This window comes from Hemitrygon akajei, chromosome 32, assembly GCF_048418815.1.
Source record: "Hemitrygon akajei chromosome 32, sHemAka1.3, whole genome shotgun sequence".
NCBI lineage: Eukaryota > Metazoa > Chordata > Chondrichthyes > Myliobatiformes > Dasyatidae > Hemitrygon > Hemitrygon akajei.
In genome coordinates this window covers 2,068,623-2,140,711 of record NC_133155.1, presented here as the reverse complement: position 1 = coordinate 2,140,711, position 72,089 = coordinate 2,068,623, and positions in this window count along the sequence as shown.

Here is a 72,089-nt window from a genome sequence, read left to right as displayed (position 1 = left end):
CACATCTCAGCAAAGCCCTTCCCTCTCTCTCTCTCTCTCTCCCTGCACTCCTATGCTGCCACTGTACTCCGGCCACTGCCTCTGTTCTTCTACCTCTACTCTACTCCAACCACCACCTTTGTACTTCCACCACAACCCCTGCACTCCTACCACAACCTTTGTCCTTTGACCTCTACCTCTTAAGCACCACAATCATATAAACTTCTATGACTACTGTGTAAAAACTTCAAGGTTGAAGATAGTTTATTGTCATTCTACAGTACACGGGAGTAAAGGAGAACAAAATGATTGTTGCTTCAGATCCAATGCAGCAAAAAAAACTATAGAACAAGAATAAACAATTCAACATAAAAGCATAAGATACATAAGATTAGTTTATATATATATAGACTAACTCTATGTACAAAATGTGTCTGTACATACTGTAAGGTGAGTGACAGAAATGATAAAGTAGTGGTGGTGAGGGTGTGATGAGGTTGGTTAGGGGGGTGGAGTTGTTGAACAACCTGATGGCTTAGGGAATGTACTGTAAATGTTTTTGCCCTGCCCATCTCCTTGAAAATTTCCCCCTTCACCTTGAACATCTGCCCTCCATGTCCATCTGTTCTCATCAGTATCATTTGTATGGATGAGTGTCCTGGATAAGTGAGCTCTGGAACCTTGGCTCCAGTGATGGAGGAACTGCACTCTACTCTGATGCTTTCACCATTATCTTCCAAGCAAGCAGCTGTCATTGTACAACATTTCACCAGCCTACAACCAGTGGGCTTCTACATGACAGTGCTTTAGTTTACAGATGTGTAGTGCTGTAAGACAGCATCAAAAGGACTTAAGAGACACAAAGATTCTGGTGTTGCAACTGAACCTATTAAATGGTCTGAAAGAACAGACTCCATGTTCCCAAAGATGGAGTTAAGAGATGCCCTGAGCAGGACCAAGTTTCATTGCTCACTCACTCCTGAGTTATGTACATCAGGAGATCAGTGACACTCTAAGCCCACGGGATCACAGTTGGTTGAAAAGCAGACACCTTTCTGGACTCATGGTCTAAGAACATCATAGCTAGTTGTCTGACTGAACCACCTTCAGTGCCTAACTGAGTCACATCCATTGCGTAAATTGAGTCCCAGGCAATGAAAGTGTCAGGAGTTTGTAGAGATATTCAACTCAATGCTGTCTCAATTGGTTCAGTCTCAGAAGGCAATGGCCTAGGGAGAAGAAAGCAAACTTGAAATATCACTTCAGATTATTAGCTGACTGGAAAGTTCTTGTGTGGAGTCACTGGCTGAGAAAGATCAGACTGTAACAATTTCTCTAGTATGCTTTATCTGGCCTCACACTGTGCTTTTGAATCGGTGTAGATGGTTTTCCTTATATCAACAAGGATCAATCTGTCTGAAAGCTTGAAAAGGGCTTGAAAATGGCTGCAAGAGTATGTGCCTTTAGCATTTCATATGAGGAAACAAGGAAATGTTTAAATAACTGATAACACTAAAGGCATTGTTAAAGATTTCCAAACTTTCATGAGTTTTTTATTCAGGATGTAATTGTGGTTATCATTTTGGATTACAGCTTTAAAATCACTCACCACTGTCATTGACAGCATCAGCTTTGATTCTGAAATCATCTATTCAACAATCTGGTAATGGATGGTACGCTATCTTCCCTAAAGGACTTCCAGAAACCAGAATCAGATTCAGATTCAGGATAGTTTATTGTCATACAGACCAGGGTGAAATTAAATTTTGTGCTTGCATAAAGCTTACAGAGTAAACAGTGTCCATGGTAATAATAAATGTGTAGCATTATAAACCAAACGAGTTTTTGTATGAGCTTGCTTTCTCTGTTCAGGGTTGAATTCATCCAGCTCAAATTTCTGCTTATAAAACTGATCAGCACACAGAACTCTCCATTACCCTCTCATCTGCATCTTCCTCACCATTAACTACCAATCCACCACCACCACAAGATCCCATTGTTAATTTAAGATGTGTTCATCTACATTAAGAGATTTGTTTCATAAACTGTTGTGCGTCATTAAAATATTAGATATACAGTATTTCTTTCAAATAAAAGTCATTTTAGGAACATAGAAACAGAAAACCTACAGCACAATACAGGACCTTCGGCCCACAAAGCTGTGCAAACATGTACTTACTTTAGAAATTACCTAGGGTTACCCAAAGCCCTCTATTTTTCTAAGCTCCATATACCTGCCCAGGAGTCTCTTAAAAGACCCTATCATATCTGCCTCGACTACCATCGCCGGCAGCACATTCCACGCACTCACCACTCTCTGCGTAAAAAACTTACCCCTGACATCTCCTTTGTACCTAATTTCAAGTACCTTAAAACTGAGCCCTCTCATGTTAGCCATTTCAGCTCTGGGAAAAAGCCTCTAACTATCCACACAATCAATGCCTCTCATCATCTTATACACCTCTATCAGGTCACCTCTCATCCTCTGTTGCTCCAAGGATCCAAGTTCAAAGAAAAGACCAAGTTCACTCAACTTATTCTTGTAAGCCATGCTCCCCAATCCAGGCAACATCCTTGTAAATCTCCTCTGCACCCTTCCTATGGTTTCCACATTCTTCCTGTAGTGAGGCGACCAGAACTGAGCACAGTACTCCAAGTGGGGTCTGACCTAGGTCCTATACAGCTGTAACATTACCTCTCGCCTCTTAAACTTAATCCCATGGTTGATGAAGGCCAATACATTGCATGCCTTCTTAACCACATAGACAACCTGCGCAGCAGCTTTGTGTGTCCTATGGACTCAGACCCCAAGATCCCTCTGATCCTCCACACTGCCAAGAGTCTTATCATCAATACTATATTGTGCCATCATATTTGACCTATCAAAATGAACCACTTCACACTTATCTGGGTTGAACTCCATCTGCCACCTCAGCCCAGTTTTGCATCCTATTGATGTCCCGCTGTCACCTCTGACAGCCCTCCACACTATCCACAACACCTCCAAACTTTGTGTCATCAGCACATTTACTAACTCATCCATCTACATCCTCATCCAGGTTGTTTAAAAAAATCACAAAGAGTAGGGGTCCCAGAGCAGATCCCTGAGGCACACCAACCTCCATGCAGAATATGACCTATCGACAACCACTCTTTGCCTTCTGTGGGCAAGCCAGTTCTGGATCCACAAAGCAATGTCCCCTTGGATCCCATGCCTCCTTACTTTCTCAATAAGCCTTGCATGGGGTACCTTATCAAATGCCTTGCTGAAATCCGTATACACTACATCTACTGCTCTACCTTCATCAATATGTTTAGTTACATCCTCAAAAAATTCTCAAAGGCTCGTAAGGCACAACCTGCCTTTGACAAAGACATGCTGACTATTCCTAATCATATTATGCCTCTCCAAATGTTCTTAAATCCTGCCTCTCAGGATCTTCTCCATCAACTTACCAACCACTGAAGTAAGACTCACTGGTCTATAATTTCTTGGGCTATCTTTACTCCCTTTCTTGAATAGGGAACAACAACCCTCCAACCCTCTGGAACCTCCCCCATCCCCATTGATGATCCAAAGTTCATTGCCAGAGGCTCAGCAATCTCCTCCTTCGCCTCCCACAGCCTAGGGTACATCTCCCCCTGTCCTGGTGACTTATTCAACTTCATGCTTTCCAAAAGCTCCAGCACATCCTCTTTCTTAATGTCAATCCACTGTAAGTCATCCCTACAATCGCCAGAATCCTTTCCCGTACTGAATACTGAAGCAAAGTATTCATTAAGTACCTTAGCTATCTCCTCTGCTTCCATACACACTTTTCCACTGTGACACTTGATTGATCTTATTCTCTTACATCTTATCCTCTTGCTCTTCACATACTTGTAGAATGCCTTGGGGTTTTCCTTAATCCTGCTTGCCAAGGCCTTCTCATGACCCCTTTTGGCTCTCCTAATTTCATTCTTAAGCTCCTTTCTGCTAGCCTTATAATCTTCTAGATCTCTATCATTACCTAGTTTTTTGAACATTCTGTAAGTTTTTATTTTCTTCTTGACTAGATTTACAACAGCCTTTGTACGTCATGGTTCCTGTACCCTACCACCATTTTCCTATCTCATTGGAATGTGCCTGTGCAGAACACCATGCAAATATCCCCTGAACATTTGCCACATTTCTGCCATACATTTCCCTGAGGACATCTGCTCCCAATTTATACTTCCAAGTTCCAGTCTGATAGCTTCATATTTCCTCTTACTTCAATTAAATGTTTTCCTAACTCGTCTGTTCCTATCCTTCTCCAATGCTATGGTAAAGCAGATAGAATTGTGATCACTATCTCCAAAATGCTCTCCCACTGAGATGCCTGACATCTGACCAGGTTCATTTCCCAATACCAGACCAAGTACAGCCTCTCTTCTTGTAGGCTTATCTACATATTGTGTCAGGAAGCCTTCCTGAACACACTTAACAAACTCCACCCCATCTGAACCCCTCGCTCTAGGGAGATGCCAAGCAATATTTGGGAAATTAAAATCTCCCACCATGACAACCCTGTTATTATTACATCTTTCCAGAATCTGTCTCCCTATCTGCTCTTCAATGTCCTATTGGGTGTTACTATAGGGTGGTCTATAAAAGACACCCAGTAGAGTTATTGACCCCTTCCTGTTTCTAACTTCCACCGACAGAGACTCCGTAGACAATCCCTCCACGACTTCCTCCTTTTCTGCAGCCGTGACACTATCTCTGATCCACAGCCATGCCACCACCTCTTTTGCCTCCCTCCCTGTCCTTTCTGAAACATCTAAAGCTTGGCACTCAAAGTAACCATTCCTGCCTCTGAGCCGTCCAAGTCTCTGTAATGGCTACAACATCATAGCTCCAAATACAGATCCACGCTCTAAGCTCATCCACTTTCTTCATGATGCTTCTTGCATTAAAATATTCACATCTCAAATCATCGGTCTGAGCGTATCCCCTCTCTATCACCTGCTATTCTCCCTCTCACACTGCCTACAAGCTTTCTCTATTTGTGAGCCAACAGTCCCTTCCTCCTTCTCTCCAGTTCAGTTCCCACCCCCTAGCAATTCTAGTTTAAACTCTCCTCAATAACCTTAGCAAACCTCCCTGCCAGTATATTGGTCCCCTCAGATTCAAGTGCAACCTGTCCTTTTCATACAGGTCACGCCTGCCCCAAAAGAGGGCCCAATGATCCCTGCCCCTTTCTCCAATCCTTTAGCCACACTTCACTTATCGTCCACCTCACTGATATTAGATCAGCACTTAATATGGAAGTTGGAATAGAACAGTTGATTTTTCAATCCCATGTTTCTCTCCAGAAAGAAGGTGGCCAGACTGGTCATTGGCCTAAACTCATCATCTGTAATATGGCTCATCATATTCCTGTGCTCAAAACCTACCTCAGCATTGAACATATGTAATGACTCATCTTCCCAAATGCACTATGTCAGAGAATTCCAAGGATTTCCCAATGGTTGAGACAAGGAAATTATCTCAGTGGTAATCAGCCAGGTCCTCATCCCCTCTGTTCCAGAATTTTCATCTAAGTCATCTACGTGGGCATTCAATAGCCGGTATTGATCCCTGTGGAACCCCAGTAATAACAGACTGCAAACTGCAACTCCTACAGAAAAGGCAAATGAAACTACAGATGCTGTAGAATGAAGGCACTTTATTGCATGGTCCACTGCCCTTTCTAATCAGATTCCATCCTCTTCAGCCATTTGTCAATTCCACTTATCACTTCCCAGCTTTTTATCATTTGCACTCTTCCCTTTCACCTTGATCCACCTATCACCCACACCCCTTCTTGCTCCACACCCCCTCCCTCAGTTACTCTACTAGTTATAACCACAAAAAAACATAGATTTCTCCTTCTGGTGAACAACTCTTTTAGTATTTGGAATGTGCCTATTCTGGTTGGAAAGGCAAAATAGGAACCATAAACACACAAAATTCTGCAGATGCCGGAAATCCAAAACAGCTCACCCATAATTGCTGGAGGAACTCAGCAGGTCAGTCAGCATCTATGTAAGTTAACAATCAGCCAACATTTCTGGCTGTGACCCTTCTTCAAGACTCAAAAGGAAGAAGGAAGATGCCAGAATAAAAAGGAGCGGGTAGAGAAAGGCGGATAGCTAGAAGGTGATTGATGAAGCCAGCTGAGTGGGAAAGGTAAAGGGCTGGAGAGGAAGGAATCTGTTAGGAAAGGAGAGTGGACCATAGGAGAAGGGGAAGGAGGAGGACCACCATGGGGAGGTGCTAGGCAGGTGGAAAGAGGTGAGAGGCCAGAGTGGGGCATAGAAGAAGAGGGGAGAGGGATTTTTTTTTAAATAAGGAGAAATCGATACTCATACCACCATGTTGAAGGCTACCCAGATGATATATAAGGTGTTGCTCTTTCATCCTGAGGGAGGATTCATCATGGCACAAGAAGAGGACATATATATTTATTTCTTTCCCCAAGTAACCAATTATTTCATCTTCGGAGCACCTATATATTTAATCCTATCTTTTGTAAATAAGGGTGCCAAATTTTCAAAAATGTTTCATATTTATCTCTTAAATTATAAGTAATTTTTTCAAGTGGGATACAGCCATAAATTTCTTTCTTCCAACGATCTATACTTAAATATGTATCCGATTTCCAAGTAACTGCAATAGCTTTTTTGGCTACTGCCAATGCAATTTTTATAAATTCTTTCTGATATTTATTCAATTTGGATATCGGTTTTATCGGTTACTTGAGGAAAGAAATAAATATATATACTAAAGTTATTACGAACTACATGGAGCATGTGGGGATCCTCCAATATCCAGGCATTCCTTTTTCTTTCTTTCTTTCTTTCTTCTTTTTTTCTATAGGGATGTTAGGGGGGAGGGGTTAAGGGGAGGGGGGATGGGTAACACATATTTTCTTTTTCACACGCTTTTATTCTGTAACTATTTGAAAACACAATAAAAAAAGTTTTTAAAAAAAGAAGAGGACATAGACTAACATATCAGACTTGGATTGGGAATCAGAATTAAAATGTCAGGCCATTGGGAAGTTCCACTTTTGGCAGATGAAGCAGAGGAACTCGAGCCTGTCTTTATATCCTTGCCATTACAAATAGTAGTTACCAAGTAGTATGACTTCCGAAGAGGGAATAAGGAAATCGATGAGACAGTCGCGTTCTTCCTAAACCTAGGGGTCCTTCGTCCTGATTCATTCCTTTATAGTGGCTCTGTTTGGCCAGTTCAGAAAGCTGATGGTTGATGGCATATGACCATTCATTATCACCAGTTAAATCAGTTTGCTCCTTCACTGCTCACAGCTGTTCTAACCTTTGCGACCCTGATTGAGGACCCTTCTAGTGGAACCGACTATTATTATGCTGCTATTGATTTGGCTAATGCTTTCTTCTCTATCCCTACTGCTGAGCAGTCAAGATCATTTTGCTTTTACATAGAACAGCCTTCAGTACACCTTTACACAGCTTCCACGGAGGTATGTCCTCAGTCATACTCTTTGCCATAGTGTGGTGGCACAGGATTTGCATGAAGGTGCCCAATCCCGCAGCATTAAATTAGCTCACTACACAGGTGTTGTGTTGTTGTGGGGATCCACTAAAGAGGAGGTTTCTGAAGCCCTTAATACTTTGATTTATCGTATGCGATTGAGGGGATGGGAAGTTAACCTTGATAAAGTACAGGGCCCAGCTACAAATGTACATTTTCTGAGAATACAATGGACTAAGGGCCTTACGATTATTCCCAATAAAGTCAGAAAAGAGATCCTAGTCATAGCAACCCCTACCACCAAGCAAGAAGCCCAACAGTTTGTTAGCTATTTGGAATACCAGAGGGGCCACATACCCTACTTACAGGTAAGTAAACTCCTCCAACCCTTGTACACTGTGATAAGAAAGAAATTTATTTTTGTGTTGGGCCCAGAGCAACAATCAGCCTTTGAGGTTGCAAAGGAAGCTGTCACTATGACCGTACCCCTGTCTCCTCGTCAAGAGAGCCTCCCCTTTGATCTGCAAGTTTCTGTTGAATATGATGTGGTAGTCTGGTCCCAAAAGCTTCCTGTTGCTGCCACCAGATACACTGCATTTGAGAAACACCTTTTTACCTGCTACTGGGCTTTAGTGGAGACTAGAACACAGGTGGGGGATTCACTCATCTCTCTCCACCCTTCCCATTATGAGATGGGTACTCTCTGTCACACTCGCCCATAAGGCAGGACATGCACAACAGAGTCACTTGTCAAGTGGAAGTGGTATATTTATGAACGAACATCAAAGGGACTGGATGGAACTGGTTGCTGAGTCCTCTCGGGCTAAGTCACCTCTGCCTAAAGCTTCTCCGGTTGACTTCTCACCTGTTGGATTGGGCATTCACTTTGACCTTCTGACTCCTGCTCAGCATCAGCACGCCTGGTTCACCAATGGCCCTGCGATGTGCAATAAATATATATACTAAAGTTATTACGAACTACATGGAGCATGTGGGGATCCTCCAATATCCAGGCATTCCTTTTTCTTTCTTTCTTTCTTTCTTCTTTTTTTCTATAGGGATGTTAGGGGGGAGGGGTTAAGGGGAGGGGGGATGGGTAACACATATTTTCTTTTTCACACGCTTTTATTCTGTAACTATTTGAAAACACAATAAAAAAAGTTTTTAAAAAAAGAAGAGGACATAGACTAACATATCAGACTTGGATTGGGAATCAGAATTAAAATGTCAGGCCATTGGGAAGTTCCACTTTTGGCAGATGAAGCAGAGGAACTCGAGCCTGTCTTTATATCCTTGCCATTACAAATAGTAGTTACCAAGTAGTATGACTTCCGAAGAGGGAATAAGGAAATCGATGAGACAGTCGCGTTCTTCCTAAACCTAGGGGTCCTTCGTCCTGATTCATTCCTTTATAGTGGCTCTGTTTGGCCAGTTCAGAAAGCTGATGGTTGATGGCATATGACCATTCATTATCACCAGTTAAATCAGTTTGCTCCTTCACTGCTCACAGCTGTTCTAACCTTTGCGACCCTGATTGAGGACCCTTCTAGTGGAACCGACTATTATTATGCTGCTATTGATTTGGCTAATGCTTTCTTCTCTATCCCTACTGCTGAGCAGTCAAGATCATTTTGCTTTTACATAGAACAGCCTTCAGTACACCTTTACACAGCTTCCACGGAGGTATGTCCTCAGTCATACTCTTTGCCATAGTGTGGTGGCACAGGATTTGCATGAAGGTGCCCAATCCCGCAGCATTAAATTAGCTCACTACACAGGTGTTGTGTTGTTGTGGGGATCCACTAAAGAGGAGGTTTCTGAAGCCCTTAATACTTTGATTTATCGTATGCGATTGAGGGGATGGGAAGTTAACCTTGATAAAGTACAGGGCCCAGCTACAAATGTACATTTTCTGAGAATACAATGGACTAAGGGCCTTACGATTATTCCCAATAAAGTCAGAAAAGAGATCCTAGTCATAGCAACCCCTACCACCAAGCAAGAAGCCCAACAGTTTGTTAGCTATTTGGAATACCAGAGGGGCCACATACCCTACTTACAGGTAAGTAAACTCCTCCAACCCTTGTACACTGTGATAAGAAAGAAATTTATTTTTGTGTTGGGCCCAGAGCAACAATCAGCCTTTGAGGTTGCAAAGGAAGCTGTCACTATGACCGTACCCCTGTCTCCTCGTCAAGAGAGCCTCCCCTTTGATCTGCAAGTTTCTGTTGAATATGATGTGGTAGTCTGGTCCCAAAAGCTTCCTGTTGCTGCCACCAGATACACTGCATTTGAGAAACACCTTTTTACCTGCTACTGGGCTTTAGTGGAGACTAGAACACAGGTGGGGGATTCACTCATCTCTCTCCACCCTTCCCATTATGAGATGGGTACTCTCTGTCACACTCGCCCATAAGGCAGGACATGCACAACAGAGTCACTTGTCAAGTGGAAGTGGTATATTTATGAACGAACATCAAAGGGACTGGATGGAACTGGTTGCTGAGTCCTCTCGGGCTAAGTCACCTCTGCCTAAAGCTTCTCCGGTTGACTTCTCACCTGTTGGATTGGGCATTCACTTTGACCTTCTGACTCCTGCTCAGCATCAGCACGCCTGGTTCACCAATGGCCCTGCGATGTGCAAGAATGGTCATCACTGTTGGAAGGCAGCTGCCCTTAACCTTCTCACCCAACAAGTCCTGAAGAAGGCATTCAATATGCAGAGCTTGTAGCAGTGCCTACTGTCATTAAGTGTGAAAGCAAAGAAGCTCACGTTTATACCAGTTCTTGGGCTGTTGCTAACAGACCTACTGTCTGGTTTCTGCAACGGAACCAATAGTCTTATACTGTTATGGGACATCCCTTATGGGGAGCGGAGCTATGAAAGGACATTTAGTATGACTGGTGGTTGTTACTATTATAGTTTACCATGCTGACACCCATTTGAAAGGTAATTTGCTGAGGACAAGATTTAACAACATTTCTGACACACTTGCTTGTGTTAACACAGTGTGTAAACCCTCAGCCTCAAATACCAATATTGCCACTTGCTCAGTGGGTCCATGAGTCTTCTGGTCATTTGGGGGTACAGGCTACTGTAGAGTGGTCTAGGCAGCAAGGAATATTCCATCTCACTAATATAGCTTGTAGAGCAGTAGGGAATTGTGGGCTATGTTTAGAGATTAAAGACTAGCAGTTTTTAAATCAACCCTCGGCTGCCATTCACCATGGGCGTGCCCCTGCTTAGATTTAGCAAATAAATCATATTGGTCCCCCTTCCTTTACAGAAGCGATTCCAGAACTTCCTCACTATGGTGGACACTTGAAATGTTGGGTTTGATTCATCCAACCCATTACACCATTGATGTATGGAGTAACCTTGGTGTGAAAGTTCATAGCTCTCTGAAAGTGGCCACACAATTGGATAGGGTGGTAACATAAGGCCTTAATCAATTGGGATATCTAATATAAAAGTAATGAAGTCATGTGTCAGCTCTTACGTATATAAAGGTCTGGTTGGACCAAATTTAGATTATTTTGTGCAGTTTTGTTTGGGGATATACAGCCTCTGGACAGTGCAGAAGAGATTCACCAGGATGTTGTCTGCATGAAAGAGTATTAGCTATGAGAAGAAAACCTAGATTGTTTTCTGTAGAACATCAAAGTCCAAGGTGTGATCGGGTAGAAGTATATAAAATAATGCAAAGCATAGATTGGGTAGAGAGAGTGGTTTTCCCAAGGACAGACTTGTCAAGTGCCATATGGAATAGGGTTAAGGTAGATTTATGAGAGATTTTTTACAGAGGATGTGGTAGTACCAGGGGAAGCGATGGAAGCAGATATGATAGTGAGGTATTTACAGCAGCATGTGAGCAGGCAGGTATAGACCATGTACTCTTGGCCAGCATGCTCAAAGTTCCTGTCATCTGTGCGTATGAGCAATGAGTTGAAACCAAACTGAACATCCCAGTCTGTAGTACATTACTGTTAACAGCATAGATAACGCATTCTGTACAAGTGCATTAAAAAAGGACATCACCTTCTAACTGTTATGCAAACAGCCTCAACTCAGATTATTTAACCTTCGGTTACAGATTCACATTTTCAACTCGTTCATAACTTTGAAAATCTCCATCAATTCCTGAACCAAAGGGAATAACATCACTCAACTGTACTCACCCATCACTGCACTGTTCCCACAACCTAAGGACACACTTCATCTCATGCTTTTGATATTTATTGCTTTTTTTATTTATTATTTCTTTTTCCTTTGTACTTGCACAGTTAGTTGCCTTTTGTACAGTGATCATTTCTTCATCATGTTGGGTGCGGTCTTTCATTGATTCTGTTGTGTTTTTTGGATTTATTGTGTATATAAAGTAATGTAATTGGTGGAAACGTACATAATTTACAGCCACTGACATTGGTTTGGGGTTTCACTTTAAGAGACTGGTCTGACATGATGACGTTATTACATAAAGATTTTTAGCACACTTTTGTGTATAATTTTTGGAGTTCAATAAACTGTGTTACAGGCTTCATTAAACATGAAATGCCTCACTTTGTTTTATTTGTGAAAACCTACACGTACACCCACTTTCAAATGAATCTCAGGATTGTATATGGTGACATCTATGTACTTCAAGAATAAATTTATTTTGAACTTTGAACTTTGAACCCATTCTTGCTTCCAGCTCTCAACACTCAATGTAACTGAAATCCCCACTGTACAGCAAATTTCTTTTGCCCTTAAAGGAAACTGCAATTAAATTTCCTTTGAATGAGAATGAATCAGGGCATGATGTAACTGTAACCTCATTTCACACACTGCCTCCACATTTTTCCTTCTCAACCTGTCAGCATATTGAGAAGCACTGTCTGTTTTGATTGATTAAAGTGAAGAAAGGTTTTGATCTCTTTTGTTCCAGCAATTTATCACTCAACTCTGTTACCCTGTAAATCATGAGCTAAAATAGAAACGTACACTCCCAGAAAGTTTATCTTGGTAACTACCTACAATCATCTCTGTTCAAGTCATATTATCTGATTTTTTTCTATGGTGCTTTCTGAATTAACACATATATCAACTGATCTACACTTTCTTTTTAGGTTCTGGGACTGGAAATCAGATGCCTGTATTTTTTAAAAGATACATTAGTCAATGTTCCTAATGGAATAGTCTGATGAGGTGAAGGTTAGAATACAGATGCTTAATGGATGTACCAGAATTCATTCAGGGAGTATTAGCAGCAATAAATGTACAAAGATAATCACAATGCTTCAGTTTCTTACTATATAAACCATATAAATACAGTAAAGACAAATACCTTAAAATTTCCCTTCCAACCAGGATGTTTTACAACACACAGCCGCACTTGGGTGATCATATGTGGAAGTGCAACATAAGGTCTACCATTTAGGCAGGGGTTCCCAACCTGGGGTCCATGAACCCCTTGCTTATTGCCATTGGTCCATGGTATAAAAAAGGTTGGGAACCCCTGCATTATGGATATGAAGTAACAACATCAGAATCAGTCTTACATTTACAGACTCTGACATTTACCATGGTTAGGCTAACACTAAATAAGTCCTGCATCCACTGACTGTCAAATCTACCTTGGTTACACTCCTGATCCAGATGCAGTGAAAACGTAATTGCATTCCCTTAGCTCATTTGTCTCTGTTGGTTTTGTTCCACTGATGAGATATTCTGCACAGTCACTGAGGTCTTCTTTCTTCTTTGAGCATGGCTTTCCCTCTGTTGTAATGGGTAGAGCCTATGCTGCATCTTTTATTTCTCCAGGCATCTCCTCTCCCCCCAGCCTATCCCAAGAGCCTTCATATTAAAAGAATCATCCTTCACCATCGCCAATCAGAGGGGAAGGGGACAATGTACTGTATCCAGTGATGGAATGTATCCATCACTAATGACATGGTACCCTTCCCATCTGGTTCAGCATTTCAAAAGGATTACTCCCTCACAACTCGTCTTTCCCCATCTGCCACTCGCTGCCATAGGGCACTTTCCCCCACAGCCTCAGGAGATGCAATACCAGCCCTTTGACCCCACCCCAACCCCATATCTGTTTACCATCCAGGGGCCCAAAAGGTTTTTCCAGGTAAGACAGCAATTCACTTTGGCCTTTTTCAATGTGATTTACTGCATCCAGTGTTCATAATCTGTTCACCTCTGCAGTGGAGAAACCAAATGCAGATTGGGTAATTGTTTTGCAAAGCACCTGGGCTCAGTCTGCAAGAGGGTCCCTGAGTTTCAGCTTGACTATCCCACTCCCATCTCTCTGTGCTCCCCTACACTGTTACAATAAGGCCCAGTGTAAGAACAAAAACAATATCTCATCTCTTACCTGGACATGTTGCTGTCTGCAAGACTCAATACTGAATTCTCCATCATTAGATAACTTTTTCTTTCTTACTTCTGTATTAGAAATGGCTATTCTTGCTTGTAATCTCTCTTGTCCTTTTTCTTATTTTATATTCTGGCCTGATGAATTTATAATATTGGCAACACATAACACATAACGCATAACACAAACAAACTGTTCCTTCGCAGCCACTTTAGTCACAGAGTAACACATGAAAATTTGGCTCAAATCTACATTCCTGAGCTGATCCCATTTACCTACATTTGTCCCACATCCTTCACTTCCTTTCCTATCCACATGTCTGTCCAAATGTCTTTCAAACGTTATAAATATACCTGACTCCAGCACTTCCCAACAGCTCATCCACACTCCCACCACACTCTATGAAAAACTTTCCCTCAGGTCACTTTTAAATCCTTTATCCCTCTCACCTTATCCCTAATCTGCTGGGTTTAGTTACCCCAATCATGGGGAAAATGACTGTAATTATTTACCCCTACCTCATGATTTTACAAAAAAAAATTAGTTATTTCATTCTGTCAAAGAAATAGGTTTTGTCCCATCCATTGCCTTCCCTCACCTTGTCTCCCACCTCTCTAATACTTTTCTTTCTTTCTCAGTTTTGACGAAGGTTTTCAGAAGTGAATTGTTGGTGATTTCTCTTTGCTCTAGCATTTTCTGTTTTTACTTCAGGTTTCCAGCATCTGCATATTTTTAACCTCTTTTTAAACATACTTACATTGGAGACAGATAGATACATTAGGGTGCTTTAAGGACAGGTAGACATGTCAGGATACATTAGAGTCAGGTAGAGAGATAGGTAGGTACATTAGAAACAGACGCAATAGAGACAGGTAGATACATTAGAGTCAGATAGATACATTAGGAGATATTAGGGATAGGTAGATACATTAGAAACAGTTCGATACATTAGAGATAGGTAGATACATTAGAAACAGACACAATAGAGACAGGTAGATACATTAGAGTCAGATAGAAACATTAGGAGATATTAGAGATAGGTAGATACATTAGAAACAGACGCAATAGAAACAGGTAGATACATTAGAGTCAGATAGATACATTAGGAGATATTAGGGATAAGTAGATACATTAGAGTCAGATAGATATATTAGGGATAGGTAGATACATTAGAAACAGTTCGATGCATTAGAGACAGGTAGATACATTAGTTGAGTGTGCCTGTACTTGTCCTGCCCCAGCACTCCTTCTCTGACACCTGCCCCGCACCCCACCCGTGGCACTGTACTCTTGCTATTCCCAAAATCCTTTGCTCCAGCCAGATTTACAAACTCCCTCTCCACTCCACATTGACAAATACAGTACTGTGCAAAAGTCTTAGGCACCCTAGCAATATACAGTATATATGCCTAAGACTTTTGCACATACTGTACATTGTGTTGTTCCCACTTAAGGGAGACTAGCCATTTTAAGTGACAGAAAGTTAAAGATTTCAGCTGACTTAAAGGAGGTAACAAACATTTCAGACAGCCTTCAAGTCTTTGGTCAGTGCGTACTGTGGCACCTAATCAATTGTGTGTGCCGCATTGGAGAAGTGGCAGTGTTATGGTTAGCCACCCTGAAAACTCAGCTGAATTGGTCGCTGACAGGTCATCAATATTCATATTGACAAGGAGTGACAACAGCACTAATCCTTAGTGCCTCTAAGACTGTGATAGTTTGGACAAGTGCACTCTGAAGTACTGACCGTGAAGACATTGTTTAACTAAACAAGTTACCAAAGGGCAGGATTCAGGAGTTTTCCTGCAGAAGAATGTCAGAGTCACAAGCTGCAGATAAATCAGACTGAGCAGTTGTCAGGTGTAATTGATAGACGGCAGTGACATGTCAGGTTGATGGAGTAACTCATGAGTCTCTCAATATGAACCTCAAAGAGCCAGGTCATGTTTCTTGTCATGAGCAGCCTAGTGTTCAGAGGATAACCTTCTATTTTTAGGGCCATAAGGACAGAAAACATAAAACAACAGGCCCCTCAGCTCACTGATTCCACACCAACCATCAAAAACCCACTCGCAATAATCTTATACCCCTCCATCCAATTCTGAGTAACAAACTCGAGGAACTCAGCAGGTCGGGCAGCATCCATGAAGAGAAATAAACATTTGACATTTCAGGCCCTTCTTCAGGACTGGAAAGGAAGGGGGCAGGGGCCAGAAGAAAAAGGTGGGGGGATGGGAAAGAGTACATGCTGGCAAGTGACAGGTGTACACAGGTGAGAGGAGGTGGGTGGGTTCGGGGGAGAATAAACTGAGAATCTTGGAGGTGATAGATGGAAGAGGTCAAGGTCTAAAGCAGAAGGAATCTGACCCAAAGGAGAGTGGACCATGGGAGAAAGGGAAGGAGGAGGGGCACCAGAGGGAGTTGATGGGCAGGTGAAGAGAAGAAAAGGGGTAACAGAGGAGCCAGAATGGGAAATTGAAAAAGAGAGAGGAAGGGAGGAGAGAAATTACCAGAAGTTAGATAAATTCAATAGAAATCAAATTAATTTTGTCCAATTAATTAGAGTCATAAAGACATAAAACACAACAACACAGAAACAGGGCCTTCAGACCACCTAGATTGTCCAGAACCATTAATTTTGCCTAGTGCCATCGACCTGCACCTGGACCATAGCCCTCCCTACCCTCCCATCCATGTACCTAACCAAACTTTTCTTAAACATTGTGATCAAACCTGCATCCACCACTTGTGCTGGCAATTTGTTCCACAATCTCACCACCCTCTGAATGAAGAAGTTCCCCTTAACCATTTCACATTTCACCCTTAACCCATGAACTTTAGTTGTAGCCTCACCCAACTTCAGTAGAAAATGCCTGCTTGCATTTATCCTGTCTATACCCCTCATAATTTTGTATATCTCTATCATTTCAAAATCTTTTTATTAATTATTATTGAAGATTAACAACAAAAAGTTGAAACCACACGCTGGCAAGATTGTAAGGCATGCAGCAATCAATAATGAAGGTGTAAGTTGATTTATTATTGTCCTATTCATTGCATGCCATGCATATAGATAATTTCATCACATCATTACACTGAGGACAATAACAGAATTAAGTGCTACAGGTTGCAGAAAAAATGCAGTGCAGGCAGATAGTAAGGAGTAAAGCTATGAGAAGGTAGATTGAGAAGTGAAGAGTCCACTTTATTGTACAAGGGGACTGTTCAATAGTTTTATAACAGTAGAATAAAAGCTGTCCTTGGGCTTTCCCCCGATCAGCGCAGTCACCAGAACCACATTCTGCTGAGGTCAATGAGAGTTTGCCAGTGCTGAAAGTAACAAGGAAGGAGGAGCTCAGACTTCCCCAAACGAGTGAACCTCTGGATGACTCAACAGTGAAACTATGTCAATCAATGTAGAATAAGTCATTGTATGTAAGTGTAGTGCAAGGATGGCTACCCCTGCAGTGTACATCAAGAGGTATGTAGGGCAGGAGTTGCCAACTTGGGGTTCACGGACCCCTCAGTTAATGATATTGGTCCATGGCATTAAAAAGGTTGGAAGCCCTGCCAGAGCACATTCAAGGCTGCAGGAGTATGCACTGAGGGACGTAAAGAAGCTTGGTGTAGCCACCACAAGGATTCAATGGGGAAGGACCACAGATTTTCTCCTGCTCTGCAAGGTGGTGGTTTCTGTTAAGTGCCCTACTTTCTTTCCTAATAAGACCAACACGATACAAGTACCATAGAGCAGCTTCAGAAAGACTTCCTTATGAGAATTAACATCATCTATGCTACTGGACAGGGAAGGGCCAGTTTGGGTGACAAAGCCCGTCAATTATTGTAGTGGTGTACCATACCAGAGGGCTACAAGGGTGGTAACAGACCTACTGGTTATAAGCAATGTAATAGAACACTACTTAATGCATTGTCTATGAAAACAGCAATGGAAAGGCATTGCACAGTTTATTCTGGTAAATGATATTTTATTATGAATAAAGTTTGTTTTATTTAAAAAAGGCATGGTTGTCCCAGTAACATATTGTACCTAAAATTCCTGTCAGCCTTTTAGTTCTTTTCCCACTTAATTAAAATAAGAGGCAATTTATCCTTGGGATGAAATTAAAGCACCTGGCGAAAACGTACATGATCACAGGGAGAATGTGCAAACATCATCTCAACATCCAGAGAAGTCAGGACTGAAACCAGATCACTGAAGCTGGTAAGTATTATTGCTGACTACAGGACCACATTATAATCACTGCTTTGAAAATTCAAGGGATGAGGGAGACACAAGAATTTGGCTTCCTTTATGCTCTTTGTATGGTTAAGAAAGAGTTAACAAATGAGTAGTGTTTGATGACTCTGGGTCTGTAATCACTGGGGGGAATCTCATTGAAAGCTATTGAATGTTGAAAGGCCTAGATAGAGTGGATGCGAAGAGGATGTTACCTATAGTGGAAGAGTTTAGGAATAGATGGTACAGCCTCAGAATAGAGGAAGAGAGATGAGGAGGAATTTCTTTATCCAGAGGGTGGTGATTCTGTAGAATTCATTGCTTCAGACAGATGTGGAGGCCAAGTCATTGACTACGTTTATAGCTGAGTTGATAAGCTCTTGATGAGTCAGGGCACCAAAGGCTATGGGGAGAAGCAGAGGAATAGGGATTAAGAGGGATATAAATCAGCTATGATGGAATTACAGAGCAGACTTGATAGGCTGAGTGGGCTAATTCTGCTCATATGTATTAAGGACTTATGTTCTTATGGTGAATATTTTCTGTAAAATGAGTCTTTCTGTTCTTTCCATGGGATCCTCCTTCATATCCATGATATTTGCAACTCCTCAGCAGTAACAAACATCATTTATGCAACATGCCCCAGTGAAGCAACAAGGTAGCTACTGGACATTGCAGTGCCACGGAACTGGAACCATTTTCCCAGTTCTGGTCCACTCCTGTGGCCCTTGCTGGCCTCCAAACTGGGTATTAGTGAGTTCCTAATAAAGATTCAAGAGGGTGATCACCCATCTAAATGGCACAGTTGCTGTGCAGGGTAATATTTCCTCTTGAGTGCCCCACTTTCTTTCCTGATAAAGCTAACAGGATTCAGTAGAATTCCTTATGAGAATTATTATCATCTATGCAACCTCTTTGTGTTTGGCATGCTGGTGGATTATACATACAAAAGCACCATTAAGAATTCTGAGTGCAGTGTGAACCATTTAGTTTAAATGTATTCAGAATCAGAGAAATTCAATGGCATGGCACAGAAAAACAATTGAATTATCAGTCCTTAAGCTTTCAAACTATGCCTGAGACAATAATTTGTTCGTTATATGCCATGTCATATCACATGGGTGATCGTGGTCTTCTCATGACCATGATTGTTCTTGGCAAATTTTTCTACAGATGTCACAACCCTCACATCCACATCCCCACTCCAGCAGAGTGGTTAAACACCATTTTCTTTAATAAATACATGTTGGTTCTGCTTATTTACATAGTTCATTCCAAGTATTCTGTTATTATTCAACCAAGTAACTGAGTATATTTAAAGTGAAGTTTGATAGGATCTTGATTAATAAGGACGTCAAAGGTTACAGGAAGAAGGCAGGTGAATGGGATTAAGAGGGATAATAAATCAACCATGATGGAATGAGAGACCAGATTCAATGGGCCAAATGGCCTAATTCAGCTCATATGTCTTATGGTCTTTGTCATTGTGGATTCTAGCCATTCAGTCCATTACAGAGTGGACAGACATAAAGGCATTGATAGAGTGGATGTGGAGAGGATGTCTCCTATGGAGGGAGAGTCAAAAGCCAGAGGACACAGACTCAGAATAGAGGAGCGTCCACTTAGAACGGAGATGAGGAAGAACTTTTTCAGCCAGAGAGTGGCAAATACGTGGAATTCATTGCCACAGGTGGATGTGTAGGCCAAGTCATTGGGTATTTTTAAAGCAAAGGTTGATGAATTCCTGATTAGTGAGAGCATGAAGGGAGACAGGGAGAAGGCAGGAGATTGGGGCTGAGAGAGAAAATGGATCCGCCATGATGAAATGGCAGAGCAGACTCAAGAGGCTAAATGGCCTCATTTACTCCTATATCTTATGGGCTTAGAGTCTTATACCTAGCTGCGTTTGCTTTTTAAGAGTTAACCAGTTCGTCCAATCTCTGGTCTTTCCCTAGAGATTTGCAAATAATTGCCCTTCACATATTTGCCCGATTCTCTTTACCAAGTTATCACTGTAATTTTTTTGTAACTCTGAGCATATTCCAGATCACGGTATTTTGTATAATAAACTTCTATCTGATATGCAGGTGGTGGGTTGGAGATATATCTCCACTAAAGGACGTGTAAGGCACTGCTTCCCTCCCCTAGCCTGGAGGCCACCTTTGAGCAAGGTGTAGAACACACTTAGCCCCCCAAACAGGGTCACATGAAGCTGTGGGAGCAGGGGATGGATGGTCGTCTGGATTAAGATGGAGCTAACAAAGGTGGATGACAACTTACTGGTGGTTCCTAAAGCAAGAAATACAACTAAATACTTTATTAATAACACTCCTTCTGTAAAAAATTATGGTAAACGATCATCAAAAACAACGAAGAGGCGAGCAAAGGCGAGGCTGAGTTGGGGATTGAAGCATGCAGGTGCGAGGCGAAGTCAGAGAGAGGTCGAGGCACATTCGAGGAGGAGTCAGAGCAAGGTCAAGGCATGTTCAAGATGGAGTCAGGGCTTGCAAAGTGTAGAAGCAAAGTGGAGAAGAGGTTGATTCGGAGCCCATCCACCTAAATGTGGAGCGAGGTTTGATTGATCTATATGCTGAGCCAATTTGGAAAGACCGGATACGGGCCAAACCGTGGTGATGGGGTCGAGGCCGAGAGTGTATCAATCCAACAGGGCCCTGGTCCTAGTGCAAGGAACAGCCAGATATTTGGACAATTTATGGATTGAAAAGGCCAAGTTTCGGGAGCAGAGGTAAGGGTCAGACCAGTTCTGTTTGCTGCTCTGCGACATTTATTCCGCTCTTCGCTGCACAGAGTCTGATACTGTGGGCCTGCTCCGGCTGCTCCGGGCTTCGTGTCTGTGGGCTCCATGTGCAACATTTACTCTGCTGTGTGCTTCACAGAGTCTGAGGCTGTGGGCCTGCTCCGGCTGCTCCAGGCTTCGTGTCTGAGGACTCACTTATGTTCTAAATGCTATTTGCCTACTTCTATTGTTTGCACAAGTTGTTTTCTCTCTCTGTACATTGGGTGTTTGTCAGGTTATTTTTAATGGGTTCTTGCAGGGGTCTTGTTTTGTGGCTGACTGTAAGGAAACGAGTCTCAAAGCTTTATAACGCATACATACTTTGAAAATAAATGTACTTTGAACTTTGAGCAGATTGTGCACATCACAAGTCCTGGTTATACAATCACAGATGCCAGGCAGACAATCTCTGAAGAATATTGATAATGGCTGGGGTCACCCATCTTGTAAAGACACTGCCCAGAAGAAGGCAATGGCAAACCATTTCTGTAGATTAAATTTACCAAGAACAATCATAGTCATAAAAAGACCATGATTATCCATGTCATACAACACAGCACATGATGGTGATGATGATATCTGATATGCTCCCTATAACTGTATTTACTGTTAGTTTAGCATTAGTTAGTTACTAGTTATTACTATTGGTTTAGATTTCATAGGAAACTAATTACAACCTTTATGAAGGTGGCTTCGATTAAGTTTAGCAAGAGGTATGGAACACAAAACCAGGTCTGGCTGCAGCTAGCCACATTTCAAAGATTCAAAGTACATTTATTATCAAGGTATGTATGCAGTATATAACCCTGAGATTCACTTTCCTGTAGCTCTCTAGATGAAGGAACTGCCATTGAACTAAACTTTGGGCAGAGGAAGCAGTGGATGTGATCACCTGAATAGTATGCCACTGAAACCTCATTTCCATTACAATGTGTGGTGAACTACATATACCTGTCTGGACACGCCCCCTGATGACTGCTCCTGTGGCTCCTCCAACAGACCCCTGTATAAAGGTGATGGAGGTCTGAGCCCGGCCTCTCAGTCTCCAGGATGTAGTATGGTGGTCACTCACTGCTTGTTCCTTCTTCCAGTCAATAAAAGCCGATACCTCGCTTTTACGTCTCAGAGTGAGGTATTGATGGTGCATCACAATGAAAACACACTGTTGTTTAGGTGGTTGCCTTGTAATCCCTGTGCTAGGCCCTGTTTATATCAGTAAAGTGGGCAGTAATTGACCTCCACTCTGAGATATGGCTCTGTTCATTAAACACAGGCTAAGGAAATCAGAAAGAACAGCACTAAATTTTGACCACTTTCTGAATATTTTAAGGCAATAAGTAATTTATCTGGAAGAACACCAAGAATTCCATTTATCGTCTTGAAAGCACTGTTAAGATCATCTGTCTCATGAAGCAAAACATGTCCAACATCTTTATCCTTTATTCTGCTCTACCAGTGATGTTGGGAGTCATTTGATTTGCTGTCACTACTTTGTTAAGGATATTAAGTGTTTCTTGACATTTTTGTGCACTTGTAAATTTATTTCTAGTTTAGTTAGCAAGAACTTTGTGATCTCAGAGAAAAGATAATCTCCAATCTATTGCCTTGTCATAACTGAAGGTGATCCCTCACACTTAATGGCTTCACTGTAATTTGTATCTCAGCTTTCAATCAAAGGATAAAATAATAACCTGCTCTAAAAATGTCCATTAAAGTTAGATTACTAAAGGACACAGAGTAAGTCTTACAGATGCATATCATTATTGACAGTAAATCTGTTAGAGTAAATTGCTTTGAAATTATAGCATTTGAAAAATAGCATCATTTTAACTAGATGTATACATAATGCAATCAAATGTCACTGCAATGAAGATAAACTGGACCCATCAGCCATTTGCTTCAGTAACAACACAAACTTTATAGAGAAAATGATGATAATTTCTGTTCTTAATACATCTTACTTACATTCAGTATCTACTTTATTAGGTACAGGACTGGAATCCAGTGTGGTCTTCTGCTGTTGTAGCCCATCCACTTCAACATTTAACATGTTGTGTGTTCAGAGATGCTCTTCTGCACATCACTGTTTTAACACGTAGTTATTAGAGTTACTGTCATCTTCCTGTCAGATTGAAACAGTCTGGGCATACTCCTCTGAACTTAATCATTAACAAGTTATTTTTACACACAGAACTGCCACTTGCTAGATTTTTTTTGTTTCAAACACCTTTCTCCATAAACACTGGAGAATGGTGAGTGTGAAAATCCCAGGGGATCAGTAGTTTCTGAGATACTCAAACCATCAACAATCATTCCATAGTCAACATCAGTCAGATCACATTTCTTTCCCATTCTGATGTCTGATCTGAACAACAACTGAACCTCTTGTCTATGTCTGCATGCTTTTATGCATTGAGTTGCTGCCACATGATCGGCTGATTTGCATTAACGAGCAGGTGTACCAGTGTACCTAATAAAGTAGCCACTGAGTGTATACGAAGACTAATGGAGTAGTATCAGTTACTGGTCATCCTTTGTGCCACCTCTGGTCCACTGGCATTTGAAATGTGGAGCTGAACTATTTAAATGATACTGCCTATCCTGCATCACCCAGGAAATCCAAGCTATCTACATATTCTGCTCACTTGTGCCCAGTGAAAATTAAAGATTAGCATTAAAGGGCAGAGTTTTCTGTGGTGCAACAGCCAGCACACTTGTCTCTGAGTTGGAAGTTGCAGGTTTAAATGCTGCTCTAACTTGAATACCTTAGCTGGACTGACTGTAAGGTAGCAAACATACAATTGGTTGACAGACTATAACCTGGTAGAATCAATGGGTCATAGAGCACTACAGCACAGAAACAGCCTCCTCAGCTCATCTTGTCTGTGCAATCTGTCTGGCATCCGGACCATAGCCCTCCATACTGCTCCAAACATTTACTTATCCAAACTTTCTTTAAATGCTGAAATTGAACTCCTATCTACAGCTTGCGCTGGCAGCTCATTCCACACTCTCACAACCCTCTGAGTGAAGAAGTTCTCTCTCAGTTTCCACTTAAACCTTTTACCTTTCACCCTTAACCCATGACCTCTAGTTCTAGTCTCGCCCAACCACGGAAGAAAAAGTCTGCTTGCATTAGCCCTACCTATATCCCTCATAACTTTGTATACAAATTCAGCAGTGCTGCAAGTTAAATCTCCAGTCCATTTTCACAGATGGGAAAAGAGGACAGAGAAAATCCATCAGATTCAAGATTGTTTAATGTTATTTCCAGTACAGGTGTGAAAAAGAATGAAATAATTATTACTTCGGATCAGATGCAGCATAAAAACACAATAAGATAAAGAACACAATAAATATAAATCTGTAAAATGGCTTGTATGCATGAACTGATTGTATGTCCATAAAGTGACCCTAAGCACAGGCTTGTCTGTACAGAAGGTGACTGACAGGAAATGATAAAGTACTGCTGGTGGGTGTGTGAGGGGTGGCTTAGTGGATGAGTTGTTGATCAGCCTTACTGCTTGGGGAAAGTACGGTATCTGTTTTTGAGTCTGGTGGTCCTGGCGTAGTGTCACTCCTGATGAGAGTGGAACAAATAGTACTTGAGCAGGGTGGGTGTATCACTGGTGTATAAGATTATAAGGGGCATAGATAGAGTGGTCTGCCAGTGCCTTTTTACTGAGGCAGCAATGGAGAATACCAGAGGACGTCCTTTTAAAGTGGGTGGAGGAAGGTTTAGGGCAGATGTCAGAGGTAGGTTTTGTACACAGAGTGTGATAAGTGCCTGGGATGCACTGCCAGAGAATTGGCAGAGGCAACTACATTTAGGACATTTAAGAGACTCTTAGATAGACACTACCATGAAGGAAAAATGAAGGGTTATGGGCTATAAAGGAGGGAGGAATTAGATTGATCATGGAATAGATTTATTTCAGTTGGCACAACATTGGGGACTGAAGAGCTCAAACTGTACTGTGCTGTTCTATGTAAAAACCGGTACAACAGTTAACTCGTCATACATTTAACTGTTCTTTGGGAAATCTGGTAAAGAAAACTTTGTTGCATTTCTGTATATTCCAACAATGCCTGTGTTTCAAAAGTAATCCATTAACTCTAGTGTACACAGGGCAAACCATTAGTATAAAAGATGTTGTATGTATCGCTAATCAATATAATCAAGTATCAGTTATTTCAATAGCATATTCCTGCTCTCTTCCCCCAAACACTTCGATGTTTAGAAGTCTATATTCCATTCCTAAAAACATAATGAATTAGATCACAAAATGATTAATCTGAATTCTTCTCATTCCTTGGTCAATAAATTCTTCTCCTGATGCCTCAGGAAAATTACTTTATTCTGTTTGAAGGCTGATCATTGTTACATAAAGATGACTTAATGGGATAAGGCTCCTGGGTTACTAGCATTATCAAAGACTGGTTTTATTCCTGCAATAACTCTGATAATAACATTTCCAAAGGCAATGGGTGCATATCTAGTCTTGACATGCTTTTTACAGAGTCATACTCATAGAACACTATAGTGTGAAAACAGGCTCTTTGGCCTATCTAGTCTCTGCCAAACACATCTCTCCTCTTGGTTTGCAAATTTGGTTAACTACCAGAGGACAGGGGTTCAATGGAGAGAAAAGCAACAAAGAAACATAGAAAACAGGCCCTTCGGCCCACAATGCTGTGCTGAACATATCCTTACTTCAGAAATTACTAGGCTTACCCATAGCCCTCTATTTTTCTAAGCTCCATGTACCTATCCAGGAGTCTCTTAAAACACCCTATCATTTCAGCCTCCACCAATGTCACTGGAAGCCCATTCCATGCACTCACTACTCTCTGTGTAAAAACTTACCCCGACATCTCCTCTGTACCTATTTCCAAGCACCTTGAACTGTGCCCGCACGTATTAACCATTTCAGCCCTGGGAAAAAGTCTCTGACTATCCACATGATCAATGCCTCTCATCATCATCATATACTGTACCTCTATCAGGTCACCTCTCATCCTCCATCGCTCCAAGAACAAAAGGCTGAGTTCACTCAACCTATTCTCATAAGGCATGCTCCCCAATCCAGGCAACATCCTTGTAAATCCCCTCTGCATCCTTTCTATGGTTTCCACATCCTTCCTGTAGTGAAGCGACCAGAATTGAGCACAGTACTCCAAGTGGGGTCTGACCAGGGTCCTATATTGCTGCAAAATTACCTTTTGGCTCCTAAACTCAATCCCATGGTTGATGAAGGCCAATGCACAATGACTTTTCCTTTGTCACACTTGATTAGTCCTCTCACGTCTTATCCTCTTGCTCTTCACACACTTGTAGAATGCCTTGGGGTTTTCCTTAATCCTGTCCACCAAGGCCTTCTCATGGCCCCTTCTGGCTCTCCTAATTTCATTCTTAAGCTCCTTCCTGCTAGCCTTATAATCTTCTAGATCTCTATCATTACCTTGTTTTTTGAAGCTTTTGTAAGCTTTTCTTTTCTTCTTGACTAGATTTACAACAGCCTCTGTACACCACAGTTCCTGTACCCTGCCATCTTTTCTCTGTCTCATTGAAATGTACCTGTGCAGAATGCCACACAAATATCCCTTGAACATTTGCCACGTTTCTGCTGTAAATTTCCTTGAGAACATCTGTTCCTAATTTATGCTTCCATGTTCCTGCCTGATAGCCTCATATTTCCCTTTACTCCAATTAAATGCTTTCCTAACTTGTCTGTTCCTATCCCCAATGCTGTGGTGAAGGAGATAGAATTATGATCACTATCTCCAAAATGCTCCCACTGAGAGATCTGACACCTGACCAGGCTCATTTCCCAAAACCAGATCAAGTACAGCCTCTCCTCTTGTAGGCTTATTTACATATTGTGTCAAGAATCTTTCCTGAACACACCTAACATACTCCACCCCATCTAAAGCCCTTGCTCTAGAATGATGCAAATCAATATTTGGGAATTTAATATCTCCCACCACAACAACCCTATTATTACCCCTTTCCAGAATCTGTCTCTCTATCTGCTCCTCGGTCCGTGTTACTATTGGGTGGTCTATATTAAAAAACCAGTAGAGTTATTGACCTCTTCCTGTTCCTAACTTTCACCCACAGAGACTCAGTAGACAATTCCTCCATGACTTCCTTTTTTTTGCAGCTATGACACTGTCTCTGATCAACAGTGCCACACCACCACCATTTTTTTCTCACTTCCTGTCCTTTCTGAAACATCTAAAGCCTGGCACTCTAAGTAGCCATTCCTGACCCTGAACCATCCAAGTCTCTGTAATGGCCACAACATCACAGCTACAAGTACTGATCCACGCTCTAAACTCCTTCATAATACTTCATAATACTCCTGCATTAAAATAAATGCATCTCAAACCATCAGTCTGAGCGCATCCCTTCTCTATTACCTGCCTATCTTCCCTCTTGCACTGTCTACAAGCTTTCACTATTTGTGAGCCAACTGACCCTTCCTCTGTCTCTTCAGTTTGGTTCCTACACCCCAGCAATTCTAGTTTAAACTCTCCCCAGTAGCCTTAGCAACCCTCCCAGCCAGGATATTGGTCAAGTGCAACCCATCCTTTTTGTGCAGGTCACACCTGCCCAAAAAGAGGTCCCAATGATCCTGAAATCTGAATCCCTGCCCTCTGCTCCACTCTCTCAGCCATGCATTTATCCTCCACCTGACTCTATTCCTATACTCACTGTTGTGTGGCACAGGCAGTAATCCTGAGATTACTACATTTGAGGTCCTGCTTCTCAACTTCTTTCCTAACTCCCTGTTATTACCACAGATGACTGTGGAAGCTAAGTCACTGGGTATATTTAAAGTGGAGGTTGATAGGTTCTTCATTTATCAGGGCGTCAAATGTTACAGGAAGGAAGCAGGAGAATGTGTTTGAGAGGGATAACAATTCAGCCATGATGGGCCATGATGTGCAGACTTGATGGGCCAAATGGCCTACTTTTACTATGTCTTATCAGAATCAGAATCAGTTTTAACATCGAGCCTGTGCAGTAGCACCCCCCCCCCCCCCCACCCATACTAGACGGTGATGCAGCCCGTCAGAAAACTCTTATGGTCTTATAGTCTTATACTATCTGGTGCTTATATGAATGAGAGGTTATATGACTAAAGGATATAATACTGATAAGGCATGACAGGTAAATATTGAAAGGCTGTTTTCTAATGTTGGGGATCTGGGACCAAGGAAATGGTCTCAGGATGAAAGATCAGCTAATTAGAACAATGATGAAGAGAGATTTATTTAGTCAGAGAGTTGGGTTTTCTCTAAACCTGAGGGTATGGATGCTCAGCTACTGTGCATATACAAGGCTGAGATTGATCTTCTGATTTTCTATAGAGATTAGAACACAGAGAGGTAAAGGGTTAGTCATGAACACAGATACATGCCTCAGGCAATACAGTAGCATACAAAAGTTTGGGCACCCTTGGTCAAAATTTCTGTTACTGTGAATAGCTAAGCGAGTAAAAGATGAACTGATTTCCAAAAGGCATAAAGTTAAAGATGAAACATTTCTTTAATATTTTAAGCAAGATTACTTCTTTATTTCCATCTTTTACAGTTTCAAAATAACAAAAAAGGAAAAGGGCCTGAAGCAAATGTTTGGGCACCCTGCATAGTCAGTACTTAGTAACACCCCCTTTGGCAAGTATCACAGCTTGTAAACGCTTTCTATAGCCAGCTAAGAGTCTTTCAATTCTTGTTTTGGGGATTTTTGTCCATTTTTCCTTGCAAAAGGCTTCTAGTTCTGTGAGATTCTGGGACCGTCTTTCATGCACTGCTCTTTTGAGGTCTATCCACAGATTTTTGATGATGTTTAGGTCGGGGGACTGTGAGAGCCATGGCAAAAACTTCAGCTTGTGACTCTTGAGGTCATCCATTGTGGATTTTGAGGTGTGTTTAGGATCATTATTCTGTTGTGGCAGTCATCTTCTTTTCATCTTCAGCTTTTTTACAGACAGTGTGATATTTGCTTCCAGAATTTTCTGGTATTTAATTGAATGCATTCTTCCCTCTACCAGTGAAATGTTCCCCGTGCCACTGGTTGCAACACAAGACCAAAGCATGATCAACCCACCTCCGTGCTTAACAGTTGGAGAGGTGTTCTGCATTGAAGTTCTGCACCCTTTTTTCTCCAAACATACCTTTGCTTATTGTGGCTAAAAAGTTCTATTTTAACTTCATCAGTCAACAGGACTTGTTTCCAAAATGCATCAGGCTTGCTTAGATGTTCCTTTGCAAACATCTGACACTGAATTTTGTGATGAGAACACAGGAAAGGTTTTCTTCTGATGACTCTTCCATGAAGGTCATATTTGTGCAGGTGTCACTGCACAGTAGAACAGTACACCACCACTCCAGAGTCTGCTAAATCTTAGAAACATAGAAAACCTACAGCACAAAACAGGCCCTTCGGACCACAAAGTTGTGCCAAACATATCCCTACCTTAGAAATTACTAAGTTTACCCATAGCCTTCTATTTTTCTAAGCTCCATGGACCTATCCAAAAGTCTCTTAAAAGTCCCTATTGTATCCGCCTCCCCCACCTTTGGTTGTAGCCCATTCCACGCACTCACAAATCTCTGAGTAAAAAACTTACCCCTGACATTTCCTCTGTACCTACTCTCCAGCACCTTAAACCTGGGTCCTCTTGTGGCAACCATTTCAGCCCTGGGAAAAAGCCTCTGACTATCCACACAATCAATGCCACTTAGCATCTTATACAACTCTATCAGGTCACCTCTCATCGTCTGTCACTCCAAGGAGAAAAGGCCAAGTTCATTCAACCTATTCTCATAAGGCATGCTCCCCAATCCAGGCAACATCCTTGTAAATCTCCTCTGCACCCTTTCTATGGCTTCCACATCCTTCCTGTAGTGAGGCGACCAGTACTGAGCACAGTACTCCAAGTGGGGTCTGACCAGGGTCCTATATAGCTGCAACATTACCTCTCGGCTCCTAAATTCAATTCCACGATTGATGAAGGCCAATACACCATATGCCTTCTTAACCACAGAGTCAACCTGCGCAGCTGCTTTGAGTGTCCTATGGACTCGAACCCCAAGATCCCTCTGATCCTCCACACTGCCAAGAGTCTTACCATTAATACTATATTCTGCCATCATATTTGACCTACCAAAATGAACTACTTCACACTTATCTGGGTTGAACTCCATCTGCCACTTCTCAGCCCAGTTTTGCACCCTATCAATGTCCCGCTGTAACCTCTGACAGCCCTCCACACTATCCACAACACCTCCAACCTTTGTGTCATCAGCAAACTTACTAACCCATCCCTCCACTTTCTCATCCAGGTTTACTAACCCATCCCTCCACTTCCTCATCCAGGTAGTGAAGTTCTTTTTCAGTCAAACGGGGGTTTTAATTTGCTTTTCTAGCAATCCTGCGAGCAGTTCTCTTGGAAAGTTTTCTTGGTCTTCCAGACCTCAACTTGACCTCCACCATTCCTGTTAACTGCCATTTCTTAATTGCATTACAAACTGAGGGAATGGCTACCTGAGAACACTTTGCTATCTTCTTATAGCCTTCTCCTGCTTTGTGGGCATCATTTAATTTAATTTTCAGAGTGCTAGGCAACTGCTTAGAAGAGCCCATGGCTGCTGATTGTTGGGACAAGGTTTGAGGAGTCAGGGTATTTCTAAAGCTTTGAAATTTGCATCACCTGGCCTTTCCTAACGACGACAGTGAACAAGCCATAGCCATAACAAGCTAATTAAGGTCTGAGACCTTGGTAAAAGTTATCTGAGTGCTCAAATCTCTTGGGGTGCCCAAACCTTTGCATGGTGCTCCTTTCCTGTTTTTCACTCTAAAATTATACAAAATAAAAATAATACACTAATCTTGCTTAAAATGTTGAAAAGCATTTTTCATCTTTAACGTACCTATCTACCAAGCTCTTAAAAGACCCAATTGTATCTGCTTCCACCACCACCACTGGTAGTGCATTCCACACACTCACCTCCCTCTGTGTGAAAAACTTACCCCTGACATCCCCTCAGTACTTATTTCTAAGCACCTTAAATCTATGGCCCTCTTGTTAGCCATTTCAGCCCTGGGAAAAAGCCTCTGGCTATCCACATGATCAATGCCCCTCATCATCTTATACACCTCTATCACGTCACCTCTCATCCCCTGTCGCTCCAAGGAAAAAAGACTGAGTTCACTCAACCTATTCTCATAAGATACGCCCTTCAATCCAGGCAACATCCTTGTAAATCTCCTCTGCATTCTCTCTATAGTATCCACATCCTTCCTGTAGTGAGGTGACCAGAACTGAACACAGTACTCCGAGTGGAGTCTGACCAAGGTCTTATATAGCTGTAACATTACCTCGTGGCTCGTGAACTTAATCCCATGGTTGATGAATGCCAACACACCATACACCTTCTTCTCACTTCATTTTTGGATCCTCATGGTCATGGGCGCAACAATACTGTCAGACTGGTCACACACGGAGTAGTGGCACTCCAGCATCTTCACTTCCCTCTCAACATGAAGCCTCACACAACCCTGTGGAGCTTATTTCAATTCTCTACAGCTCTTTTAAAACATCTCCAATTTGTTCACTTGGGAGACACTTCACATTTGTATTAATTGTGAGGTAGTATATAGAGACATACACATACTTTGACAATAAATTAACTTTGAACTTAATTATGCTCATTAATAATTAATTAAATAATAGGCATAAATTATGGTGTTGTAGCTGAAATAAATATTACTGCTAAATAATTCTCTACTGCTCTTTAAATGGTGATTTGGGATAATGACATTCAAGTAAGAGAGCAATCACTGTTTCAAATGTCATCCAAAATCTGTCTCCTTGAAATGGTTATTGCTCCTTCAAATCCACATCCTAGTCTTAGATTATCCTGGATTATTTACTCCCCAGCATCCAGGACACCTTCAAGGAGCAATGACTCAAAATGGTGGCATTCTTCATTAAGGACCCCCATCACCCAGGACATGCCCTCTTCTCATTGCTTCCATCAGGTAGGAGGTAAAGAAGCCTGAAGGCACACACTCGATGATTCAGGAACAGCTTCTTTCCCTCCGCCATCAGATTCTGAATGGACATTGAACCCATGAACACTTCCTCACTACTTTCTTTTCCTCTTTTTGCACTACTTACTTAATTCAACTTTATATATCTTTCTTACTGTATTGTACAGTTTTTATTATTATATATTGCAATGTACTGCTGCTGCATTGGAACAAATTTCATGATATAAACCAGTGATATTAAACCTGATTCTGATTCTGACATCTCTGAGCTGATGCCACAAGTTTCTGAATCAAATTCCCTTCATAAACACTGTGTTTTGAAAACCTGAATTACCAAAAATTCAAAAAAAAAGTAGGGAGAATTTAAATCTCAACCAACACAAAAACGTACCATAAAACCATAAGATATAGGAGCAGAATTAGGCCTTTTGAGCCATCGAATCTCCTCTGCCATTTCATCATGGCTAATCCATTTTCCCTCTCAGCTCCAATCTCCTGCCACCGTCCTGTATCCCTTCAAGCCTTGACTAATGAAGAATCTATTGACTTCTGCCTTAAATAATCAATGTCTTGGCCTCCACAGCCACCTGTGGCAATGAGCTCCACAGAGTCACCCCTCTCTGGCTAAAGGAAGTTCTCTCATCTCCATTCTCAGAGAATGCCCCTCTATTCAGAGGCTGTGTTCTCTGGTCTTAGACTCCCCCACCAAATTGTTTTAATCCTCACTACATCCACTCTATCAAGGCCTACCAAAAAAGTACCCATTGTTATGATCCCAGCCCCCTCCTTTGTGAGAATCGCCAGAGCCCTAGTGAAGGGGGGGTCAATGACCCAAGAGAAGAGAAAGATACGTGCGGTGTCTCTCGTTTCACGGCGAGGCAAAGCTGGCGACTGTGGTCATTGTCTCGTGGAGACACCTTTGTGAATTGGGAACTGTACTACGTGTATACCCTCAGGGCAACGTGGTTGCAGAGATGGAGAGAGATTGCATCATCCCAACCTGATTGACATCTGAGACCCCGTGAGTTCAGATAAAAGAGGGGTTGTAAAGACGGCCCCCCAGATGCACCAGAAGACACGCTAGAAATCCTGCGACAGCGTTTAATAGCGACAGCCGGTGGGGGGGTTCGTGTGCGTCTTTTCCTTGCCTGGGATTGGCGACCTCACCATGAAAGAACAGCTTTAGCTACCGGAGAGGCCACAAATGACCGGCCACCCTCCAACGAGACTCCGACGGATCGAACTCCTAAAGGTTGGAAAAAACCCGCCGGGTAACTGTTTCATTCAATCTCTATTTCTCTCTCTCTAACAAAAGTGCACCACTGCGACACCCCAGAAGACGGCAGCTGGTGGAACTGCAGTGAACGCAAGAGACTTTTAGATATACAGCGGACAATATATACATTACCCCTAGACAACGATAGAGCTTATTTCTTATTGATTATTACTATACCTGCACTTTAGATTGAGTATTGACGATGTATGTTATCTGAATGTTTGTATTAACCTTACTTTTGTGCCCCTTTATAAATAAAAACGTTTGAAAATGGTACCATCAGACTTCAGCAGACCTCTCTATCTTTGCTGGTAAGTGATCCAGTTACGGGATACGTAACACCATCAACAAAAAAAGGACAAATTTTCCAATTATTTTCTTGAGATGAAATTTGGCTGCTTTAAGGAAAACAAGTACAGATGGTATAAATATTGTCAAGTAAGATATACCTTATGGTTACTGAACCATATGCTGAAGCCCTCTGTTCTGAGTATAATTATTTGGCTCTTTATTACCGTAGGAAGATTCATTGCAGAGATCGATGGTTAACATTGAAAAAAAATCAGATGGAAAGTTTCTGCAACAGATGTTTCTTTCAGATACCGTTTGTATCTCTGGATTTCCATGAACTCCAGAAAATTGGCCTGTTTTATGTTAAATGGTGCTTCCTCTTTTCCATCCTAAATGACTGAGCTTTAACTTATCTCCTTGATTACTTCATCAGGAGAAATTAGATCTATCCAATCAAGTTATTTTGATCTGAATCAATCTCTTCTTCCACTTTTCCATTGTGAATCCAAGTTTATAGAAATGTACTTTCACAATTTAACATTCTAACCCTTGATATCATTTACTGTCATTGGTGGTAAGAGAATGATCAGAAAATACTAACAAGTCAGTGACACACAAAATCTATGGTACTGAGCATCATGACAAAGGATTTCAATCTGAAACATCAACTGTTTATTCGTCTCCATAGACCGGCTGAGTTCCTCCAGCATTTTGAGAGTGTAGGTCTGGATTTTCATCATCTTCAGACCCTTGTACTTACAAAGATCTCCATTCATACTGCTAATCTATTGGTCATAATGTTCAATCCTGAAGCACCAATGGGAAAAGACCACAGCTATTGATTCCATCTTCTTAGAACAGTTCAGCTAAAGGAATTGGTCTGTATTTAAATAGGAGCTCAAAACTAATAATTGGATTAGTGTACAAGATCTATTTCTTTTAAGACAATGACTTCCCTCAGCACTAATCATTGACTGATAACTTACCCATTTACATTGATTTGTTGTTCCATCTGCAAAGTGAATATACAAGTTAACTTCACCTCCAAGTGTGTGTCTTTATTTATTTGATATGTTGTTGTATAGACACGACAAATTGGCGACAAGTATGAACCTGAATATCAGCAAATATCACCAGCTGCACCAACAGTTATGAGATGACAAAACTTAGAGGAAGGGAGAGAGATGGTGACAGGAAAGAGTGAAGCAATACGGAGAAGTCAGTCACAGATGCTAGCACAGGGATGCATGAGAGACAGTGAGAGATGCACAACTAGCAAAGCTAAAATGAAAATAACGTGACCCTGGCATTAGTCGGGAAAGCTGACCAACCTGATAGTGAGGACTGGGAATAATATATCGAGAGGGAGGAAGTGTACTGCAATGCTAATGGCGTGGATGAGGAAAAGGAAGTCTCCACATTTCTTAGCTTAATAGGTGCTAAAACGTACAGTTTCTTATGCAACTTAGTAACTCCAGAAAAGCCAGTAAGCAAGACATTCGATAAAATTGTTGAAACTTAACAAAATCACTTGGCCCAAAGCTGCTAATAATAGCTGAGAGATTTAGATTTCACAAAAGGAACCAGTCAAAGTATGAAAACATTTCTAAACATATTGCAGAACTGCGAAAACTTTCCCAATACTGAGATTTTGGAGATGGACTTCCTGATGCATTAAGGGACAGGTTTGTATATAGCATGCATAGCCAAAGCACTCAAAAGGGGCTACTGTCAGAGAACTAAACTTAAAATGGGCATTGATAATTGCAATACCAAGGGAGACAGCTGCAAAGGATAAGTCAGTACTGCAGAAAAAGAGTTTAGAATGTGAAATCAATGTGACTGGCAAGAGTGGTGAAGAGCACCTCTAGAACCTTAGTAAAGTGCTTACCAGGCTAAGTGAGTATGGTCTGCATACAAAGAAAGACAAATGGGAGATTGCAAAAATGAAATCTCATATTCTGGACAGTCATTGACAAGTATTTTCATAAATCACAAGAGAAGATTGAAGCAGTGCTGCAGGCACCCAAACCAGAAAATGTGTCACAACTCAGGTCATACTTGGGCCCTGTAAACTACTACCATCGGTTTCCTCCAAACATTGCTACCGTGCTGCACCCATTGAATGCACTGTTGCAGACAGGAGCAAAGCGGGACTGGTCTGAAAGACGTGAAAGACCATTCAAGGAAATAAAGAGACTAATAACATCGGATGAACTGTTCACACATTATGACCTATCTCTGCCCATTAGACTGGCATGTGATGCATCCCTTTGTGGCATTGGAGCTCTTTTGTCACACACTATGAAAGATACATCTGAACGCCTGATTGCATTTGTTTCAAGATCACAGAAGAGTGAAGAACACAATTATGCACAGATCGACCAAGAGGCCTTTAGGCTCGCATGGGGAATAAAGGAGTTACACCACTACCTCTAAAGACAAAAGTTTATGCTAGTGACAGACCACCAGCCCATTGTGTCCATTTTCAATCCCAGGAAGGGAATCCCATGTGATGTCTGGCACCCAGTTTCAACTTTGGGCACTTTTCCTAGGAGACCACTCTTATGACATAGAATTTAAGGGTACCAAACAACACAGAAATGATAATGCCTTGTCATGTCTTCCACTGTTGGCAACTGAAGAAGAAAAGTCTTCATTCTGTGATCTAGCAGAAGTGTTCCACACAGCATTGGAGGACCATCTGCAGTTAACAAATTCTGATATACAAAGAGAAACAAGGAATAATCCCACATTGGCAAAAGTCTATTACATCACTGACAGACAGCCAGAAAATGCTCCCTTTATTCCCACTCTTTGCCTTTCGCCAATCAGCCACTGCTTTAACCATGCTAGAATCTTTCCTGTAATTCCATGGGCTCGTAGCTTGTTAAGCAGCCTCATGTGTGGCACCTTGTCAAAGGCCTTCTGAAAATCCAAGTACACAACATCAACCAATTGTCCTTTGTCTGTCCTATTTCTTCAAAGAATTCCAATAGATTTGTCAGGCAAGATTTTTCCTAGAGGAAACCATGCTGCCTATTATGGCCTATATTATCATTTGCCTCCAAGTACCCTGAGACCTCATCATTAATATTGACTCCAACACCTTCACAACCACTGAGTGAGACTAACTGGCCTATTATTTCTTTTCTTCTGCCTTTCTCCCTTCTTGAAGAGTGAAGTGACATTTGCAATTTTCCAATCCTCCAGACCCATTCCAGACTCTATTGATTCTTGAAGGATCATTGCTAATGCTTCTACAATCTCTTCGACCACCGCTTTCAGAACTCTGAAGTGTGCACCATTTGCTCCAGGTGATTTTATACCTTCAGACCTTTCAGTTTGCCTAGAACCTTCTCTCCAGTTATGGTAATTTCCCACACTTCATGCCCGCTGACATCTGGAACTTGCACTATATACTAGTGTTTTCCATGATGAAGACTAATGCAAAATATTTATTCAGTTCATCCAGCATTTCATTGTCCATTACTACCACTCCAGCATTGGTTTCCAGCAGTCTGATATCCACTCTCATCTCTCTTTTACACTTTATGTATCAAAAGAAACTTTTGGTATCCTCTTTAATATTATTGGCTAGCTTACTTTCACATACCATCTTTACCTTCTTAATGACTTCTTTAGATGCCTTCTGTTGGTTTTTAAAAGTTTCCCAAACCTCTAAATTCCCACTAATTTTTGCTCTATTATATGCCTCTTGTTTGGATTCTATGTTGATATTTACTTCTCTTGTTAGCCACGGTTGTGTCATCTTTCCTCTAGAATACTTCCTCTTTGGGATGTATATATCCTGTGCCTTCCGAATTGCTTCCAGAAATTCCAGCCATTGCTGCTCTGCCATCATCCCTGCCAGTGTTCTTTTCCAATCTTTTCTAGTCAACTCCTCTTTCATGCCTCTGTAATTCCTTTTACTCCACTGTACATCTGACTTTAGCTTCTCTGTTTTTTAAACTGTATTTGTTTTTCTATGTTGTCATGTAGTACATTTTACTGCTGCCACAAAGTCAACAAACTTCACAACCTATGCCAGTGATATTAAACTTGATTCTGATTTTGATTGACCATTAGGAATTCCTCCCATCTGATGTGTGAGTCTGCTGTGGATTTGTAAAAGATCAAGTACAATGTTTGCTTAACAACTCCATTCATCTGAACCTTGTAACCACAACCATAAGTCCGTGTAACTGTAGTGCATAACAATGGTATGATAGCTGGAAGGACTTAATCCTTTTAAGAATAGGGAAAATAAATCCTGAAGATTGATCTTCAGTCTGATGAAGGGTCTTAGCCCAAAGCATCAATTGTTTACTCGTTTCCATTGAGCTCCTGATCTGCTGTGTTCCTCCAGCATTTTGAGTGTGTTGCTCTGGATTTCCAACATCTGCAGACTTTCTTGTGTTTGGGAAAATAAACCAGCCATGTAGAATGACAGAGCAAACTCAATGGCCAGATAGCCTAATTGTGCTCTTAGTCTCATGGTCTTTTAGTGTAGTGAGTCTTAAGGCTGATTTATACTTGTGCGTCACAACTACGCCGTAGGTACCCCGTACCTACACCGTAGGGTGACATGCACCTCCCCAAAAAATTCACTCATTCGTCGCGGCGACGCAGACCACAACAACTGTGATTGGTCTGCTTGGTAGCATCGCATTTCCGGTTGCTTCTTCTCCGCCATGTCTGTACACTGATGTGAAATAGATGAACCATGTCGTCAAATCTACCTGCTGACATGTGAAAATGCATTTCCTCATCCATGTCTCTCATGAAGAAACTCAACACAGTGGCATAGAAACCCCACGGCCAACTAGTGTTCTGGCGCACACCAACGCATGCTCGCTACAGCGTAGAGCGACACAGAAGTGAAAGTCAGGGCTATGGCATAGGCTGCTGCGTAGCCCGTACGCACAAGTATAAATCAGCCTTTATTCTCTTTCATTCATTAATTCTCAAGTAAATCTATCCACAAAATTTAAATATTTTGTTGAACTCTCTTGTTTTCTGTTCATCACTTACACTCTCCCTTACCAAATGTCTATGTTTATTTGCAATGGAATGAGCGCAGTCATTAGGTATATATCCTTGGCCTTGATCCATTCTACTCCAAATATATTTACTCTTTAAATTTGACCAATAATACAAATTCAGAAAATTGGCACCAGCTCTCCTATGTCCCAGCCTTCTTCAATTACTTGCTTTTTTGGGAAATAAGTTGAACAAATGCAAAGATAACATATGGGCTCAAACTCAAGTTAAAAACCAAAGTGTGTTCTTCTCTCAGATTGGTGCCACAAACCAAGTCAACAATCAAATATGGACTTGCAGCCAGCTTCGGAAAAGCACAGTGTACAAACAAATATTTTAATCAAAGGCACTGAGAGCGCCCAGATGGTGCAATATATTTATCCAGTGAGTAGCTGAGGGCTGTAGAACATGCCATCAATGTAAAACAGTCAGTTAGAAATCAAACAAGGATTCACAACGTATTTGTGTAGAAAATCAGGAACTCAGTCCCAGATGGAGGACGGAGATGAATATCACAGATGAATTTAAGGAAAAGACTCAAGTGCACTTGAGGGAGATATGAATAGAATGTCATGCTGATATGGTTGATTGAATTGTGAATTGAGACTACGTGCCGTTAAACAAGTTATGCCAAAAATACAGTTTATTTGTTGTGGAAACTAAGAGATCCTTGCAATGCTCTGGTCCCAGATTCACCCTCTAGATCAAAGTTCAAAGATCAAAAGTAAATTTGTTGTCAAAGTGCATATACAACCCTAAGATTAATTTTCTTGAGGGCATTCATAGTAAATACAAGAAACACTATAGAACCAATGAAAGACTGCACCCAACAGGACAAACAACCAGTGTGCAAAAGTTATCAAGCTTTACAAATACAAAAAGAAAGAGAAAAAATTGGAAATAGTAATAATAAATAAGTAAGCAGTAAATATCAAGAATATGAGATGAAGAGTCCTTGATGGTGAGTCCACAGGTTGTGAGAACAGTTCAGTGATGGGGTGAGTGAAGTTGAGTGAAGTTATCCTCTCTGGTTCAAGAGCCTGATGTTTGAGGGGTAATAATTGTTCCTGAACCTGGTGGTGTGGGTCCTGAGGCTCCTGTACTTCCATCCTGGTGGCAGCAATGAGAAGAAAGCATGGCCTGGATGGTGGGAGTCTCTGATGATGGATGCTGTTTTCTTGTGACAGCTCTTGATGTTGATATGTTCAATGGTGGGGACTTGATGGACTCATGATGGACTTGGGCGTATCCACTGTAAAGAGGGTGTGTTTTGTGATGGAGACCATGGTAGCATAGCAGTTACCATGGCGTTATTACAGTTTGGGTGCTGGAATTCAGAGTTCAATCCCAGTGTCCTTGGTAAGGACCCTGTTCTTCCTCATTGTGGAATATGTGGGTTTTCTCCAGGTGCTCTGGTTTCCACCCACAGTTCAAAAATGTACCATTTAGTAGGCTAATTGTTTTTTGTAAATTTCCACATGATTAGGGTAGGATTAAATCAGGAGGTGCTAGGTGATGTGGATTGAAGTGCAGAAGAGCCTATTCCAATCTCTATCTCTAAATAACTAAAATAAAATTACACAGACGGGTTCAGGATGGTTGGTGTGTATGAGTTGGGCCAACTGGCCTACTTCCATGCTTTATAGTTCTCTGATTCTATGCTTTGATAAATGTCTGGACACCATGCACTGAAATAACATTTCTGTTACAAATGCTATCATTAATGGTAAAGGCAGGAAACACCAAGCAGGAGCTGTAAACATGGAGAGATAGAAATTGCCTTCCAACTAACTGGGGAAATTAATCATTAAGATTTCATGAAATTTATTTTGTTCAATAAGGAGCCAACCTCCTCACTTATTTTTCACTGATGGTGATCTCTCTACCTCAGTGGTAATTTCGTTGAAGCATAAAAGAATCTACAAGAGCTTTGTAGAATAAATGCAGGAAAGATGTTTCCCTAGCTGATAGTTCTATCATCAAGTCTCACAGGTTGAGAATAATGTGTAGAAAACTGAGATCAAGAGATATTTTTTCACTCCAAGAGAAGTGAACCTTTGAAATTCTCTATCCTGAAGGGTCATGGATGGTCAGTCACAATGTTCAACCAAAAGAAAGATACATGGATTTCTGCACGTTAAGGAAAATAACAGATATTGGGATAGTGGAGCATCACCAATGGTTTAAAGGACTGGTACAACAAGCTTGATGGTCTGGGTAAGCTGTTCCTGCTCCTACCGCCAATATTCTTTAATATTTTGTGGTAAAGCAAGAAACAAGATTGTAAGTTCCTCTAAATAATGGGACTCCAGGAATTTTCTTCACAATTTGATTATATACCCCAGCAAAATCATTGTTTTCATACTCTCCTGGTTATGTTAAGGATGTGGAATATTTCAGAAGTCCTTTATCTCATTCATTACTAAACATTTTAAGCAAAGGAAATCTTATACTCTTATAAAGATTAACTTTGGTGGAAATTAACTATCTCTGTCCTGTTAAGGTCTATTTGGAAGTTGAGGAGGTATGTCTTCCAGGAGTACTGGAGGTTTGCTGGACTCCAACCCAGGGCAACACTCTTCCTTCAGTGTGATCTTTACCTCAAATTTCCACTAGAAACTAAGCTCCCAGTGCATCAGCTTTGCTGAGCATTGTACGGTGCAGACTAAAGCCTGTCTTCATATAATTCTCCATATGCATTCTGTGGATGGTCTTGAGAGCCAGTAGGACCTTGTTCCTGATCTCCTGAAATGTGGGAGACTGAAGACAACTTGGTTCCAGACCATAGAGGTATAAATGAGGACCCTGAACCACACATGGGGCACAATAAAGAAGATAGCCAAGGACAGACAGAGATGGAAGACCTTTGTTGCTGCCCTAAATGCCAGTGGCGTAATGGGCAGCAGGGAGCAGGAGCCTGACTTATCATTGTTATAGAATGTTTGTACCATTCAAAATCGCTCAGAATATGATTAAAACAAATAATGTTAAAAGTTTTTTAAATTAATGAACTATGGTATAAACCGTACTCTGGCCTCTTACCTCTACTGCTCACCTTCCCTTGGTGACCCTCCTCCTTCCCATTCTCCTATGGTCCACTCTCCTCTCCCATCAGATTCCTTCTGTTCCAGCCCTTTACCTTTCCCATCCACCCTGCTTCACCTATCACCTTCCAGCCATCCTCCTTCCCCACCTTTTTATTCTGCCATCTTCACCCCTCCAGAAGAAGAGTCTTGGCTTGAAACATCAACTGTTTATTCATTTCCCTAGATACTGCCTGACCTGCTGAATTCATCCAGCATTTTATGTGTCTCACTCTGGATTTCCAGGTTCTGTAGAACCTCTTGTTTTTCAGGCATAAGCATACTTGAGGCAATAAAAATGAACAACTTTAGTAAAATCAGATAGAAATCTTTTTTTTTCCCAGCAATTAATTTCTCCCATTTATTACACTGGAGCGGTTGCATTGGTTCTATAGGAGACTTGCTGCAGTTTCAGTAGCTGCCCTGATAACTGACAGTCTCAAAGTCACTGTTCTGTAGAGCAGAAGTCAATACTTCAGTTATGCCTAAGAGTCCAGTATCTGCTCTCAGATCCGGATGTATCTCAATGGATGATCTGTCAATGATCTCAATCCTTGGCCCAAGTTAAACAATTACTGTTCCATTAAGTTAAGTCTGTATATTTAACACAAATTTATTTATAATTCATTCAAGGAAAGGAAGCACACAATCCAATTGTACTGAAATGGAGGCATGAGGAGTGAAGAGTAAATCACATCCCATGGATCCGTTAGACTAATTTCATGAAAGTAGAGCAAAGCTTTGGTAAATGGCAAAGTTTCAGTTAATTAGTACTTGAAATCCTTTCTTTGAAACAGACATCAAAGCTTAAATTGACAGAAGCCTTTGAACTAAAATGAATAGATATTAGATCTAAATTTGCAAATTATACTCCATTATGACAAGCAGGCCACAGTACAGATGCTATACGAGGACCTCAGTAGTGACAGTCAGAAGTAATTTTCATCTGCAACTAATTTCCTTAGTAGGACAGTGATTGCAAAACTATTTTATCCTTTGCTTTCAAATTACATTTAATGAGTTCAATTATCAGTAAATTAGAGATTGCGGAAGTGCCACCAAAAATTCTTGTAGACAGAGCTCGGGTTTGCAGGTTCAGCAGCTTATAATTAATAATTATAATTAATTGCTTGCAAATTTAGCTTGTGCAGAGGAAACAGAATGTTGTGAGCCAGTAACATCCTACAGGGTTTAAGAAGTTGGTAAAGTCTTCTTTGTTAGGTTCATTAACAGCGCTGTATTGGCTCAGTAGAACACTCTTTTGACTCTGAATAGAAGTTTCAACTTCAGAAGATCAAAGTTCAAAGAAAATTCATAATCAAAGTGCATATACAGTATGTCACCATATATAACCGTGAGATTCATTTTCTTGTGGGTCTTGACAGTAAGTAAAAAGAAACACAATAAATTCAATGAAGAACAGAACACAACAAAGATGGGCAAACAACCAATATGCAAAAGACAAACTGTGCAAATACAAAAAGTACTAAAAACAAAATACTACAAATAAATAAACAAATAAATAAATAGATAGATAGATAGATATATTGACCAATAGATAGATAGATAGATATCCTTTGCAGACAATCTAGTTTCAGTAATATTAACAGAGTGATGCACTGTCAATAGTGCTCTATTTTGGAAGAAGTACAGATAGGAAGAGTCTGCAATTACATGACACGGTTGTTCAGGAGTTTTGTTGATGATTTTAACTCAGTATCTACTAGGTACAGCAGTGGAATCCAGTGTGCTGTTCTGCTACTGTAGCTCATCCGCTTCAAGATTTAATGTGTTGTACCTTCAGAGATGCTCTTCTGCACATCACTGTTGTAACGCATGGTTATTTGCGTTACTGCTGACTTCCCATCAGTTTGAACCAGTCTGGCTATTCTCTCCTGATCTCTCTCATTTACAAGGTGTTTTCACCCATGGAACTGCTGCTCACTGGATGTTTTTGTTTTTAACACCATTCTTGTAGGCTCTGGAGACTGTTGTGTGATCAACAGTTTCAGAGATACTCTAACCACCCTGTCTGCCACCAACAATCATTCAGCACAGTCAAAGTCCCTCAGATCACATTTCTTCCTCATTCTGATGTTTGGTCTGAACAGCAACTGAACCTCTTGACTATGTCTGCATGCTTTTATGCATTGAATTGCTGCAGCATGATTGACTGATTAGATATTTGCATCAAAGAGCAGTTGTACGGGTGTACCTCATAAAGTGATCTAAGGGGATCTTAATTTATTTATGGAGATACAGACAGACCAGGCCCTTCCGGCCTGCTTAGATGCGTTGCCCCGCAGCCCCGGATTTAACCCTAGCCTAGTCATGGGACAATTTACAATGACCAATTGACCTCTCAACCAGTACTTCTTTGAACCATGAGAGAAAACCAGAGCGCCAGGAGGAAACCCATACAGTCATGGGGAGAAAGTACAAATTCCTTACACACAGCAGCAGTACTGCAAAGCGTTGTGCTAACCACTACAATACTGTGACGCCATCTCTCAAATGACAGATTACATTGCAGTCTATGGGAGCCTGCTATAGATGCAATGAAAGCCTGGTTTCACATGATAAATGAGAATATCGTTAAAAAAAAATAACACTCCATTGGCTCCATTTTTGGTTTTCTGAAAGTGATGTGAACTATGCAGAATAAAATTTCTTTCAATCTCTGCTCCAGGTCTGATTGCTATTTGTTTTCTGTTTCTTTGTCTTTCTGATTTCCCCATTTCCAGCAGTGGCCAGAATCTCCCTGTATGGATTCCCCCACTTCCAGCAGTGGCCAGAATCTCCCTGTACGGATTCCCCCACTCCCAGCAGTGGCCAAAATCTCCCTGTACGGATTCCCCCACTCCCAGCAGTGGCCAGAATCTCCCTGTACGGATTCCCCCACTCCCAGCAGCGGCCAGAATCTCCCTGTACGGATTTCCCCAATCCCAGCAGTGGCCAGAATCTCCCTGTACGGATTCCCCCACTCCCAGCAGTGGCCAGAATCTCCCTGTATGGATTCCCCCACTCCCAGCAGTGGCCAGAATCTCCCTGTACGGATTCCCCCACTCCCAGCAGCGGCCAGAATCTCCCTGTACGGATTCCCCCACTCCCAGCAGCGGCCAGAATCTCCCTGTACAGATTCCCCCACTCCCAGCAGTGGCCAGAATCTCCCTGTACGGATTCCCCCACTCCCAGCAGTGGCCAGAATCTCCCTGTACGGATTCCCCCACTCCCAGCAGTGGCCAGAATCTCCCTGTACAGATTCCCCCAGTGCCAGCAGCGGCCGGAATCTCCCTGTACAGATTCTCCCAGTTCCAGCAGTGGCCAGAATCTCCCTGTACAGATTCCCCCAGTTCCAGCAGTGGCCAGAATCTCCCTGTACGGATTCCCCCAGTTCCAGCAGTGGCCAGAATCTCCCTGTACGGATTCCCCCAGTTCCAGCAGTGGCCAGAATCTCCCTGTACGGATTCCCCCAGTTCCAGCAGTGGCCAGAATCTCCCTGTACAGATTCCCCCACTCCCAGCAGTGGCCAGAATCTCCCTGTACAGATTCCCCCAATCCCAGCAGTGGCCAGAATCTCCCTGTACGGATTTCCCCAATCCCAGCAGTGGCCAGAATCTCCCTGTACGGATTCCCCCACTCCCAGCAGTGGCCAGAATCTCCCTGTACGGATTCCCCCACTCCCAGCAGCGGCCAGAATCTCCCTGTATGGATTCCCCCACTCCCAGCAGTGGCCAGAATCTCCCTGTACGGATTCCCCCACTCCCAGCAGCGGCCAGAATCTCCCTGTACAGATTCCCCCAGTTCCAGCAGCGGCCAGAATCTCCCTGTACGGATTCCATTGGATATCAGGCTGTACCTTAATTCATGACTTCACTTCAAGGGGCAAATCCTATTTAGTGAGAATCCTATTTAGTTCATTCTCGGGATATGGGCAGCTTGACAGGACCAGCATGTATTTTCTACTTGCCCTTACACAGGAAGTGGTGGACAAACCTGAGAAATTGTTGGATTTGGTCAGGAGTCTTTGGAAACTTAAAGAAATCACTTGAGGAACTTGCAGCAAAGGCTGGGTCACCTGACTTGTACAGACACACCCAGATTTGGTTGATCACCTGATCTTGACTCTTTTAGCCAGGAAAATCTCCATTCAACTCACAGAAAGTGCTGGAGGAACTCAATAGGTCAGGCAACAACTATGAAAAGGAATAAACATTCACCCATTTGGGCTGAGGCCCTTTCTCAGGACTCAAAAGGAAGGGGGAAGATGCCAGAATTAAAAGGTGGTGGGAGGGGATGGAGGATAGCTAGATGGTGATAGATGAAGCCAGGTGGGGTGGAAAGGTAAAGGGCTGGAGAAGAAGGAATCTGATAGGAGAGGAAAGTGGACCATAGGAGAAGGGAATGAGGACGGGCACAGGGGAGGTGATAGGCAGGTGAAGAGAAGTGGTAAGAGGCAGAGTGGGGAATAAAAAATGGCGGAAGAGGGAGGGGAAAAAAGAGGAAAAAAAATGAATTACCAGAAAGAGAAATTGACATTCATGCCATCAGGTTGGAGGCTACCGTCATTTCCTGCGCACGCGAACCAGCATCCTGTGTGTATATCAGCTGGGTCCAAGAGAAGGTCCACAGATATGGGTAACCAATTGTTGTGCTTTTGGTGAAGTTGTCCCAACACCTATAAAGAGAGATTTGTCGAATTTTGATTCAGTGCTGTTCCAAGCTGGGATGGCATAGGCAACTTTCGAGCAAACAATGCTGCAGACAGTTCTAGTTAGTTCCTCAGGTAGGGGAAGGGATGCAATACCAAGCAAAGATTAATGGCTGCTAATCTTTTTCCGCAGTTTGGAGTTCTTTTCCGACACTGTTCTCTGATAAGCCTCTGTATGTTCAGCCCGTGGAACGCTTGAGTTTTTCATGCGTGTTCCCATTTCCTCCCATAGTCCAAAGATGTACCAGCAGGTTCATTGATCATTGGAAATTGTCCTGTGACTAGGCTAGGGTTAAATTGGGTTGTGGGGGTTGCTAGGGCCACACGGCGTGAAAGGGAGGAAGAGTCTCCTTCACGCTGTATCGCTCAATCAAATAAATATCTAAATTTTGCTTTATTATTGTCACATATACCAAGATAGAGTGAAAAGCTTGTCTTCCATATTGTTCATACAGAACAAATTATTGAGCTCGAATAAGGTAAAATAATGCAGAACAAAGTGAAAATACTACCAGAAGAGTGCAGTGCAGGCTAACAATAAAGTGCAAGATCATAGCGAGGTCGATTATATGGCCAAGCTGCCATCTTAATGTATAAGAGGCATCTTCAAATCTGTAACAGTGGGATAGATGCTGTCCTTGAAGCTAGTGGTTCATGCTTTCAGGATTTTGTATTTTCTGTCTGATTGGAGGGTGGAGAGGAGGGAAGATTTCCAGGAGGATAGGGTCTTTGATTATATTGACTGCTTTACTGAGGCAGCCAAAATTATTGACAGAGACTCCAGAGTGAAGGCTGGGTCCTGTGTGTCCACAACTCCCTGAAGTGTGGACTCAGACAGTAAAAATGCACCCCTCCCCTTGGTGATCACTCTGTACAGGGAGTCGGAGTAGTCCTGGTGATTGCTTGGAATTCCTAGCGGCCCTACAACAGGAACAGCTTGTTGAGTACATTTTTATTTAGTTAAACATGTTTTGTCAACATTTTAACTAAATTACCTTCATTATTAAAGTGCCAGAAATCTTTGTTGTGGCTCTGAAAGAAGATGGTGCCAGCAAACAATGCTACCACAGTGACACTCTCCAGGTAATCCATGAAACGGTTTTTCTCATTTCTATTATGTTTTTTCTTTAAATGTGGTTCTGATACTGCTGGAGCAATTTGATGGTGTCTCTTGGACCAACTGAGTGATCTGGCACTTTGCTGTCTCCAAGAAGGTTCTGAGAGGTGAACGGCGACAAACCCAAGAAGCTTTGAGATGAAGGATGGTACCGAAGTTCTGGGTCTACAGTTGTGGATTGGACTGTAGTTCCTGGTTGCTCCTTTTCTGTTGCAATTTTGCTATTTTGAGCAACTTTGAATTGGGGCAGACTGCAGCTAATGAACACTGAGCTGAACTTAATATGGACTCTTTTTGATTTTGTGTTCTGTACTCGGTGTTTTTGCTTGTTCTTTCTTGTCACTGTTTGTGTATGAGGGGGTTTGATGCTTTTCTTTGAATAGATGGCATGGATTTTCTTTGTTTTGTGGCTGACTGCAGAGAAGACGAACCTCAGGGTTTTATACTGCAACTTACTTTGATAATAAATGTACTTTGAACATTTCAGCCCAGACTGGGAACCACTCTCATTGATAATATAGGCTTACTTCCAGAGATTAGAGAGTGAATGTTTAATCCGATGATTATCTGACAAAACCCAGCTATTATCTACAATTATTAACAAAAAGGCTTTGCTACCTGGAGAGAGTGACTTGAGAATCAGGCAGATATAACAGTGGCATCTTTAAACTATGTACACCTTCCTTCTCTTCAGCAGACTGGTTAGAAAGCTGAGCATATGGTTGACAGATGGTGCAGGAAAATGTATTTTGGGTAATTGAATAGGAATAGGGTGGAATCTCTCAGTTGTACAAAACGAAAGAATGTTAATGAATAGATTAAGCATTTAAGACTAGAATTTTTTAAAAGGGGCATCATAGGTGGTGGATAGGCTGGTGAAGAAGGAATATTGTATGTTTGACTTCAAAGTCTGGGGCATAGAACATAAGAATCTATCCAGCTTCTTGGTAAAATTCACTCAAATCTTATTCCAGAACTAGCAGGTGCAAATGGTAGCATAGTGGTTAGTTGAGTCAATAATAGAGCTCAGGGTGTCGGAGTTTGGATTTCAATTCCAAAGTCATCTGCGAAGAATTTATGCATCCTCACCTGAAGAGCATGGGTTTGCTCCGGGTGCTCTGGTTTCCTCCCACATTCCAAAGACATGCCAGTTAATAGGTTAATTGGCTATTATAAATTGGGTTAAATCTGTGGGGTGCTGGGTGACTTGGCTCGATGGGCCAGAAGGGCCTATACTGCACAGTATCTCTAAATAAATAACCCCAGACTTTCAGAATGGAGGTAGAAGTATCAAAGACAGCAAGGCCAGTATTAAGGTGAGATGTAAATATTTTAAATGAGACCTGAAAATTAAATTTTATTTTACACAGAGAGCAACTGGTGGAATCAAATGTAATCACTACATAGAACATAGAAATCCACAGCACGTTACAGGCCCTTCAGCCCACAATGTTGTGCTAACAATGTAACTTACTCTAGAAACTACCTAGAATTTCCCTAGTGCTTAGCCCTCTATTTTTCTAAGCTCCATGTACCTATCTAAGAATCTCTTAAAAGTCCTTATTGTATCCGCTTCTACCACAGCCGCCGGCAGTGCATTCCACGCACCCACCACTCCCTGTGTGAAAAACTTACCCCTGACATCCCCTAGCTACCTATTTCCAAGCACCTTAAAACTATGCCTGCTCTTGTTAGCTATTTCAGCCCTGGGAAAAAGCCTCTGGATGTCCACACGATCAATGCCCCTCATCATCTTTTACACCTCTATCAGGTCACCTCTCATTCATTTCAGAAATATTTAAATAGACTTAGAGGATATGATCATAATGAGACGAAATAGGATTAGTGCAGATGGGCGGAAAGGCTGCTATGCACTTGGTGGGCTGAAGACGCTGCATCTGGGCTAAATTACTCTACCTCTGCAATCATAATAAACACTCAGCTAACCTTGAGTGAATTCCAGGATGGGTAGACTCGCCAAGACTTCTACCATTTGAGAAACCATAGCAGGAGGTTCAATGTGCCACTGTTTCCCTCAATTCCATCGAGTATTTGGGTGTTCTGATGTCTCCAAGAAAATTCCAGGCAAGGACCAGGAGCACGAGCTGCCTCGAGTAGAAAACCAGAGATGGGGTGCAGGGCCATAATCGATTCCATGTCTTGCTGATCAGAACATTGAGGAAGGTTTAAACATCAAGGTGAATGCCAGGTCGGTGGTCAGGTCTGCGGTAGCTCTACACAAAGGCCATGTCGGGCCAGAGGTCGGGAAGCCGCAGGTCCACCACAGAAGGACTGAGTTCAAGATGTCATTCTCCTCAATGCTGACAGAGGATGTTTTCGAAGTTCCCAGACATATGTGATTATTGGTGTGGACTGTAGTTTTTATGGTCTCCTTCAGTTTTCTGTGTTTTCTTTCTTGTTGTTGAATGACAGGCAGGCAATCTGTTACTTTTTGGGCGAGGAAGGGTTTGGGGATTTGGGGCCGGATGTCCTTGAGGGGTTTTTTCTATGTGGGCAATCTATTAGCTTTTTCTGTGTGAGAATGGGGGTTAGGGGTTTAATGTTTTAGCTGCCATTTTCTAGGTGGGCCATCTATTCATTTTTGTATGAGGGAGGGGTTGGGGATTTGGGATTAGTGAGTTTTACTTTGTTTTCTTTTTTGTGTGGGGGGGGCTGATGTCTTTTCTTTCAAAGACTTCCATGGTTTATCTGTACTTCATGTCTATCTGGAGAAGACAAATCTCAGAGTTGCATTCTGCATACATACTTGGATAATAAAATGAACCTTTGAACCTTGAACCTGCCTCCAAATTGTATACACCATTGCAGCTTGGGATATATCACCATCACTGGCTCGAAAACAAGAATTCTCTCCTCTGCAGGAAAACCTATGCACCAAATTCTCTCCTCTGCAGGAAAACCTATGCACCAAATTCTCTCCTCTGTGGCAAAGTACCATATTGCACTCATTCAAAAAGACAGCTACCCATATATTACTTGTAAATTTTTGCTTGTTTTATTCAATCTTCCAGTAAGTATGAACTGGCCACCAACTACTCATAAAGTATTCTCAGATTTCACTCGAGGTTAACCAGGTCTCTGTTGTGATTGATTTTCTGTTCTGTCTGAACCACATTAGGAAATAAACAAGCGTTTCCAAAGTTCACTACTGGGCATCATTCTGCATTTAACAATATATATCCACTGGCGTTACCTCAATAGCTCTCCTCCACTGTGAGCCTCAAAGGAACATTTTGCATTTTATTCAACAACCATTATGACTTCAGGCCAAAGGTGCTTTTTACCCAGCAGAGTGCACTTCAAATACAGTGGTGTTAGAAAGTTTGTGAACCTTGTAGAATTTTCTCTATTTCTGCATGTAAGTCCTAAAACTAGATAAAGAGAACACAATTAAATAAATAACATAAAACGTTATACTTGTTCATTTATTTATTGAGAAAAATTATTCAATATTACATGTATTTGTTGGAAAAAGTATGTGAACCTTTGCTTTCAGTAACTGATGTGACCCCCTTGTACAGCAATAACTTCAACCTTGCGTTTCTAGCACCTGTTGATCAGTCCTGCACATCAGCTTGGAGGAATTCTAGGCCATTCCTCCTTACAAAACTGCTTCAACTTTGGGATGTTGGTGAGTTTCCTTGCATGAACTACTTGATTCAGGGCCTTCCACAATATTTCTATAGGATTAAGGTCAGGACTTTGACTCAGCCATTCCAAAACATGATTTTTTTTCTTTTCAAACCATTCTATTGTTGATTTACTTTTATCTTTTGGATCACTGTCTTGTTTTTTTTTATTTTGTCATTTACGGGATCGGAGCATCATCAGCTAAGGCAGCATTAATAGAAGTTGCATTATTCATGTTCTATTAAGATTCAGGTGACGGACTGACATTCTCCTGTAAAATACCTTGATACAATTTTGAATTCATTGTTCCCTCAACAATTGAAACTGTCCGGGCCCTGAGGTGCAAAGCAGCCCCAAACCATGATGGTCCTTCCACCATACTTCACAGTGGGATGAGGTTTTGGAGTTGGTGTGCACTGCCCTTTTCCCTCCAAACATAGCCATGTGCATTTTTGCCAAAAAGTTCAACTTTTCTCTCATCTATCCACAGAACATTGTCCCAGAAGCATTGTAGAGCATCCAGCTGGTCTTTTGCAAACTTGAGATGTGCAGCAATATCATGTTTTTGGAGAGCAGATGTTCCCCTCTGCCATCCGATTACTAAATGGATAGTACCTCAATTTTCCTTAGTACACAGTATTTCTGTTTTTGTACATTTTTAAAATCTATTCAAGATATGTAATTGATTTACTTGTTTATTTATTATTTTTTTATTTTAGTTATTATTTTTTTCTCTGCTAGATTATGTATTGCATTGAACTGCTGCTGCTCAGTTAACAAATTTCACGTCACAAGTCGGTGATAATAAACCTACTCTGATACTGATTCCTCTGGGTTGTCCTTCCCTGAACACTATTCTTGTTCAGTGCTTTCTTATAGTGGACACATGAACAGAGACTTTAGCAAGTTCTAGAGATTTCTGCAAGTTTTTTGCTGTTACCCTTCAATATTTTTTTATTGCATATTTTACTCTTGGTGTGATCTTTGCTGGATGTCCACTCGTAGGAAGCATAGCAACAGTACTGAATTTCCTCCATTTGTAGATAATTTCTCTTACTGAGAACTGACAAACACTCAGCTATTTAGGAATGCTTTTGTAGCCTTTTCCAGCTTCATACATCTCAACAATTCTTCTTCTAAGACCCTCTGAAAGTTGTTTTGATTGAGGCATGGTGCACATAAATAAATCTTTCTTGAGAAGAGCAGGCTTTGCCCTAAACCTGACTTTGTGTGTCTCTTTGATTGGGCAGGGCACCTCTACAACCCACCCTTCAATCTCATCTCATTGATTAGAACACCTGACTCCAAATAGCTTTTGTAGAAGGCACTACCTCAGAGTCTGACATACTTTTTCCAACAAATACATATAATATTGGATCATTTTTCTCAATAAATAAATGAACAAATATAATGATTTTGTGTTATTTATTTAATTAGGTTCTCTTTATCTAGTTTTAGGACTTACATATGATCTGATCACATTTTAGGTCATACTTATGCAGAAATAGAGAAAATCGTGCATGCTTCACAAACTTTCTAGCACCACTGTATACCATTGGAAGAAAAGCAAACAACCAATGAAAGACAACAAATTAATAAGGATCTGTTTTGCTGTTAATGATTGAAAGATAAACATTAATTAGAGCACTGTATACAACCTAAAATTATACTAATTGATCTGAAAGGGCAAACAGAACCACAGTTGAACATTTTACCTGACTGAGCTGAACTTTATAGTCTAGAAGAGGGTTCCCAACACAGACCCCTTGTTCAGTGGTGTTGGTCCATGGCGTAAAAATGCTATTTATTCATTTATTGAGCTGCAGTGCAGAGCACGTCCTTCCTGTCCTCTGAGCCACGCTCTCAGGAGTCCCCTGATTTAACCCTAGCCTAATCACAGGACAATTTACAATGGCGTAAAAAAGGTTGGGAACCCCTGTTTTAAGGTGAGTGGAGGAAGTTCTAAGGAGGGGAGATGCCAGAGGTAAGTTTTTTTTACACAGAGTGTTAGGTGCCTTTGGGAATGGTGGTTGAGGCTGATACATTACGGGATTACATCAGACTCTAACATGGATGAAAGAAAAACGGAAGGTTATGGACAGTGTAGGAGAAAAGGTTAGATTGATCGCGGAATAGGTTAAGCTATTGGCACAATATCATGCACCAAAGGTCCCGAACTGTTCTAGATTCTCTGTTCTATGGTCATTATTAAGACACTTCTGAGCATTTTTTAACTATTAACGTAATTCTAGTATATGATATGGTCCAGCATATTTATGTGTAGCATTCACCTACAACAGCAATGTGAGTAATAATCAAATGACTAAAATTCTATTCCTACTCACATTCCGACATGTTGCCATGGCCTCCTCTTGTGCCACGATGAAGTCACCCCCAGGAATGAGGCGCAACACCTCATATTCTGTCTAGGTATCCATTTCTAATCCCTCTTTAAGGATAGGTTTGTTTTACCCCTTCTGTAGTCCACAGTCAACTCTTTGGTCTTGCTGAGGTTAAGTGCAAGGTTGTCGCTGCGACACCACTCAACTAACTGGTATATCTCGCTGCTGTACCCCTTTTTGTTGCCATCTGAAATTCTGCCAACATTGGCTGTATCATCAGCAAATTTGTTTATGGCATTTGAGCTGTGCCATTGGATGTAGAGAGAGTAGAGCAGTGGGCTAAGCACACATCCCTGAGGTGCACCAGTGTTGATTGACAGCGAGGTGGGGATGTTATTTTGAATCCGCACAGATTGTGTGTGGTTTTCCAGTTAAGAAGTTGAGGATCCAGTTTCAGAGGGAAGAACTAAGGCCTAGGTTCTATAGCTTTTCAAGCAGAACTGTAAGAATGATGGTGTTAAACACTGAGCTGTAGTCAATGAACAGCATCCTGACATGGGTGCTTGAATTGCCCAGGCGATCCAAGCCATGTGAGATTGCATCTGCCGTAGACCTTTTGTGGCAATACACAAATAGCAATGGGTCCAGGTCCTTCCTGTGACAGGTGTTGATTCTAGCCATGACCAACCTCTCAAAGCATTTCATCACTGTAGATGTAACTGCTCTTCTTGGGCACTGGTATAACTGGTGCCCTTTTGAAGCAGGTTATTGATGTTCAGTGATGAAAAATATAAGTCAAGATACCAAAACTACATCCCTTCTGAATTTGAAATAATGCTGCAAATGTACAGATGGGTCCACAGGTTAATGTCTCATTCAAAAGACACCGGCTCCTGCTGTTCAACTTTTTGGCACAGGGTCTTTTTGACTATTGGGGCAAGACAGCTACCTGCAGAACCACAGCTGATAATACAAAGTTAACAATGTTTTCACGCCATGTGACAGAGTTCATATTTCAGTGGTGTGTGACACTATCTTTTTAATCAGCAGGAAGGTGGCTGAAATGATTCTTTGGTTGCTAAACTGTCAAAACAAGATAATTGTTCTGACAAACATCTCTCTCCTGTGAACATAATTTAGACCCGTATGTATCAGGAAGCAGCTCTGATGCCTTAAGACATTAATCAGTGCTTGCATATATCATTCTGTATGGAACGTGGTCTCTGATTCCAAAAGTTCAACAGTAGCCTGCAAACATTCATCTAGCCTAAAATTTGCATGTAGATATTCATCGCGTTTCCCACATAATGATATGATGCTCATATCAAGCGTGTTTTTAAAGCATTAGTATTGTTACCACTTGTTAAAGTTCAAAGTTTATTGTTCAAAGTAAATTTTTTTATCAAAGCACATATACATCACCATGTAAAATTCTGAGATTCATTCTCTTCTGGGCATTCACAGTAAATGCAACGAGAAAAAAAATAAAATAAATAAATAAGCAATAAAACGTGACATGAAGAGTCCTTGAAAGTGAGTCCATAGGTTGTGGGAACATTTTAATGATGGGGTGAGTGAAGTTGAGTGAAGTTATCCTTCTGGTTCAAGAGCCTGATGGTTGAGTGGTAATAACTCTTCCTGAACCAGCAGATGTGGGTCCTGAGGCTCCTGTACCTTCTTCCTGATGGCAGAAGTGAGAAGAGAGCATGTCCTGGATGGTGGGGTCCATGATGATGGATGCTACTTTTTCTGTAATAGTGTTCCATGTAGATGTGCTCAACAGTGGGGAGGGTTTTGCCCATGATGAACTGAATTGAATTGACTTTATTTCTTACAACCTTCACATACATGACGAGTAAAAATATTTACATTACATCTCCGTCTAAATGTGCAATTCATAGTAATTTGTAATAAGTAGTATGTACAACAGGACAGTCAATATATCATAGAAATACAATTGTATCAGCGTGAATGCATCAGTATGATGGCCTGGTGGAAGAAACTGTTCCGGAGCCCGTTGGTCTTGCCTTTTATGCTGTGAAACCGTTTCCCGGATAGTAGCAGCTGGAACAGTTTGTGGTTGGGGTGACTCAGGTCCCCAGTGATCCTTAGGGCCCTTTTTACATACCTGTCTCTGTAAATGTCCTGAATAGGAAGTTCACATCTACAGATGCGCTGGGCTGTCTGCACTACTCTCTGCAGAGTCTTGCAATTGAGGGAAATATGGTTCTCATACCAGGCAGTGATGCAGCCAGTCAGGATGCTCTCAATTATGCCCCTGTAGAAAGTCCTTAGGATGTGGGGACCCATACCAAACCTCCTCAACCATCTGAGGTGAAAGAGGCGCCGTTGTGCTTTTTTCACTACACAGCCGGTATGTACAGACCACGTGAGATCCTCTGAGATGTGGATGCCAAGGAACTTAAAGCTATTCACCCTCTCAACCCCAGATCCATTGATATCAATAGGGGTTAGCCTGTCTCCATTCCTCCTGTAATCCACAACCAGCTCCTTTGTTTTTGTGACATTGAGGGAGAGGTTGTTTACTTGACACCACTGTGTCAGGGTGATGACTTCTTCTCTGTAGGCTGGCTCATTATTATTTGAGTTAAGGCCAATCAATGTAGTATTATCAGCAAATTTAATTAGCAGATTGGAGCTGTGGGTGGCAACACAATCATGGGTATACAGAGAGTAAAAGGGGGGCTTAAGATACAGCCCTGAGGGGCACTTGTGTTGAGGGTCAGAGGGGCAGAGGTGAGGGAGCCCACTCTTACCACCAGCCAGCAACCTGACAAGAAGTCCAGGATCCAGCTGCACAAGACAGGGCGAAGGCCAAGGTCTCTGAGCTTCCTGTCGAGCCTGGATGGAATTTTGGTGTTGAATGCTGAACTGTAGTCCAAGAACAGCATTCTCACATAAACATCCTTCTTCTCCAGGTGTGTAAGGACGGTGTGTAGAGCTGTGGTTATTGCATCATCTGTCAATCGGTTGTGCCGGTAGGTGAATTGTAGGGGATCCAGCTTGGGTGGTAGCATGCTGCAGATGTAGTCCTGACCAGCCTCTCAAAGCATTTGCTTACTATTGAGGTGAGTACTACAGGATGCCAGTCATTCAGACATGTTACCTTGGTCTTTTTAGGTACAGGGACAATGATGGATGTTTAGAAGCAGGAGGACACTCTACACTGGGCGAGGGAGAGATAAAAATGTCTGTAAACACACCTGCCAGTTGTGCTGCGCACATCCTGAGTGCCTGCCCTGGGATGCCGTCCGGTCCCGCAGCCTTGGGACCATCCACTCGTTGGAAACACCTGCTTACATCAGCCTCAGAGATGACCAAGGTGCAGGTCACTTTGGCGGCTCTCCTCGGGGGCTAAGTATTGGCGACATCAAACTGAGCGTAAAAAAGGTTTAGTTCATCCGGGAGAGAGGCAGCCATGTCAGCAGCACCACTGTGTTTAGCTTTGAAGTTTGCGATGGTGTGCAGACCTTGCCATAAGTTGCGTGTGTTGTTGGTGGAGAGCAGTGTTTGGGCTGTATTTGCTACTTTGTGTAGGCTTTTCCATTCAAGGGCATTGGTGTTTCCATACCAGTCTATGATTCATTCAGACACTATACTCTTCACCAAACATCTATTGAAGTTTGTCAACATTTTAGATGACATTGAATCTTTGCAAATTTCTGTGAAAGTGGAGGTGTAGCCGTGCTTTCTTTGTAATGGCACTTACACGCTGGCCTCGGGAGACATCCTCTGAAATGATGGCATCTCTGATCCCTCAATGAGGACTGGCTTATGGACCTCCAGTGTCCTCATCCTATAGTCAATAATCAGCAGCGTAGAGACAGAGAAGTAAAACACTCTTGACTTAACTCCATAAACTAGTCTCTTCACTATATCTGGTTATACTTTTGCTTAACAATCTTCTCCAGCTGAGCCAGCATCAAATACCATTTGTAGAAGATAGCTTTGAACATCTGCAATCCTTTCCACTTAAAAATATTTGCTAAGTCTACTCTAGAATAGCTTGTGTCTTATTTGTAGTTTAGGCTATGTAGTCTTCTGTTCCTAAACTCCTGAAATAATGGAAGAACAAATCAAATCAAGTTTAATTACCATTCAACCATACATAGATACAGCTGAGCAAAATAGCATTCCACTGGGGTCAAGGTGCAAAACATACACAGCTCATTCAAAATAGCAAGCAAAAAATCAACACAGTAACACAGAAAAGCACATACATAGTCCAAGACCCTGAACAACTTGACCTGCAAACTCAAGGTACATTCTCCTAGTAGTGTGCAGATACACACAATCCAGCCTGTCATTCTACCAATCAAACACTGGAGGACAGCAGATGCCAAGCTCACTGCCTCTGGCATTTCCTCATCTGGGCTGCAGCAGCAGGCAAGCCCCCAGCTTGAGGCCCAGTCCTAGCTACATCAGAGGCTACGCAGCTCCAACACCGCTTGTCTTTCCACCAAAGAAGGGAAACAGGCCTACGACATCTTACATTAACAATATCCAACAGGGTTTTGCGATGGCAAGAGAACCATCCAAGACGATTACCCACCATTACACTGCATGCTGCCTTTGCACACCAACTCCAATGCCTTCAATTGGCAGGCTGCTCTTCTACACCCAATCTGGCTCCTCCACTGACACTCCGGCCAGCTCCTTCTCCAACACACCAGCCAGCTAGTTCGATCAACAAGTAGCTTGCTGACGCATTATACCTGTTGTACCCAAAGTTCTTGGAGTCCAGTATCGCCTTGTGATCACAAAAAAACACATTTAACAAAGAAAAAAAGAAATCTTTGGTTGGCCCCCGAGAAGCCATTGATTCTGAAGGCAGGAATACCGTTATTATGGCTTTGTAACCGCTCTGCATACGTACATTGCCACGTTTAGGGAAATATGTATTTATTTGTATCCCAAGGTCTCATTGTTTTGTAATACTCCCCTGAGTCCTGCTATTCACTGTGTATGGCCAGGCCCGGTTTAACTTTCCAAAACACATCACAGGTTAAACAGGTAGATTTTCCTTTTAAACAGAAATCTCTGTAAGGCTCAGTATATAATACCATGACTCTTTTTTATGTTCAAGTATTAAAACAAATGAGAGTTGGTAACCATACAATCTCAGTAGCTCTAAGCAGTCAACACAGAGGGAAATCAATATGGCAATCCTGCTTTCCCTCTGCTTAGAGATATATCCTTTACTGATCCTTTCTAAACTAACACTCAAGACCCTTACTGGGCTCCAGTCCCGCGTACTGTGCTGTGTGATTCATTATTGCCTGACTGCAGTTACAGTGAGCAAAGCTCTCAGTAATGAGGTAGTTCCTCCGAAATATCCAGGAAGGCAATCTATTTACCATTACATCCGATTGGTTGCAGTCTCATTTTGAGACTGTCCGGTTTCACAATGTGACGGCACAATAACGTAGCAGCTGGTGCGATGCTATTACAGCTTGGGGCATTGGAGTTCAGAGTCCAATACTTATGTCATCTGTAAGGAGTCTGTACGTCCTCCCCATGGAAGGCGTGGGTTTCCTCTGGGTGCTCCAGTTTCCTCTTACAGTCCAATAATGTACCAGTGAGGTTAATTGGTCATTGTAAATTGTCCTGTGATTAGGTTCTGGTTAATCGGGGGTTGCTGTGCAGCATGGCTCAAAAGGGTGTTCCATGATGTATCTCAATGATCACATAGAGAAAAATCTGCACAAATCATAGATATTGCATTTTTAGTGGTAGTAAAAAATATTAATCAATTAAATTATCCTCTAACATATAAACTCCTTTGTGTACTGGAGTGGCTACATTTATCATCTAATCATAGCTAATCTGTTAATTAAAACAAACTCAATTTAAGAAATTAAGATAAGGGAAATTGAAAATCTGTCTAAGTAGTGTCACAATGAGAACCTCTCACTCAATGTCAGCAAGACCAAAGAGATGATTATTGACTTCAAGAGGAGAAAACTGGAAGTCCATGAGCCAATCCTTTCTGGGACATCAGAGGTGGAGAGGGTCAGCAACTTTAAACTCCTCATTATCATTTCCGAGAATCTGTCATCGGATCAGCATATAGGTGCCATTACGAAAAAAGCATGGCAGTGTCTCTATTTTCTTAGAGATTTGCAAAGATTTAGAAGGTCTTCTGAAATTTGACAAACTTCTATAGATGCACACTGGAGAGTATATTGACTGGTCAGATCTTGTCCTGGTGTGTAAGCACCAATACCCTTCTACAGAAAATCCTACAGAAATTAATGGAAATGGCCCAGTCCATCACAGGTAAAGTCCTCCTCACCAGTGACCCCATCTACATGAAGCACTGTCACAGAAAAGCAGCATCCAAGATCAAGGACCCCCTACAATCCAGACCGTGCTCTCTTCTTGCTCTTGCCATCAGGAAGAAGATGCAAAAGCCTCGGGTCCCACACCACTATGTTCAGGAACAGTTATTACCCCTCAGCCAACAGGCTCTTGAACCAAAGGGGATAACTTCACCCAACTTCACTCATTCCATCACTGAAATGTTCCCACTGAATTAGACTCATTTTCAAGGACATGTCATCTCATGTTCTTAATATTTTTTGCATATTATTATTATTACATCTATGATTTATTTTTTTCACTTTCTTTTTGTATTTGAACAGTTTATTGTTTTTCTTTGCACGTTGGTTATTGTCCATCTTGTTGGGAGCAGTCTTTCATTGATTCTGTTGTGTTTTATGTATTTACCATGATTGCCCACAAGAAAATAAACATCAGGATTGTATATGGTGATATAAATGTAATTTGATAATAAACTTACTTTGAGCTTTGAATTTTTTTATGTAGCACTTCCAATAAGAACATACGACCAAAAGACATAGGAGAGGAATTAGGCCATTCAGTCCAACAAGTCAGTTCTGCCGTTCGATTTATTCTCAACCCCATTCTCGTGCCTCTCCTCGTAACCATTAACACCCTGACTAATCAACAACCTATCATCTCTGCTTTAAATATACCAAATGGCTTGGCCTCCGCTACTGCCTTTGGCATATTAGAAGTCTTCACATCAAATACTTACTCTTGAAGAAACATCCAAGAGAATATTGAAGAGTTATATGAATTATGAATGCATTCTGAAGTAGGAGATGAAGAAATAAAATGCAATGTGCTGGAGTTTCAAAGAGTCAGAGATGACTTTATTAAAGCATATAAAATCCTGAGAGGTATTGATAGAGTGGACATGAAGAAGATGGCTCCCTTGGGGAAGAATCTTGAGACAAGTTTCACGTTTTTGAAAATAATAAGTCACCCATTTCAGAAAGAGTTGAAGTGAATTTGTTTTCTCTGTGATTCACAGAGTTGTAAAGCAATTCAGCAAGGATACAGGCCTTTCAGCCCATCCAGGCCATGCCTCGAGTCCTTGGAAGAGTCTTCCTCAAAGGATGGTTAAAGAATTCAGGGGTAGATTACTCAGTAAGCAGAGGAGGGAAATGTTATTGGGGTAGAGAGGAAGCTGGGGTTGAAGCTACAATTAGATCAGCTGTAGCTAATGGAGAAAGATGAGGAGGATATTCTTGTTTCCATAACTATGTTCTAAACTGTAAGACCTTAAGACATAGGAGCAGAATTACATCATTCAGACCATCAAGTCTGCTCCGCCATTCCATCATGACTGAATTGTTTTCCCTCTCAACCTCATTTTCCTGCTTTCTTCCTGTAACCTTTGTGGCCTTTACTAACAAGAACCTATCATGCTCCACTTTAAATATACCCAATGACTTGGCCTTCACAGCCATCTGTTGTAATAAATTCCACAGATTCGCCATCTTCAGGCTAATGAAATTCCTTGACATCTCTGTTCAGGCTCCTATTCTGAGCCTGTACCACCTAGTTCTACACTCTCCCACTACCATAGAACACCACAGCACAATACAGGCCCTTCAGCCCTCCATGTTGTGTTGACCCATATAATCCCTAAAAAAAAGTACTAAACCCACTCTACCCCATAACCCTCCATTTTTCTTTCATCCATGTGCCTGTCCAAGAGGCTCTTAAATACCCCTAATGTTTTAGCCTCCACCACCATCCCTGGCAAGTCACAACCCTCTGTGTAAAAAAACTTACCCCTGATGTCTCCCTTAAACTTCCCTCCCTTAATTTTGTACATATGCCCTCTGGTGTTTGCTGGTGAATTTATGGAACTCATTGACATAGATGACTGTGTATGCCAAGTCATTGGGTATATTTAAAATGGAGTTTGATTGGTACTTGATTAATCAGAGCATCAAAGGTTATGGGGAAAAGTCAGGTGAATGGGGTTGAGAGGGATAATATATCAGCCATGATGGAATGGCAGAGTAGTTTCAATGAGCCGATTATCCTAATTCTGCTCCTATGTCTTATGATCTAGTTGAAACCATTCTCTCCATGTCCACTTTATCTGGGACATTCAATATTCAATAGGTTCAATGAGACCCCCATTCTTCTAAACTCCAGTGTGTGCAGGTCCAGAGCCATTAAGTGCTCCTGGTACATTAACCCTTTCAATTTTGATCATTCTCGCAAACCTCCTCTGGACCTTATCCAGGTGTCCAATTTGGGTTGTCATGCATCTTTGGAGCTTATGTACTACTAAACCTGCTCATTCCTAGAGCTCTGCTTCCATAATGTTTTGTGATTTCTTCATTGGACATTTAATAAAAGCAAGGTGAATTTTCATAATCCATTTCATAATCCATCATAATATTTGTAAAGACTATTTGCCTTCCCCTTTGCTGGGTCCAGTTCAGTCTAACACATCTCATTTGCCTGACCTGATCTGAAGATTCAGGTAATTTTCATGATCTCACCATGCCACAACTTCAGGCCCAGAATTTCCATTCCCAAATCATTTATCCATCATTTTCTTTGCCATTCCTGTTGTTGGTGCAAAAGTTTTATTCTTATATGGAAAATAAAAAAAGAGGAAGAGATCATGGCCATTTTTATCTTCTCGGCAGCTGAAACTTTGTTCAAATTCCCATTCATAGCATCAGTTCAAGCAAAAGAATTGTACCTTTGAGTATTTTAGAGTTTTGGTGCAATTTATCATTCACACAGTTTTCACGTCTATAGCATCTTTAATATTGTGAACAAGTTCTGCATTGAATTTGATTCAAGAAAAATGTGGCTAACAAAATACTTAGACAGGTGACAAGCTGTAGGTTTTAAGAAACATGCCAAAAGAGATGAGTGCAGCAGAGAGCTACATATTGGGATTTGCATGAGATAAAAATTGGAAAGAAAGAACAAAATGATCCAATTAGATTTATTCATAAAAACTGCTTAGCGCCAAGAGAAAAATGAACATAGTGTTGGATTCTGATGTTTTAATACAAGGTTCTTTCAGCAGTCAGGAAAGAGGCATAAAACTTGTTTCTTCACGATTGTTTTCCTAAGTATTGACACAACAAAGAAAAATTGAAATAGACAGTGATAGAGGTCTGCTAGCAAAGAGAGAGAGAAAAACTATTAATGTGATGATGCTTTGCAGAGCAGCTATGTTGTACTAATAGATAAGGAAAATTCTATTCAAATTTATAGGTAAAGGGTCAGCCAATTAGAAAGCCATTGTTCAAATAATGCAGAACAAAGAAGCTTCCAGAGCTTTCCAGATTTATGCTTTGCATAACCACATGAGCCATATCAATATTGCATATACATACTACTACTACCACCAGGAAGCATATAGGCAGTTACTTGTATTGAAATAATTATATAAAATATGAAAATATAATGAATTGTTAAATTGTAAAGAAAATAACAATTAAACTGTCTAATCTAAGAATTAAGCAGTCAGTTCCAACAATAGCCTGGTGGAATACAGAGCACCCACTGTTTCCACACACAGGTGACAGATTCATTGTCACAGCTGCCAATATCTGACCAGCACAGAAATGTCAATGTTGCCACTACTGAGCTAAGTTGGACAAAATTTTATGGTGCCTATCTATTAAGATTTTTTTCTGTGTAGTAAGTAATTAGCTACATGGAAATGTTTAACCACCAATATGCAAGCTAACAGATTTTCTCTGTGTTAATTTACCATTGGGAGTATGAGTATATCTGGCACATGCATGCAAATTAACTAGTCTAACAAGTAGAAATTAAATGCCTGACCTTTCAAAGATAATTCACATTTACTTTTTCTCGCTAATATCTGAAATCCAATAACAAAGAAGTTCTGAGATCAGGGCTCATTGCAGGCTATATAAGACCATAGATAAGAAAGGTAAATAGGGTTGAAAGAGTGCAGAGAAAATTTACAAGGATGTTACCAGGTCTGGAGGACCTGAGTTATAAGGAAGGGTTGAATAGATTACGACTTTATTTCTTGGAACATAGGAAATTGAGGGGAGATTTGTTGGTGGTATACAAAATTAGGATGGGTATAGGAAACATAAATGCAAGCAGGCTTTTCCCACTGAGGTTGGGAGGGCTTACAATTAGAAGTCATGGGTTAAGGGTGAAAGGTGAAAAGATTAAGGGGAACATGAGGGGTAACTTCTTCATTCAGAGGGTCATGAGTGTGGAATGAACTGCTGCCAGTATAAATGATGCTTGCAAGCTTGATTTCAATGTTTAAGAGAAAGTTGGATAGGTACAGGGATGGTAGGGGCATGGAGGGCTATGGTCCTGGTGCAGGTCGATAGGAGTAGGTAGTTTAAATGATTTTGCACAGAATGGAAGGGCTGATGGGCCTGTTTCTGTGCTGTATTTTTCTATGACTCCATGACTCACAACTTTAGTCAAAAAGAACAGCATAGAACATAGAACAGGGGAAAAAGGAAGAAACAGAGCAAAAATACTTCTAAATTTTTCATAGAGTGCTAACTTATAGCAGAAGTATCTGCTCTGGATCTTAATTTCTTGTTTTCTACAAAACCACAAGAAAACAAGTGCAGAAGCAGGAGTAGGAACAGGCCACCAGACCCTCTAGAATGCACTGCTCTGCATATGATTCAATATGGCCGATCTACAGTAGGCTCAAATCCTCTACTGCACCATTTTCCCATAGCCATGTGTTCCTGGATTTTTCCAATTATCTATTTCCACATTAACTATTCCTAATAATTTCTGGCTTCCACTATGCTTGGGGCAGAGGGCTGCAAACTCAGTCAGTTCTATCATAGGCACTAGCCTCCCACCATCGATGAAAGCTTCAAAAATCAATGCCTCAAAAAGGCAGCATCCATCATTAAGGACCCCTATTACCCATTTCATGCCCTCTTCTCATTACTACCATCAGAGAGGAGGTGCAGTACACTGAAGACACACATTCAATACCTTAGGTAGAGCTTCTTCACCTCCGCCATCAGAATTCTGAACAATGAAAGTATAAACACTACCTCTCTATTTTTGTTTTTTTTTGCACTATTTATTTAATTTATATTATATACATATATATATATGTGTGTGTGTGTGTGTGTGTGTGTGTGTGTGTATGTATATATACATACCATAAATACAATCAATCAATCAATAAATACTGCTCCTAAACAGCAATTTTCACAACATACACTCAGAAGCCACTTTACTAGGTACAGGTGATAGGCTAATAAAATAGCATTGAGTGTACTTGTGGTCTTCAGCCGCTATAGCTCATCCATAACAAGATTCAATGTGCTGTGCATTCAGAGATGCTCTTCTGCACACCACTGTTGTAATTCATGTTTATTTGAGTTGCTCTCACCTTCCTGTCAGCTTGAACTATTCTCCTCTGATCTCCCTCATTAACTAGATGTTTTCATCCATTGGATGTGTTGTTTTTATTTTTGTCTTTCACGCCATTCTCTGTAAACTCTGGACTGTTGTGCATAAAAATCCCAGGAAATCAGCAGTTCCTGAGATACTCAAACCACCCCATCAGGCAACAACAATGATTTCACAGGCAAAGACACTAAGATCATATTTCTTCACCATTCTGATGTTTGGTCTGAACTACTGAACCTCTTGACCATGTCCACATGCCTTTATGCCTGCTGCCACATTTACTGGCTGATTAAATACTTGCATTAACAAGCTGTACAGATGTACCTAATAAAGTGGCCACTGAGCATATGTCAGTGATAATAAACCTGATTCTGGTCATTATTTCTAGCAGTGATGAGACAGCCTACAGAGGACAGGTAGGCACCCTGACACAGTGGTGCCAAGAGAACAACCTCTCCTTCAATGTCCAAAAAACAAAAGAGCTGATTGTGGATTACAGAAGGAACAGAGCCAGACTCTCTCCGATCAACATCAATGGGTCTGCAGTTGAGAGGGTGAGTAGTTTCCAATTTTTTCAGTATACACATCAGCAAAGATCTCACCTGGACTGTACACACCAGCTTTGTGGCAAAAAAAAGCCCAACAGAGTTTCTTCCACCTCAGGCAACTGAAGGAGTTCAGTATGGGCCCCAAAATCCTCAAGACCTTTTCCAGAGGCACCATTGAGAGTATCACGACTGGCTGTATCACCGCCCGATACGGGAACTGCACCAACCTCAATCGCTGAGCACTGCAGAGAGCGGTACAGACAGTCCAGCGCATCTGTAGACATGAACTCCCCTCCACTGAGGACATTTACACCAGCAGGTGCAGGAAGAAGGCCTGGAAGATTATCAGGGATACCAATCACCACAATCATAAACTGTTCCAGCTGCTTCTGTCTGACAAATGGTATTACAGGATTAAAGCCAGGACCAACAGGCTTTAAAGCCATTAGACCTTTAAATTCACATGTCTGTACATTGCGATGGCATCATAATGCAAAGATTTTTACTCCCTCACATTGTGGGATGGATGTAAGATATAAATAAATTCAAATTCAATTTCAAATTCAAATTATAGATATTTACTTCAAGACAGTAACGAGACAATGAAATCAATCAATGTGCACCTTAATCCAACAACGCCACCATGGCCAGTCACAAGCCCAGCTAGACAAGGAGGTGGGTTGAGCAAACCCATCCCGTAATAACCCAGAGCTACAGAAACGCCAACAGAAGCTCCAAAGACCTCATCCCTGGGAGAGGAGGGATACACCAAGACCATGACTACACCTGAAGACTAGCCCAAGACAGATGTCAACAGCTTATGCCCCAGGAGCTGTGATGGGCTTAAGAAGATGACATTGGTCCAACAGAAGCAATGGCAAATCCAATCCTCCCATCAACCCTTTCTCCTCACTTCTTGTGCAACAGCAGGAAGAGATGCCTGCCTATGGTATTTAAAGTGATTATCACTACTTTCTGCTTCATTGCTCATTTAATTTCTGCTGGTTTCGCTACAGTTCACAAATGTCAGATGCTTTCTGGAAATCTTTAAAATAATTAAATTCTACTGCATGAGCTGACTGCTGAATCATTTTATCTTGGCTTCCAAGCACAAGCCAATTGCTTGCCGATATGGGTGAATAAACAGGCATCAGTCCAGGATTACAACATACAATAGTTGAGGTTGAATGCAGAGGGCATGCAGAGCAAGAGAATCTGCTAGAAAATGGAGAAGGTGTGTGTGGGGAGGGGAGTCGGTATTCGTAGGGCCTTTTACAGCAGCAGATCATATGTCCCTCAGGTCATAGAAACATAGAAAACCTACAGCACAATACAGGCCCTTCAGCCCACAAAGTTGTGCCGAACATGTCCCTACTTTAGAAATTACTAGGCTTACCTATAGCCATCTATTTTTCTAAGCTCCATTTACCTATCCAAAAGTCTCTTAAAAGACCCAGTCGTATCCGCCTCCACCACCGTTGCCAGCAGCCTATTCCACACACTCACCACTCTCTGCATAAAAAACTTACCCCTGACATCTCCTCTGTACCTACTCCCCAGCACCTTAAACCTGTGTCCTCTTGTGGCAACCATTTCAGCCCTGGGGGAAAAAGCCTCTGACTATCCACACGATCAATACCTCTCATCATTTTATACACCTCTATCAGGTCACCCCTCATCCTCCGTCGCTCCAAGGAGAAAAGGCTGAGTTCACTCAATCCATTTTCATAAGGCATGTTCCCCGATCCAGGCAACATCCTTGTAAATCTCCTCTGCACCCTTTCAATGGTTTCCACATCCTTTCTGTAGAAAGGCGAACAGAACTGAGCACAGGTCATCTTAAGTTCTTGCTAAGTTTACCAAAGAATGCTGTGTGAGACATTTGTCTTCACTAAGGACACTCTCAGTGAAACACACTCAGTGGCTATTTTATTAGATACCCCTGTACCTAATAAAGTGGCCACTGAGTGCATGTTCTACTGCTGTAACTTGTTCACTTCAAAGTTCAACATGTTATGAATTCAGAGATGCTCTTTTACACAGCACTGTTTTAACACGTGGTAGTTTGAGTTATGTTCGCCTTTCTGTCAGCATGAACCAATCTGGCCAATCTCCTCTGATATCTCTCATTAACAAGGTGTTTTCCCCCACAGATCTGCTGCTTACTGGATTTTTTTGTTTCTCACACCATTCTCTGTAACTCTAGAGACTTTGTGTGTGTGTGTGAAAATCCGAGGAGATCAATAGTTTCTAAGATACACAAACCACCCCGTTTGGCACCAACAATCATTCCATGCTCAAAGACACTTAGCTCAATTTCTACCCCATTCTGATGTTTGATCTGAACAACAACTGAACCTCTTGTCTGCGTTTGCATGCTTTTATGCATTGAGATGCTGCCACATGATTCTCTGATTAGATATTTGCATTAATGAGCAGTTGTACAGATGTACTTAATAAAGTGGCTACTGGGGTATGCCATATGCTAAAGATAAGAAAAGCACAGGTCAGGATGAGGGTTGGTTTGCACTGGTTTCTCCATGTCTGAACATCAGCTTCTACCAAAGGTACCTCACACCTGTACTCAGAGAGTTACCAAAGTTAGCCCCTCATTTTCACTCAGGCAAATGGACAGAATGTGTGACACAGGCAAGCTAAGCTTCACACTAGTGAAAACTAAATATAAATAAAGAAATAACCAACTCTAGGGGATCAAAAGAGGGCAAATGTGAAGCACTTTCCCTCTGTTCATCACAAAAGGTAGGAACTCCTGGTGGTCATCCATTTCAGTTCAACTTCCCATTTCCATTCTGACATGACTGTCCATGGCATGCTCTACTGCCAAACTCAGGTTGAAGGAGCAACATATCATATTCTGTCTCATAGCCTCCAAACTGATGGCAAGAACATCAATTTCTGGTATTCTCCCCCTCACCTTCTCTCTTTTTCCATTCCTCAATCTGGTTACCCTCTCAGCCCTTCTCATCTTCTCGCTTGCCCATCACCTCCCTTTGGTTCTGCTTTTAGAATCCTTCTTCTTCAGTCCTTTACCACTTCCACCGATCATCTCCCAGCTTCTTACTTAATCCCCCCAACCCCTCCACCCACTTTCCCCTCAGCTGGTTTCACGTATCACCTGTCAGCTTGTGCTCTTCCTCTCCCCCGTCACAGCCACGGACTTGGCTGAAGAGTCTCTGCACCCCGACAGGTGGTCTGCGCGACAGGTTCAGCAATTGTGCTCGATAATATGCACATGTCAGCTAACTATTATTTCATTATGGCTGTATCTAACTCTCCTTTTTGTTGTAGCACTTGTCGAGACTTGGGAAAGGCACAGCAACATTACGCTGCCTGATTGCATGAGAAAATGAATCATCGAGTGGACAGACGCTGGAGACTAGCCGTACTCGTTCTATATTTAGATATTCCGTTCAGCCACAGTGTTGGCATCTAGTTTCCCATTTGACAGTTTTAGTTATGGTCCTGTTGTCCTAGCATTTCCCTTAAAATCCTGTTTGCATTAAAGTTTGTGAGCTTGCGGCCGGCTTCTGTCTCTCTCTCTCCACACTTGGGCCATATCCAAACGTACTGACGGCAAAATCATAGCCCTGCGTACCCCTCTCATCCATGTACTTCTCCAAGCTTATCTTAAACATTGAAATCAAGCCTGCATTCACCGCTTCTGCTGATGAAGGTTGTCAGCCTGAAACACCAACTGTTAATTCCCCTCCATAGATGATGCCTGACTTGTTGAGTTCCTCCAACATTTTGTGTGTGTTGCACAAGATTTCAAGCATCTGCAGAACCTCTTGCGCAAATGTATTATAGTTGTCCCAAAACTACGTCTCAACCAGTAATCAAGCACATTACATAAATGAATATTGGTGCAATGTACAAGCTCTCTGTTCTATTGATTCACTGCATCACTCAGGGTTACTTTGTTTACTTCAATTTAAAGTTTGATTCATCATCATCATTATATGCGATATTGTATGAATGTGGACGATCATGGTCTTTCTATGACTATGATTGGCCTTAGCAAATTTTTCAGCAAAAGTGGTTTTCCATTGCCTTTTTCTGAGCAGTATCCTTACAAGACAAGTGACCCCAGCCATTATCAACGCTCTTCAGAGACTGTTTTCAGTGGTCACTTAACCAGGACTTGTAACATGCACCAGCTGCTCATACGACCATCCACCACCTGCTCCCATGGCTTCACATGAACCTGATCATTGGGGTGGGGGGGAAGTGGCTTAGCAGGTGCTACACCTTGCCCAAGGGTGACCTGCAGGCTAGCAGAGGGAAGAGGGGCCTTACACCTCCTTTGGTAGAGATGCATCTCCATCCCACCATCCTAAAGTCTGATTAGTTAATTTAAATCTGACCTTTTACAAAAGTCTTTACAAACTGCAAGAGCATTATTTATCCTCTTAAGCCTTTGGAGGATGCATTCATTCATTTAATAAACTGGTCACCTAAACAGAGACAAACAGTGAAAGTGGATCAAAATCCCCAAGCTCAATAATTTCTTTATGGTTCTTTTGAATGTTTCAATATATTCAATTACTTTTCTTTTCCCAGGTAGGCATTGATAGGGCAGGAATATGGAATTAGGATGGAAGCACAGACATGATTTTAGTATTGTGCATTGGGAGTTTGGATTGATATGTGCCTAGTTCTCATGTTCTATTATGCTGACACTACTTTTACTTCACATCCAGCTTGTAATATCTGAAGTAACCTCCAGCATTTTGCTGTGCAATAGCAATCCAGAAAGACAAAATGGAGGCATGCCAGTTTGGGAAAAATTATTATGTGGGACAGTGGAAAGTAAATTGGATAATGTGTATTGCTGCTTATACTAAGTTCAAATTCAAGTTCAACTTTAATTACCATTCAATCCTACAATAATATCGCCAAACGAAACAGTGTTCCTCTGGAACCAAGGTGCAACACGCATTACCAACAGTTCACAGCACATAGCACTTAGCTCAAGTAGTACATATGGTTACGATTTCAGAAGAACATACAGTCACAAAGAAAAAATATATATATTCCAGGTCCCTGAGTGTATGATTAGAGATTGTCCTGGTCCAGCTTGTTCTTCCACCGAGCAAACACTGGTGAGCAGCATCAAGTCAACGCCAAAGGGCAGCGCCAAGCTAACTCCGGAGGCCTGCACTGATGAAAGAGAGGGGCAAATCCTCAATTCAGTACTGGTTCCAGTGTGGCCAACTGAGGCCACTACTCTCTCCCACACTGCCTCAGCTCTCCTGAACGGCTACAACAGGTAACACCACAGCCTAGGCCTAGTCCTCATCACAACCAAGGCAAAGGAGCTCCCCCACCATCAGTCTCACCAATGAATCAGACTTGCAGTATTCTTTGTTACCAATTTCCAACAGGGTCTGGCGATCCCAATAAAAATGTCCAAGCCAATCACTTGCACCATTTGTTGGATTGTGCACCATCTTGGCACAATGGTACAAAACAAGTCCAGGCAACAACACAACAGTACGCAATAAGTTCAGCTCCATCACTATCAAGCAATTCGCCCATGTGATAGTCCAGTTGTACTGATGGTCTTAGTATGCAGCAGTGACTAGTGATTGTAAAAAAGGTGTACAAGATGAACAAGTATGCCTTTGATAGGACCCAGAGTGCCACTGTGTCTGAGCACGCCTCCATCTTGCCAGAAGTTACTAAACACTTTCCTGTACCAGTCAGTGATGAATAGATTGAAATAGGGTCCGTCACCGTTGTGACATCAGCAGAATATTTTATTGTTTCGAAGGCATCTATAGCTCTGTTTACTCCAAATTTATTGCACTTAGGAATTTGCCAACTCATAGTAGTGAGGTTTTTCATTACAAAAGATGTGAGATCTGCTCATTTATCAAGATTTTTACAAATCAGTTTTCAGGCATGGATTATCTGGGCATAACTGCAGCACATACAACAAATGCTACAAGCTCAGAAGAGATAATGGCCTTTAATGTATGTATTATATCCTGGAAAGTGTTAGCAAATATCTACACTGCGTGCAAAAAGAGCATTAGCATTCACACAGTAATGATGCTATTATTCATAAAAACGGAAGCTGGTGAACTATAACCAAATTACCTGAAACAGTTGAAATGCATCGTGTAAGTGATGTACTATTGCTATATCTTTATGAATGCTAGATGTAGCTAGAGTTGCAATCCTCTTGTCTCAGGGCCAGAGGGTAGTAGGTTCAATCCCACTCAAATAATAATAATTGTTCGGATGCTTCACTGTGTAAGACTTTGCTGGTCCCTCTGGTGAAAGGT